The following is a 69,771-nucleotide window of genomic DNA, read 5'->3' as shown; positions in this document are numbered from 1 at the left end:
CAGCAGTGGCTTTTCCTTCTGGAGCCTTTTTCTTTGGGAGCAGCTGCTGCAAGTGGGCAACGGAGCTGCGAGAGTGCATGATGTGACGGCACGTCTATGTGAGAAGGAAGCTGCCGAGCCGCAGTGTGTTGTGCTCAGTTTCAAGGCTGCTTGGAGCAGGGGGGGTACTTGAAGAACGCCTTCTTTCTGGACGTGTCCTTCTGGGTGTGCTCGAGCTGCATGGACTCTGCAGCACTGAAGGTGTAAGAAACTGCTTGTGGCCAGGTAGTGTCCAGGAGTGCAACGGCTGCTCCTTCCTTTCTGAAGCAGTCAGAGCATTCTTAGCTGAATGTGCTTGTGAAGAAGCTCTTGGCTGGACATTTGAAATTCGGTGCACTGAGTACATGAACCCGGTGCCCAGCTGCTTCGTTCTTCGCCTTCTGCGGTCGGGACAGAACTGAAGCCCAGCGTTGCCTTTGAGCTTTGCCGCTCTTCAGCGCGTACACTGCACGCATCCACTGTGTGCTCTGCAAGGATTTTCCTCTGCTCTCGCTCAGCGAAATGAATCAGAAGAGAAACACTGGATGGATTAGCCTTTCGCTGGCCAAGGCTCACAGTACAGCACCACACTCTGGGTGACGAGGAGAACAAAGGAAGAACATCTTTTCGCCCTGCCACGGTCTTCTCTGCGAGACGACTTCCCGCGTCTCTCTCCCTGCAAGGCTCGAATGTGCGCGATGGTACTTGGAACTGAGAAGGCAGGAGTAGAGAGCACCGCGACCTGACGGCGCTGTGCAGGCTGCAAAGGAAAGAGGACTGCCACGGGAATGTGCTGCAAATACAGGTTCCCACGCGTCGGGGACAAGCTCTGGGTAAGGCGCTTGAACTAAAACTGTTCTCTGTGCCAGACGGAGCCAAGAATCTTTCCGTAAAGATGCTGGCTACAAAGCAAACAGAATGTGGTGCTACTTCAGCGCTAGAGAGAAATTGCATCGCCCAGGCGTGTTTCGGCAGAAGCAGCAGCCTGCAGCATTTCGCTGCCGGCACCGTGCTCTCTGGGCGACAAGTAGACGACGCTTCGTCTCCAGCAAAACGAAAGCGCCACCTGCTACGAAGAGTATAAGAATGAAGGCAGAGCACCGAGCTGGTGTGTGCATCGCACAGGCTGCAAGAGGAAGCGTGGCTGCCACTCGCTTGTTTTCGGATTCAAATTAGCAGTTGAAAACAGAAAATTCCACTTGCAGCTACTTGTGCTGCTACCTAGTTCTCTTCCAGCTTTCCCTGGAAAGAATTGTGCTGAGCATTATGCTTGGAGATGCAGAGATGACAGTGGTAGAGGCAGCGGAGAATGGAAATAGAGAGTGCAGCGGACAGTTTCTGGGGCTTTACGTGAGGCAACGGGGAAAGTGCAGTCCAGCAGTGGCTTTTCCTTCTGGAGCCTTTTTCTTTGGGAGCAGCTGCTGCAAGTGGGCAACGGAGCTGCGAGAGTGCATGATGTGACGGCACGTCTATGTGAGAAGGAAGCTGCCGAGCCGCAGTGTGTTGTGCTCAGTTTCAAGGCTGCTTGGAGCAGGGGGGGTACTTGAAGAACGCCTTCTTTCTGGACGTGTCCTTCTGGGTGTGCTCGAGCTGCATGGACTCTGCAGCACTGAAGGTGTAAGAAACTGCTTGTGGCCAGGTAGTGTCCAGGAGTGCAACGGCTGCTCCTTCCTTTCTGAAGCAGTCAGAGCATTCTTAGCTGAATGTGCTTGTGAAGAAGCTCTTGGCTGGACATTTGAAATTCGGTGCACTGAGTACATGAACCCGGTGCCCAGCTGCTTCGTTCTTCGCCTTCTGCGGTCGGGACAGAACTGAAGCCCAGCGTTGCCTTTGAGCTTTGCCGCTCTTCAGCGCGTACACTGCACGCATCCACTGTGTGCTCTGCAAGGATTTTCCTCTGCTCAACGTACAATCATTTGCTTGCTGTTTCACAGAGTCCAAACTGTCCATGTAGCTCTCGCTCAGTGAAATGCGTCAGGAGAGAAACACTTGCTGGAGTAGCTTTTCGCTGGCCAGGACTTTCAACACAGCACCACAATTCAGGTAAGAAGCAGGAGAAAGGAAGAACATCTTTTCGTCCTGGCACGTTCTTCTCTGTGAGACGACTATCCGCGTCTTCTCTCCCTGCAAGGCTCTAATGTGTGCGGTGGCACTTGGAACTGAGAAGGCAGGTGCAGAGAGCACCGCGATCTGACGGCGCTGTGCAGGCTGTAAAGGAAAGAGCACTGCCACTGGAATGTGGTGCAAATACAGGTTCCCACGCGTCGGGGGCAAGCTCTGGGTAAGGCGGTTGAACTAAAACTGTTCTCTGTGCCAGACGGAGCCGAGAATCTTTCCGTAAAGATGCTGGCTACAAAGCAAACAGAATGTGGTGCTACTTCAGCGCTAGAGAGAAATTGCATCGCCCAGGCGTGTTTCGGCAGAAGCAGCAGCCTGCAGCATTTCGCTGCCGGCACCGTGCTCTCTGGGCGACAAGTAGACGACGCTTCGTCTCCAGCAAAACGAAAGCGCCACCTGCTACGAAGAGTATAAGAATGAAGGCAGAGCACCGAGCTGGTGTGTGCATCGCACAGGCTGCAAGAGGAAGCGTGGCTGCCACTCGCTTGTTTTCGGATTCAAATTAGCAGTTGAAAACAGAAAATTCCACTTGCAGCTACTTGTGCTGCTACTTAGTTCTCTTCCAGCTTTCCCTGGAAAGAATTGTGCCAGGGTTTATGCTTGGAGATGCAGAGATGACAGTGGTAGAGGCAGCAGAGAATGGAAATAGAGAGTGCAGCGGACAGTTTCTGGGGCTTTACGTGAGGCAACGGGGAAAGTGCAGTCCAGCAGTGGCTTTTCCTTCTGGAGCCTTTTTCTTTGGGAGCAGCTGCTGCAAGTGGGCAACGGAGCTGCGAGAGTGCATGATGTGACGGCACGTCTATGTGAGAAGGAAGCTGCCGAGCCGCAGTGTGTTGTGCTCAGTTTCAAGGCTGCTTGGAGCAGGGGGGGTACTTGAAGAACGCCTTCTTTCTGGACGTGTCCTTCTGGGTGTGCTCGAGCTGCATGGACTCTGCAGCACTGAAGGTGTAAGAAACTGCTTCTGGCCAGGTAGTGTCCAGGAGTGCAACGGCTGCTCCTTCCTTTCTGAAGCAGTCAGAGCATTCTTAGCTGAATGTGCTTGTGAAGAAGCTCTTGGCTGGACATTTGAAATTCGGTGCACTGAGTACATGAACCCGGTGCCCAGCTGCTTCGTTCTTCGCCTTCTGCGGTCGGGACAGAACTGAAGCCCAGCGATGACTTTAACCGTGCAGCTCTTCAGCGTGTGTACTGCACGCATCCACAGTGTGCTCTGCAAGGATTTTCCTCTGCTCTCGCTCAGCGAAATGAATCAGAAGAGAAACACTGGATGGATTAGCCTTTCGCTGGCCAAGGCTCACAGTACAGCACCACACTCTGGGTGACGAGGAGAACAAAGGAAGAACATCTTTTCGCCCTGCCACGGTCTTCTCTGCGAGACGACTTCCCGCGTCTCTCTCCCTGCAAGGCTCGAATGTGCGCGATGGTACTTGGAACTGAGAAGGCAGGTGCAGAGAGCACCGCGACCTGACGGCGCTGTGCAGGCTGCGAAGGAAAGAGGACTGCCACTGGAATGTGCTGCAAATACAGGTTCCCACGCGTCGGGGACAAGCTCTGGGTAAGGCGCTTGAACTAAAACTGTTCTCTGTGCCAGACGGAGCCGAGAATCTTTCCGTAAAGATGCTGGCTACAAAGCAAACAGAATGTGGTGCTACTTCAGCGCTAGAGAGAAATTGCATCGCCCAGGCGTGTTTCGGCAGAAGCAGCAGCCTGCAGCATTTCGCTGCCGGCACCGTGCTCTCTGGGCGACAAGTAGACGACGGTTCGTCTCCAGCAAAACGAAAGCGCCACCTGCTACGAAGAGTATAAGAATGAAGGCAGAGCACCGAGCTGGTGTGTGCATCGCACAGGCTGCAAGAGGAAGCGTGGCTGCCACTCGCTTGTTTTCGGATTCAAATTAGCAGTTGAAAACAGAAAATTCCACTTGCAGCTACTTGTGCTGCTACCTAGTTCTCTTCCAGCTTTCCCTGGAAAGAATTGTGCTGAGCATTATGCTTGGAGATGCAGAGATGACAGTGGTAGAGGCAGCGGAGAATGGAAATAGAGAGTGCAGCGGACAGTTTCTGGGGCTTTATGTGAGGCAACGGGGAAAGTGCAGTCCAGCAGTGGCTTTTCCTTCTGGAGCCTTTTTCTTTGGGAGCAGCTGCTGCAAGTGGGCAACGGAGCTGCGAGAGTGCATGATGTGACGGCACGTCTATGTGAGAAGGAAGCTGCCGAGCCGCAGTGTGTTGTGCTCAGTTTCAAGGCTGCTTGGAGCAGGGGGGGTACTTGAAGAACGCCTTCTTTCTGGACGTGTCCTTCTGGGTGTGCTCGAGCTGCATGGACTCTGCAGCACTGAAGGTGTAAGAAACTGCTTCTGGCCAGGTAGTGTCCAGGAGTGCAACGGCTGCTCCTTCCTTTCTGAAGCAGTCAGAGCATTCTTAGCTGAATGTGCTTGTGAAGAAGCTCTTGGCTGGACATTTGAAATTCGGTGCACTGAGTACATGAACCCGGTGCCCAGCTGCTTCGTTCTTCGCCTTCTGCGGTCGGGACAGAACTGAAGCCCAGCGTTGCCTTTGAGCTTTGCCGCTCTTCAGCGCGTACACTGCACGCATCCACTGTGTGCTCTGCAAGGATTTTCCTCTGCTCAACGTACAATCATTTGCTTGCTGTTTCACAGAGTCCAAACTGTCCATGTAGCTCTCGCTCAGTGAAATGCGTCAGGAGAGAAACACTTGCTGGAGTAGCTTTTCGCTGGCCAGGACTTTCAACACAGCACCACAATTCAGGTAAGAAGCAGGAGAAAGGAAGAACATCTTTTCGTCCTGGCACGTTCTTCTCTGTGAGACGACTATCCGCGTCTTCTCTCCCTGCAAGGCTCTAATGTGTGCGGTGGCACTTGGAACTGAGAAGGCAGGTGCAGAGAGCACCGCGATCTGACGGCGCTGTGCAGGCTGTAAAGGAAAGAGCACTGCCACTGGAATGTGCTGCAAATACAGGTTCCCACGCGTCGGGGGCAAGCTCTGGGTAAGGCGGTTGAACTAAAACTGTTCTCTGTGCCAGACGGAGCCGAGAATCTTTCCGTAAAGATGCTGGCTACAAAGCAAACAGAATGTGGTGCTACTTCAGCGCTAGAGAGAAATTGCATCGCCCAGGCGTGTTTCGGCAGAAGCAGCAGCCTGCAGCATTTCGCTGCCGGCACCGTGCTCTCTGGGCGACAAGTAGACGACGGTTCGTCTCCAGCAAAACGAAAGCGCCACCTGCTACGAACAGCATAAGAATGAAGGCAGAGCACCGAGCTGGTGTGTGCATCGCACAGGCTGCAAGAGGAAGCGTGGCTGCCACTCGCTTGTTTTCGGATTCAAATTAGCAGTTGAAAACAGAAAATTCCACTTGCAGCTACTTGTGCTGCTACTTAGTTCTCTTCCAGCTTTCCCTGGAAAGAATTGTGCCAGGGTTTATGCTTGGAGATGCAGAGATGACAGTGGTAGAGGCAGCAGAGAATGGAAATAGAGAGTGCAGCGGACAGTTTCTGGGGCTTTACGTGAGGCAACGGGGAAAGTGCAGTCCAGCAGTGGCTTTTCCTTCTGGAGCCTTTTTCTTTGGGAGCAGCTGCTGCAAGTGGGCAACGGAGCTGCGAGAGTGCATGATGTGACGGCACGTCTATGTGAGAAGGAAGCTGCCGAGCCGCAGTGTGTTGTGCTCAGTTTCAAGGCTGCTTGGAGCAGGGGGGGTACTTGAAGAACGCCTTCTTTCTGGACGTGTCCTTCTGGCTGTGCTCGAGCTGCATGGACTCTGCAGCACTGAAGGTGTAAGAAACTGCTTCTGGCCAGGTAGTGTCCAGGAGTGCAACGGCTGCTCCTTCCTTTCTGAAGCAGTCAGAGCATTCTTAGCTGAATGTGCTTGTGAAGAAGCTCTTGGCTGGACATTTGAAATTCGGTGCACTGAGTACATGAACCCGGTGCCCAGCTGCTTCGTTCTTCGCCTTCTGCGGTCGGGACAGAACTGAAGCCCAGCGATGACTTTAACCGTGCAGCTCTTCAGCGTGTGTACTGCACGCATCCACAGTGTGCTCTGCAAGGATTTTCCTCTGCTCTCGCTCAGCGAAATGAATCAGAAGAGAAACACTGGATGGATTAGCCTTTCGCTGGCCAAGGCTCACAGTACAGCACCACACTCTGGGTGACGAGGAGAACAAAGGAAGAACATCTTTTCGCCCTGCCACGGTCTTCTCTGCGAGACGACTTCCCGCGTCTCTCTCCCTGCAAGGCTCGAATGTGCGCGATGGTACTTGGAACTGAGAAGGCAGGTGCAGAGAGCACCGCGACCTGACGGCGCTGTGCAGGCTGCGAAGGAAAGAGGACTGCCACTGGAATGTGGTGCAAATACAGGTTCCCACGCGTCGGGGACAAGCTCTGGGTAAGGCGCTTGAACTAAAACTGTTCTCTGTGCCAGACGGAGCCGAGAATCTTTCCGTAAAGATGCTGGCTACAAAGCAAACAGAATGTGGTGCTACTTCAGCGCTAGAGAGAAATTGCATCGCCCAGGCGTGTTTCGGCAGAAGCAGCAGCCTGCAGCATTTCGCTGCCGGCACCGTGCTCTCTGGGCGACAAGTAGACGACGCTTCGTCTCCAGCAAAACGAAAGCGCCACCTGCTACGAAGAGTATAAGAATGAAGGCAGAGCACCGAGCTGGTGTGTGCATCGCACAGGCTGCAAGAGGAAGCGTGGCTGCCACTCGCTTGTTTTCAGATTCAAATTAGCAGTTGAAAACAGAAAATTCCACTTGCAGCTACTTGTGCTGCTACCTAGTTCTCTTCCAGCTTTCCCTGGAAAGAATTGTGCTGAGCATTATGCTTGGAGATGCAGAGATGACAGTGGTAGAGGCAGCGGAGAATGGAAATAGAGAGTGCAGCGGACAGTTTCTGGGGCTTTATGTGAGGCAACGGGGAAAGTGCAGTCCAGCAGTGGCTTTTCCTTCTGGAGCCTTTTTCTTTGGGAGCAGCTGCTGCAAGTGGGCAACGGAGCTGCGAGAGTGCATGATGTGACGGCACGTCTATGTGAGAAGGAAGCTGCCGAGCCGCAGTGTGTTGTGCTCAGTTTCAAGGCTGCTTGGAGCAGGGGGGGTACTTGAAGAACGCCTTCTTTCTGGACGTGTCCTTCTGGGTGTGCTCGAGCTGCATGGACTCTGCAGCACTGAAGGTGTAAGAAACTGCTTGTGGCCAGGTAGTGTCCAGGAGTGCAACGGCTGCTCCTTCCTTTCTGAAGCAGTCAGAGCATTCTTAGCTGAATGTGCTTGTGAAGAAGCTCTTGGCTGGACATTTGAAATTCGGTGCACTGAGTACATGAACCCGGTGCCCAGCTGCTTCGTTCTTCGCCTTCTGCGGTCGGGACAGAACTGAAGCCCAGCGTTGCCTTTGAGCTTTGCCGCTCTTCAGCGCGTACACTGCACGCATCCACAGTGTGCTCTGCAAGGATTTTCCTCTGCTCAACGTACAATCATTTGCTTGCTGTTTCACAGAGTCCAAACTGTCCATGTAGCTCTCGCTCAGTGAAATGCGTCAGGAGAGAAACACTTGCTGGAGTAGCTTTTCGCTGGCCAGGACTTTCAACACAGCACCACAATTCAGGTAAGAAGCAGGAGAAAGGAAGAACATCTTTTCGTCCTGGCACGTTCTTCTCTGTGAGACGACTATCCGCGTCTTCTCTCCCTGCAAGGCTCTAATGTGTGCGGTGGCACTTGGAACTGAGAAGGCAGGTGCAGAGAGCACCGCGATCTGACGGCGCTGTGCAGGCTGTAAAGGAAAGAGCACTGCCACTGGAATGTGGTGCAAATACAGGTTCCCACGCTTCGGGGGCAAGCTCTGGGTAAGGCGCTTGAACTAAAACTGTTCTCTGTGCCAGACGGAGCCGAGAATCTTTCCGTAAAGATGCTGGCTACAAAGCAAACAGAATGTGGTGCTACTTCAGCGCTAGAGAGAAATTGCATAGGCCAGGCGTGTTTCGGCAGAAGCAGCAGCCTGCAGCATTTCGCTGCCGGCACCGTGCTCTCTGGGCGACAAGTAGACGACGGTTCGTCTCCAGCAAAACGAAAGCGCCACCTGCTGCGAACAGCATAAGAATGAAGGCAGAGCACCGAGCTGGTGTGTGCATCGCACAGGCTGCAAGAGGAAGCGTGGCTGCCACTCGCTTGTTTTCGGATTCAAATTAGCAGTTGAAAACAGAAAATTCCACTTGCAGCTACTTGTGCTGCTACCTAGTTCTCTTCCAGCTTTCCCTGGAAAGAATTGTGCCAGGGTTTATGCTTGGAGATGCAGAGATGACAGTGGTAGAGGCAGCAGAGAATGGAAATAGAGAGTGCAGCGGACAGTTTCTGGGGCTTTACGTGAGGCAACGGGGAAAGTGCAGTCCAGCAGTGGCTTTTCCTTCTGGAGCCTTTTTCTTTGGGAGCAGCTGCTGCAAGTGGGCAACGGAGCTGCGAGAGTGCATGATGTGACGGCACGTCTATGTGAGAAGGAAGCTGCCGAGCCGCAGTGTGTTGTGCTCAGTTTCAAGGCTGCTTGGAGCAGGGGGGGTACTTGAAGAACGCCTTCTTTCTGGACGTGTCCTTCTGGGTGTGCTCGAGCTGCATGGACTCTGCAGCACTGAAGGTGTAAGAAACTGCTTCTGGCCAGGTAGTGTCCAGGAGTGCAACGGCTGCTCCTTCCTTTCTGAAGCAGTCAGAGCATTCTTAGCTGAATGTGCTTGTGAAGAAGCTCTTGGCTGGACATTTGAAATTCGGTGCACTGAGTACATGAACCCGGTGCCCAGCTGCTTCGTTCTTCGCCTTCTGCGGTCGGGACAGAACTGAAGCCCAGCGATGACTTTAACCGTGCAGCTCTTCAGCGTGTGTACTGCACGCATCCACAGTGTGCTCTGCAAGGATTTTCCTCTGCTCTCGCTCAGCGAAATGAATCAGAAGAGAAACACTGGATGGATTAGCCTTTCGCTGGCCAAGGCTCACAGTACAGCACCACACTCTGGGTGACGAGGAGAACAAAGGAAGAACATCTTTTCGCCCTGCCACGGTCTTCTCTGCGAGACGACTTCCCGCGTCTCTCTCCCTGCAAGGCTCGAATGTGCGCGATGGTACTTGGAACTGAGAAGGCAGGTGCAGAGAGCACCGCGACCTGACGGCGCTGTGCAGGCTGCGAAGGAAAGAGGACTGCCACTGGAATGTGCTGCAAATACAGGTTCCCACGCGTCGGGGACAAGCTCTGGGTAAGGCGCTTGAACTAAAACTGTTCTCTGTGCCAGACGGAGCCGAGAATCTTTCCGTAAAGATGCTGGCTACAAAGCAAACAGAATGTGGTGCTACTTCAGCGCTAGAGAGAAATTGCATAGGCCAGGCGTGTTTCGGCAGAAGCAGCAGCCTGCAGCATTTCGCTGCCGGCACCGTGCTCTCTGGGCGACAAGTAGACGACGGTTCGTCTCCAGCAAAACGAAAGCGCCACCTGCTACGAAGAGTATAAGAATGAAGGCAGAGCACCGAGCTGGTGTGTGCATCGCACAGGCTGCAAGAGGAAGCGTGGCTGCCACTCGCTTGTTTTCGGATTCAAATTAGCAGTTGAAAACAGAAAATTCCACTTGCAGCTACTTGTGCTGCTACCTAGTTCTCTTCCAGCTTTCCCTGGAAAGAATTGTGCTGAGCATTATGCTTGGAGATGCAGAGATGACAGTGGTAGAGGCAGCGGAGAATGGAAATAGAGAGTGCAGCGGACAGTTTCTGGGGCTTTACGTGAGGCAACGGGGAAAGTGCAGTCCAGCAGTGGCTTTTCCTTCTGGAGCCTTTTTCTTTGGGAGCAGCTGCTGCAAGTGGGCAACGGAGCTGCGAGAGTGCATGATGTGACGGCACGTCTATGTGAGAAGGAAGCTGCCGAGCCGCAGTGTGTTGTGCTCAGTTTCAAGGCTGCTTGGAGCAGGGGGGGTACTTGAAGAACGCCTTCTTTCTGGACGTGTCCTTCTGGGTGTGCTCGAGCTGCATGGACTCTGCAGCACTGAAGGTGTAAGAAACTGCTTCTGGCCAGGTAGTGTCCAGGAGTGCAACGGCTGCTCCTTCCTTTCTGAAGCAGTCAGAGCATTCTTAGCTGAATGTGCTTGTGAAGAAGCTCTTGGCTGGACATTTGAAATTCGGTGCACTGAGTACATGAACCCGGTGCCCAGCTGCTTCGTTCTTCGCCTTCTGCGGTCGGGACAGAACTGAAGCCCAGCGTTGCCTTTGAGCTTTGCAGCTCTTCAGCGTGTGTACTGCACGCATCCACAGTGTGCTCTGCAAGGATTTTCCTCTGCTCTCGCTCAGCGAAATGAATCAGAAGAGAAACACTGGATGGATTAGCCTTTCGCTGGCCAAGGCTCACAGTACAGCACCACACTCTGGGTGACGAGGAGAACAAAGGAAGAACATCTTTTCGCCCTGCCACGGTCTTCTCTGCGAGACGACTTCCCGCGTCTCTCTCCCTGCAAGGCTCGAATGTGCGCGATGGTACTTGGAACTGAGAAGGCAGGTGCAGAGAGCACCGCGACCTGACGGCGCTGTGCAGGCTGCGAAGGAAAGAGGACTGCCACTGGAATGTGCTGCAAATACAGGTTCCCACGCGTCGGGGACAAGCTCTGGGTAAGGCGCTTGAACTAAAACTGTTCTCTGTGCCAGACGGAGCCGAGAATCTTTCCGTAAAGATGCTGGCTACAAAGCAAACAGAATGTGGTGCTACTTCAGCGCTAGAGAGAAATTGCATCGCCCAGGCGTGTTTCGGCAGAAACAGCAGCCTGCAGCATTTCGCTGCCGGCACCGTGCTCTCTGGGCGACAAGTAGACGACGCTTCGTCTCCAGCAAAACGAAAGCGCCACCTGCTACGAAGAGTATAAGAATGAAGGCAGAGCACCGAGCTGGTGTGTGCATCGCACAGGCTGCAAGAGGAAGCGTGGCTGCCACTCGCTTGTTTTCGGATTCAAATTAGCAGTTGAAAACAGAAAATTCCACTTGCAGCTACTTGTGCTGCTACCTAGTTCTCTTCCAGCTTTCCCTGGAAAGAATTGTGCTGAGCATTATGCTTGGAGATGCAGAGATGACAGTGGTAGAGGCAGCGGAGAATGGAAATAGAGAGTGCAGCGGACAGTTTCTGGGGCTTTACGTGAGGCAACGGGGAAAGTGCAGTCCAGCAGTGGCTTTTCCTTCTGGAGCCTTTTTCTTTGGGAGCAGCTGCTGCAAGTGGGCAACGGAGCTGCGAGAGTGCATGATGTGACGGCACGTCTATGTGAGAAGGAAGCTGCCGAGCCGCAGTGTGTTGTGCTCAGTTTCAAGGCTGCTTGGAGCAGGGGGGGTACTTGAAGAACGCCTTCTTTCTGGACGTGTCCTTCTGGGTGTGCTCGAGCTGCATGGACTCTGCAGCACTGAAGGTGTAAGAAACTGCTTCTGGCCAGGTAGTGTCCAGGAGTGCAACGGCTGCTCCTTCCTTTCTGAAGCAGTCAGAGCATTCTTAGCTGAATGTGCTTGTGAAGAAGCTCTTGGCTGGACATTTGAAATTCGGTGCACTGAGTACATGAACCCGGTGCCCAGCTGCTTCGTTCTTCGCCTTCTGCGGTCGGGACAGAACTGAAGCCCAGCGATGACTTTAACCGTGCAGCTCTTCAGCGTGTGTACTGCACGCATCCACAGTGTGCTCTGCAAGGATTTTCCTCTGCTCTCGCTCAGCGAAATGAATCAGAAGAGAAACACTGGATGGATTAGCCTTTCGCTGGCCAAGGCTCACAGTACAGCACCACACTCTGGGTGACGAGGAGAACAAAGGAAGAACATCTTTTCGCCCTGCCACGGTCTTCTCTGCGAGACGACTTCCCGCGTCTCTCTCCCTGCAAGGCTCGAATGTGCGCGATGGTACTTGGAACTGAGAAGGCAGGTGCAGAGAGCACCGCGACCTGACGGCGCTGTGCAGGCTGCGAAGGAAAGAGGACTGCCACTGGAATGTGCTGCAAATACAGGTTCCCACGCGTCGGGGACAAGCTCTGGGTAAGGCGGTTGAACTAAAACTGTTCTCTGTGCCAGACGGAGCCGAGAATCTTTCCGTAAAGATGCTGGCTACAAAGCAAACAGAATGTGGTGCTACTTCAGCGCTAGAGAGAAATTGCATCGCCCAGGCGTGTTTCGGCAGAAGCAGCAGCCTGCAGCATTTCGCTGCCGGCACCGTGCTCTCTGGGCGACAAGTAGACGACGCTTCGTCTCCAGCAAAACGAAAGCGCCACCTGCTACGAAGAGTATAAGAATGAAGGCAGAGCATCGAGCTGGTGTGTGCATCGCACAGGCTGCAAGAGGAAGCGTGGCTGCCACTCGCTTGTTTTCGGATTCAAATTAGCAGTTGAAAACAGAAAATTCCACTTGCAGCTACTTGTGCTGCTACCTAGTTCTCTTCCAGCTTTCCCTGGAAAGAATTGTGCTGAGCATTATGCTTGGAGATGCAGAGATGACAGTGGTAGAGGCAGCGGAGAATGGAAATAGAGAGTGCAGCGGACAGTTTCTGGGGCTTTACGTGAGGCAACGGGGAAAGTGCAGTCCAGCAGTGGCTTTTCCTTCTGGAGCCTTTTTCTTTGGGAGCAGCTGCTGCAAGTGGGCAACGGAGCTGCGAGAGTGCATGATGTGACGGCACGTCTATGTGAGAAGGAAGCTGCCGAGCCGCAGTGTGTTGTGCTCAGTTTCAAGGCTGCTTGGAGCAGGGGGGGTACTTGAAGAACGCCTTCTTTCTGGACGTGTCCTTCTGGGTGTGCTCGAGCTGCATGGACTCTGCAGCACTGAAGGTGTAAGAAACTGCTTCTGGCCAGGTAGTGTCCAGGAGTGCAACGGCTGCTCCTTCCTTTCTGAAGCAGTCAGAGCATTCTTAGCTGAATGTGCTTGTGAAGAAGCTCTTGGCTGGACATTTGAAATTCGGTGCACTGAGTACATGAACCCGGTGCCCAGCTGCTTCGTTCTTCGCCTTCTGCGGTCGGGACAGAACTGAAGCCCAGCGTTGCCTTTGAGCTTTGCCGCTCTTCAGCGCGTACACTGCACGCATCCACAGTGTGCTCTGCAAGGATTTTCCTCTGCTCTCGCTCAGCGAAATGAATCAGAAGAGAAACACTGGATGGATTAGCCTTTCGCTGGCCAAGGCTCACAGTACAGCACCACACTCTGGGTGACGAGGAGAACAAAGGAAGAACATCTTTTCGCCCTGCCACGGTCTTCTCTGCGAGACGACTTCCCGCGTCTCTCTCCCTGCAAGGCTCGAATGTGCGCGATGGTACTTGGAACTGAGAAGGCAGGAGCAGAGAGCACCGCGACCTGACGGCGCTGTGCAGGCTGCAAAGGAAAGAGGACTGCCACTGGAATGTGCTGCAAATACAGGTTCCCACGCGTCGGGGACAAGCTCTGGGTAAGGCGCTTGAACTAAAACTGTTCTCTGTGCCAGACGGAGCCGAGAATCTTTCCGTAAAGATGCTGGCTACAAAGCAAACAGAATGTGGTGCTACTTCAGCGCTAGAGAGAAATTGCATCGCCCAGGCGTGTTTCGGCAGAAGCAGCAGCCTGCAGCATTTCGCTGCCGGCACCGTGCTCTCTGGGCGACAAGTAGACGACGCTTCGTCTCCAGCAAAACGAAAGCGCCACCTGCTACGAAGAGTATAAGAATGAAGGCAGAGCACCGAGCTGGTGTGTGCATCGCACAGGCTGCAAGAGGAAGCGTGGCTGCCACTCGCTTGTTTTCGGATTCAAATTAGCAGTTGAAAACAGAAAATTCCACTTGCAGCTACTTGTGCTGCTACCTAGTTCTCTTCCAGCTTTCCCTGGAAAGAATTGTGCTGAGCATTATGCTTGGAGATGCAGAGATGACAGTGGTAGAGGCAGCGGAGAATGGAAATAGAGAGTGCAGCGGACAGTTTCTGGGGCTTTACGTGAGGCAACGGGGAAAGTGCAGTCCAGCAGTGGCTTTTCCTTCTGGAGCCTTTTTCTTTGGGAGCAGCTGCTGCAAGTGGGCAACGGAGCTGCGAGAGTGCATGATGTGACGGCACGTCTATGTGAGAAGGAAGCTGCCGAGCCGCAGTGTGTTGTGCTCAGTTTCAAGGCTGCTTGGAGCAGGGGGGGTACTTGAAGAACGCCTTCTTTCTGGACGTGTCCTTCTGGGTGTGCTCGAGCTGCATGGACTCTGCAGCACTGAAGGTGTAAGAAACTGCTTCTGGCCAGGTAGTGTCCAGGAGTGCAACGGCTGCTCCTTCCTTTCTGAAGCAGTCAGAGCATTCTTAGCTGAATGTGCTTGTGAAGAAGCTCTTGGCTGGACATTTGAAATTCGGTGCACTGAGTACATGAACCCGGTGCCCAGCTGCTTCGTTCTTCGCCTTCTGCGGTCGGGACAGAACTGAAGCCCAGCGTTGCCTTTGAGCTTTGCCGCTCTTCAGCGCGTACACTGCACGCATCCACAGTGTGCTCTGCAAGGATTTTCCTCTGCTCTCGCTCAGCGAAATGAATCAGAAGAGAAACACTGGATGGATTAGCCTTTCGCTGGCCAAGGCTCACAGTACAGCACCACACTCTGGGTGACGAGGAGAACAAAGGAAGAACATCTTTTCGCCCTGCCACGGTCTTCTCTGCGAGACGACTTCCCGCGTCTCTCTCCCTGCAAGGCTCGAATGTGCGCGATGGTACTTGGAACTGAGAAGGTAGGAGCAGAGAGCACCGCGACCTGACGGCGCTGTGCAGGCTGCAAAGGAAAGAGGACTGCCACGGGAATGTGCTGCAAATACAGGTTCCCACGCGTCGGGGACAAGCTCTGGGTAAGGCGCTTGAACTAAAACTGTTCTCTGTGCCAGACGGAGCCGAGAATCTTTCCGTAAAGATGCTGGCTACAAAGCAAACAGAATGTGGTGCTACTTCAGCGCTAGAGAGAAATTGCATCGCCCAGGCGTGTTTCGGCAGAAGCAGCAGCCTGCAGCATTTCGCTGCCGGCACCGTGCTCTCTGGGCGACAAGTAGACGACGCTTCGTCTCCAGCAAAACGAAAGCGCCACCTGCTACGAAGAGTATAAGAATGAAGGCAGAGCACCGAGCTGGTGTGTGCATCGCACAGGCTGCAAGAGGAAGCGTGGCTGCCACTCGCTTGTTTTCGGATTCAAATTAGCAGTTGAAAACAGAAAATTCCACTTGCAGCTACTTGTGCTGCTACCTAGTTCTCTTCCAGCTTTCCCTGGAAAGAATTGTGCTGAGCATTATGCTTGGAGATGCAGAGATGACAGTGGTAGAGGCAGCGGAGAATGGAAATAGAGAGTGCAGCGGACAGTTTCTGGGGCTTTATGTGAGGCAACGGGGAAAGTGCAGTCCAGCAGTGGCTTTTCCTTCTGGAGCCTTTTTCTTTGGGAGCAGCTGCTGCAAGTGGGCAACGGAGCTGCGAGAGTGCATGATGTGACGGCACGTCTATGTGAGAAGGAAGCTGCCGAGCCGCAGTGTGTTGTGCTCAGTTTCAAGGCTGCTTGGAGCAGGGGGGGTACTTGAAGAACGCCTTCTTTCTGGACGTGTCCTTCTGGGTGTGCTCGAGCTGCATGGACTCTGCAGCACTGAAGGTGTAAGAAACTGCTTGTGGCCAGGTAGTGTCCAGGAGTGCAACGGCTGCTCCTTCCTTTCTGAAGCAGTCAGAGCATTCTTAGCTGAATGTGCTTGTGAAGAAGCTCTTGGCTGGACATTTGAAATTCGGTGCACTGAGTACATGAACCCGGTGCCCAGCTGCTTCGTTCTTCGCCTTCTGCGGTCGGGACAGAACTGAAGCCCAGCGTTGCCTTTGAGCTTTGCCGCTCTTCAGCGCGTACACTGCACGCATCCACAGTGTGCTCTGCAAGGATTTTCCTCTGCTCAACGTACAATCATTTGCTTGCTGTTTCACAGAGTCCAAACTGTCCATGTAGCTCTCGCTCAGTGAAATGCGTCAGGAGAGAAACACTTGCTGGAGTAGCTTTTCGCTGGCCAGGACTTTCAACACAGCACCACAATTCAGGTAAGAAGCAGGAGAAAGGAAGAACATCTTTTCGTCCTGGCACGTTCTTCTCTGTGAGACGACTATCCGCGTCTTCTCTCCCTGCAAGGCTCTAATGTGTGCGGTGGCACTTGGAACTGAGAAGGCAGGTGCAGAGAGCACCGCGATCTGACGGCGCTGTGCAGGCTGTAAAGGAAAGAGCACTGCCACTGGAATGTGGTGCAAATACAGGTTCCCACGCGTCGGGGGCAAGCTCTGGGTAAGGCGCTTGAACTAAAACTGTTCTCTGTGCCAGACGGAGCCGAGAATCTTTCCGTAAAGATGCTGGCTACAAAGCAAACAGAATGTGGTGCTACTTCAGCGCTAGAGAGAAATTGCATCGCCCAGGCGTGTTTCGGCAGAAGCAGCAGCCTACAGCATTTCGCTGCCGGCACCGTGCTCTCTGGGCGACAAGTAGACGACGGTTCGTCTCCAGCAAAACGAAAGCGCCACCTGCTGCGAACAGCATAAGAATGAAGGCAGAGCACCGAGCTGGTGTGTGCATCGCACAGGCTGCAAGAGGAAGCGTGGCTGCCACTCGCTTGTTTTCGGATTCAAATTAGCAGTTGAAAACAGAAAATTCCACTTGCAGCTACTTGTGCTGCTACCTAGTTCTCTTCCAGCTTTCCCTGGAAAGAATTGTGCCAGGGTTTATGCTTGGAGATGCAGAGATGACAGTGGTAGAGGCAGCAGAGAATGGAAATAGAGAGTGCAGCGGACAGTTTCTGGGGCTTTACGTGAGGCAACGGGGAAAGTGCAGTCCAGCAGTGGCTTTTCCTTCTGGAGCCTTTTTCTTTGGGAGCAGCTGCTGCAAGTGGGCAACGGAGCTGCGAGAGTGCATGATGTGACGGCACGTCTATGTGAGAAGGAAGCTGCCGAGCCGCAGTGTGTTGTGCTCAGTTTCAAGGCTGCTTGGAGCAGGGGGGGTACTTGAAGAACGCCTTCTTTCTGGACGTGTCCTTCTGGGTGTGCTCGAGCTGCATGGACTCTGCAGCACTGAAGGTGTAAGAAACTGCTTCTGGCCAGGTAGTGTCCAGGAGTGCAACGGCTGCTCCTTCCTTTCTGAAGCAGTCAGAGCATTCTTAGCTGAATGTGCTTGTGAAGAAGCTCTTGGCTGGACATTTGAAATTCGGTGCACTGAGTACATGAACCCGGTGCCCAGCTGCTTCGTTCTTCGCCTTCTGCGGTCGGGACAGAACTGAAGCCCAGCGATGACTTTAACCGTGCAGCTCTTCAGCGTGTGTACTGCATGCATCCACAGTGTGCTCTGCAAGGATTTTCCTCTGCTCTCGCTCAGCGAAATGAATCAGAAGAGAAACACTGGATGGATTAGCCTTTCGCTGGCCAAGGCTCACAGTACAGCACCACACTCTGGGTGACGAGGAGAACAAAGGAAGAACATCTTTTCGCCCTGCCACGGTCTTCTCTGCGAGACGACTTCCCGCGTCTCTCTCCCTGCAAGGCTCGAATGTGCGCGATGGTACTTGGAACTGAGAAGGCAGGTGCAGAGAGCACCGCGACCTGACGGCGCTGTGCAGGCTGTAAAGGAAAGAGCACTGCCACTGGAATGTGGTGCAAATACAGGTTCCCACGCGTCGGGGGCAAGCTCTGGGTAAGGCGGTTGAACTAAAACTGTTCTCTGTGCCAGACGGAGCCGAGAATCTTTCCGTAAAGATGCTGGCTACAAAGCAAACAGAATGTGGTGCTACTTCAGCGCTAGAGAGAAATTGCATAGGCCAGGCGTGTTTCGGCAGAAGCAGCAGCCTGCAGCATTTCGCTGCCGGCACCGTGCTCTCTGGGCGACAAGTAGACGACGCTTCGTCTCCAGCAAAACGAAAGCGCCACCTGCTACGAAGAGTATAAGAATGAAGGCAGAGCACCGAGCTGGTGTGTGCATCGCACAGGCTGCAAGAGGAAGCGTGGCTGCCACTCGCTTGTTTTCGGATTCAAATTAGCAGTTGAAAACAGAAAATTCCACTTGCAGCTACTTGTGCTGCTACCTAGTTCTCTTCCAGCTTTCCCTGGAAAGAATTGTGCTGAGCATTATGCTTGGAGATGCAGAGATGACAGTGGTAGAGGCAGCGGAGAATGGAAATAGAGAGTGCAGCGGACAGTTTCTGGGGCTTTACGTGAGGCAACGGGGAAAGTGCAGTCCAGCAGTGGCTTTTCCTTCTGGAGCCTTTTTCTTTGGGAGCAGCTGCTGCAAGTGGGCAACGGAGCTGCGAGAGTGCATGATGTGACGGCACGTCTATGTGAGAAGGAAGCTGCCGAGCCGCAGTGTGTTGTGCTCAGTTTCAAGGCTGCTTGGAGCAGGGGGGGTACTTGAAGAACGCCTTCTTTCTGGACGTGTCCTTCTGGGTGTGCTCGAGCTGCATGGACTCTGCAGCACTGAAGGTGTAAGAAACTGCTTCTGGCCAGGTAGTGTCCAGGAGTGCAACGGCTGCTCCTTCCTTTCTGAAGCAGTCAGAGCATTCTTAGCTGAATGTGCTTGTGAAGAAGCTCTTGGCTGGACATTTGAAATTCGGTGCACTGAGTACATGAACCCGGTGCCCAGCTGCTTCGTTCTTCGCCTTCTGCGGTCGGGACAGAACTGAAGCCCAGCGATGACTTTAACCGTGCAGCTCTTCAGCGTGTGTACTGCACGCATCCACAGTGTGCTCTGCAAGGATTTTCCTCTGCTCTCGCTCAGCGAAATGAATCAGAAGAGAAACACTGGATGGATTAGCCTTTCGCTGGCCAAGGCTCACAGTACAGCACCACACTCTGGGTGACGAGGAGAACAAAGGAAGAACATCTTTTCGCCCTGCCACGGTCTTCTCTGCGAGACGACTTCCCGCGTCTCTCTCCCTGCAAGGCTCGAATGTGCGCGATGGTACTTGGAACTGAGAAGGCAGGTGCAGAGAGCACCGCGACCTGACGGCGCTGTGCAGGCTGCGAAGGAAAGAGGACTGCCACTGGAATGTGCTGCAAATACAGGTTCCCACGCGTCGGGGACAAGCTCTGGGTAAGGCGCTTGAACTAAAACTGTTCTCTGTGCCAGACGGAGCCGAGAATCTTTCCGTAAAGATGCTGGCTACAAAGCAAACAGAATGTGGTGCTACTTCAGCGCTAGAGAGAAATTGCATCGCCCAGGCGTGTTTCGGCAGAAGCAGCAGCCTGCAGCATTTCGCTGCCGGCACCGTGCTCTCTGGGCGACAAGTAGACGACGCTTCGTCTCCAGCAAAACGAAAGCGCCACCTGCTACGAAGAGTATAAGAATGAAGGCAGAGCACCGAGCTGGTGTGTGCATCGCACAGGCTGCAAGAGGAAGCGTGGCTGCCACTCGCTTGTTTTCGGATTCAAATTAGCAGTTGAAAACAGAAAATTCCACTTGCAGCTACTTGTGCTGCTACCTAGTTCTCTTCCAGCTTTCCCTGGAAAGAATTGTGCTGAGCATTATGCTTGGAGATGCAGAGATGACAGTGGTAGAGGCAGCGGAGAATGGAAATAGAGAGTGCAGCGGACAGTTTCTGGGGCTTTACGTGAGGCAACGGGGAAAGTGCAGTCCAGCAGTGGCTTTTCCTTCTGGAGCCTTTTTCTTTGGGAGCAGCTGCTGCAAGTGGGCAACGGAGCTGCGAGAGTGCATGATGTGACGGCACGTCTATGTGAGAAGGAAGCTGCCGAGCCGCAGTGTGTTGTGCTCAGTTTCAAGGCTGCTTGGAGCAGGGGGGGTACTTGAAGAACGCCTTCTTTCTGGACGTGTCCTTCTGGGTGTGCTCGAGCTGCATGGACTCTGCAGCACTGAAGGTGTAAGAAACTGCTTCTGGCCAGGTAGTGTCCAGGAGTGCAACGGCTGCTCCTTCCTTTCTGAAGCAGTCAGAGCATTCTTAGCTGAATGTGCTTGTGAAGAAGCTCTTGGCTGGACATTTGAAATTCGGTGCACTGAGTACATGAACCCGGTGCCCAGCTGCTTCGTTCTTCGCCTTCTGCGGTCGGGACAGAACTGAAGCCCAGCGATGACTTTAACCGTGCAGCTCTTCAGCGTGTGTACTGCACGCATCCACAGTGTGCTCTGCAAGGATTTTCCTCTGCTCTCGCTCAGCGAAATGAATCAGAAGAGAAACACTGGATGGATTAGCCTTTCGCTGGCCAAGGCTCACAGTACAGCACCACACTCTGGGTGACGAGGAGAACAAAGGAAGAACATCTTTTCGCCCTGCCACGGTCTTCTCTGCGAGACGACTTCCCGCGTCTCTCTCCCTGCAAGGCTCGAATGTGCGCGATGGTACTTGGAACTGAGAAGGCAGGTGCAGAGAGCACCGCGACCTGACGGCGCTGTGCAGGCTGCGAAGGAAAGAGGACTGCCACTGGAATGTGCTGCAAATACAGGTTCCCACGCGTCGGGGACAAGCTCTGGGTAAGGCGCTTGAACTAAAACTGTTCTCTGTGCCAGACGGAGCCGAGAATCTTTCCGTAAAGATGCTGGCTACAAAGCAAACAGAATGTGGTGCTACTTCAGCGCTAGAGAGAAATTGCATCGCCCAGGCGTGTTTCGGCAGAAGCAGCAGCCTGCAGCATTTCGCTGCCGGCACCGTGCTCTCTGGGCGACAAGTAGACGACGCTTCGTCTCCAGCAAAACGAAAGCGCCACCTGCTACGAAGAGTATAAGAATGAAGGCAGAGCATCGAGCTGGTGTGTGCATCGCACAGGCTGCAAGAGGAAGCGTGGCTGCCACTCGCTTGTTTTCGGATTCAAATTAGCAGTTGAAAACAGAAAATTCCACTTGCAGCTACTTGTGCTGCTACCTAGTTCTCTTCCAGCTTTCCCTGGAAAGAATTGTGCTGAGCATTATGCTTGGAGATGCAGAGATGACAGTGGTAGAGGCAGCGGAGAATGGAAATAGAGAGTGCAGCGGACAGTTTCTGGGGCTTTACGTGAGGCAACGGGGAAAGTGCAGTCCAGCAGTGGCTTTTCCTTCTGGAGCCTTTTTCTTTGGGAGCAGCTGCTGCAAGTGGGCAACGGAGCTGCGAGAGTGCATGATGTGACGGCACGTCTATGTGAGAAGGAAGCTGCCGAGCCGCAGTGTGTTGTGCTCAGTTTCAAGGCTGCTTGGAGCAGGGGGGGTACTTGAAGAACGCCTTCTTTCTGGACGTGTCCTTCTGGGTGTGCTCGAGCTGCATGGACTCTGCAGCACTGAAGGTGTAAGAAACTGCTTCTGGCCAGGTAGTGTCCAGGAGTGCAACGGCTGCTCCTTCCTTTCTGAAGCAGTCAGAGCATTCTTAGCTGAATGTGCTTGTGAAGAAGCTCTTGGCTGGACATTTGAAATTCGGTGCACTGAGTACATGAACCCGGTGCCCAGCTGCTTCGTTCTTCGCCTTCTGCGGTCGGGACAGAACTGAAGCCCAGCGATGACTTTAACCGTGCAGCTCTTCAGCGTGTGTACTGCACGCATCCACAGTGTGCTCTGCAAGGATTTTCCTCTGCTCTCGCTCAGCGAAATGAATCAGAAGAGAAACACTGGATGGATTAGCCTTTCGCTGGCCAAGGCTCACAGTACAGCACCACACTCTGGGTGACGAGGAGAACAAAGGAAGAACATCTTTTCGCCCTGCCACGGTCTTCTCTGCGAGACGACTTCCCGCGTCTCTCTCCCTGCAAGGCTCGAATGTGCGCGATGGTACTTGGAACTGAGAAGGCAGGAGCAGAGAGCACCGCGACCTGACGGCGCTGTGCAGGCTGCAAAGGAAAGAGGACTGCCACTGGAATGTGCTGCAAATACAGGTTCCCACGCGTCGGGGACAAGCTCTGGGTAAGGCGCTTGAACTAAAACTGTTCTCTGTGCCAGACGGAGCCGAGAATCTTTCCGTAAAGATGCTGGCTACAAAGCAAACAGAATGTGGTGCTACTTCAGCGCTAGAGAGAAATTGCATCGCCCAGGCGTGTTTCGGCAGAAGCAGCAGCCTGCAGCATTTCGCTGCCGGCACCGTGCTCTCTGGGCGACAAGTAGACGACGCTTCGTCTCCAGCAAAACGAAAGCGCCACCTGCTACGAAGAGTATAAGAATGAAGGCAGAGCACCGAGCTGGTGTGTGCATCGCACAGGCTGCAAGAGGAAGCGTGGCTGCCACTCGCTTGTTTTCGGATTCAAATTAGCAGTTGAAAACAGAAAATTCCACTTGCAGCTACTTGTGCTGCTACCTAGTTCTCTTCCAGCTTTCCCTGGAAAGAATTGTGCTGAGCATTATGCTTGGAGATGCAGAGATGACAGTGGTAGAGGCAGCGGAGAATGGAAATAGAGAGTGCAGCGGACAGTTTCTGGGGCTTTACGTGAGGCAACGGGGAAAGTGCAGTCCAGCAGTGGCTTTTCCTTCTGGAGCCTTTTTCTTTGGGAGCAGCTGCTGCAAGTGGGCAACGGAGCTGCGAGAGTGCATGATGTGACGGCACGTCTATGTGAGAAGGAAGCTGCCGAGCCGCAGTGTGTTGTGCTCAGTTTCAAGGCTGCTTGGAGCAGGGGGGGTACTTGAAGAACGCCTTCTTTCTGGACGTGTCCTTCTGGCTGTGCTCGAGCTGCATGGACTCTGCAGCACTGAAGGTGTAAGAAACTGCTTCTGGCCAGGTAGTGTCCAGGAGTGCAACGGCTGCTCCTTCCTTTCTGAAGCAGTCAGAGCATTCTTAGCTGAATGTGCTTGTGAAGAAGCTCTTGGCTGGACATTTGAAATTCGGTGCACTGAGTACATGAACCCGGTGCCCAGCTGCTTCGTTCTTCGCCTTCTGCGGTCGGGACAGAACTGAAGCCCAGCGTTGCCTTTGAGCTTTGCCGCTCTTCAGCGCGTACACTGCACGCATCCACAGTGTGCTCTGCAAGGATTTTCCTCTGCTCAACGTACAATCATTTGCTTGCTGTTTCACAGAGTCCAAACTGTCCATGTAGCTCTCGCTCAGTGAAATGCGTCAGGAGAGAAACACTTGCTGGAGTAGCTTTTCGCTGGCCAGGACTTTCAACACAGCACCACAATTCAGGTAAGAAGCAGGAGAAAGGAAGAACATCTTTTCGTCCTGGCACGTTCTTCTCTGTGAGACGACTATCCGCGTCTTCTCTCCCTGCAAGGCTCTAATGTGTGCGGTGGCACTTGGAACTGAGAAGGCAGGTGCAGAGAGCACCGCGATCTGACGGCGCTGTGCAGGCTGTAAAGGAAAGAGCACTGCCACTGGAATGTGGTGCAAATACAGGTTCCCACGCGTCGGGGGCAAGCTCTGGGTAAGGCGCTTGAACTAAAACTGTTCTCTGTGCCAGACGGAGCCGAGAATCTTTCCGTAAAGATGCTGGCTACAAAGCAAACAGAATGTGGTGCTACTTCAGCGCTAGAGAGAAATTGCATAGGCCAGGCGTGTTTCGGCAGAAGCAGCAGCCTGCAGCATTTCGCTGCCGGCACCGTGCTCTCTGGGCGACAAGTAGACGACGGTTCGTCTCCAGCAAAACGAAAGCGCCACCTGCTGCGAACAGCATAAGAATGAAGGCAGAGCACCGAGCTGGTGTGTGCATCGCACAGGCTGCAAGAGGAAGCGTGGCTGCCACTCGCTTGTTTTCGGATTCAAATTAGCAGTTGAAAACAGAAAATTCCACTTGCAGCTACTTGTGCTGCTACCTAGTTCTCTTCCAGCTTTCCCTGGAAAGAATTGTGCCAGGGTTTATGCTTGGAGATGCAGAGATGACAGTGGTAGAGGCAGCAGAGAATGGAAATAGAGAGTGCAGCGGACAGTTTCTGGGGCTTTACGTGAGGCAACGGGGAAAGTGCAGTCCAGCAGTGGCTTTTCCTTCTGGAGCCTTTTTCTTTGGGAGCAGCTGCTGCAAGTGGGCAACGGAGCTGCGAGAGTGCATGATGTGACGGCACGTCTATGTGAGAAGGAAGCTGCCGAGCCGCAGTGTGTTGTGCTCAGTTTCAAGGCTGCTTGGAGCAGGGGGGGTACTTGAAGAACGCCTTCTTTCTGGACGTGTCCTTCTGGCTGTGCTCGAGCTGCATGGACTCTGCAGCACTGAAGGTGTAAGAAACTGCTTGTGGCCAGGTAGTGTCCAGGAGTGCAACGGCTGCTCCTTCCTTTCTGAAGCAGTCAGAGCATTCTTAGCTGAATGTGCTTGTGAAGAAGCTCTTGGCTGGACATTTGAAATTCGGTGCACTGAGTACATGAACCCGGTGCCCAGCTGCTTCGTTCTTCGCCTTCTGCGGTCGGGACAGAACTGAAGCCCAGCGATGACTTTAACCGTGCAGCTCTTCAGCGTGTGTACTGCATGCATCCACAGTGTGCTCTGCAAGGATTTTCCTCTGCTCTCGCTCAGCGAAATGAATCAGAAGAGAAACACTGGATGGATTAGCCTTTCGCTGGCCAAGGCTCACAGTACAGCACCACACTCTGGGTGACGAGGAGAACAAAGGAAGAACATCTTTTCGCCCTGCCACGGTCTTCTCTGCGAGACGACTTCCCGCGTCTCTCTCCCTGCAAGGCTCGAATGTGCGCGATGGTACTTGGAACTGAGAAGGCAGGTGCAGAGAGCACCGCGACCTGACGGCGCTGTGCAGGCTGCGAAGGAAAGAGGACTGCCACTGGAATGTGGTGCAAATACAGGTTCCCACGCGTCGGGGACAAGCTCTGGGTAAGGCGGTTGAACTAAAACTGTTCTCTGTGCCAGACGGAGCCGAGAATCTTTCCGTAAAGATGCTGGCTACAAAGCAAACAGAATGTGGTGCTACTTCAGCGCTAGAGAGAAATTGCATCGCCCAGGCGTGTTTCGGCAGAAACAGCAGCCTGCAGCATTTCGCTGCCGGCACCGTGCTCTCTGGGCGACAAGTAGACGACGCTTCGTCTCCAGCAAAACGAAAGCGCCACCTGCTACGAAGAGTATAAGAATGAAGGCAGAGCACCGAGCTGGTGTGTGCATCGCACAGGCTGCAAGAGGAAGCGTGGCTGCCACTCGCTTGTTTTCGGATTCAAATTAGCAGTTGAAAACAGAAAATTCCACTTGCAGCTACTTGTGCTGCTACCTAGTTCTCTTCCAGCTTTCCCTGGAAAGAATTGTGCTGAGCATTATGCTTGGAGATGCAGAGATGACAGTGGTAGAGGCAGCGGAGAATGGAAATAGAGAGTGCAGCGGACAGTTTCTGGGGCTTTACGTGAGGCAACGGGGAAAGTGCAGTCCAGCAGTGGCTTTTCCTTCTGGAGCCTTTTTCTTTGGGAGCAGCTGCTGCAAGTGGGCAACGGAGCTGCGAGAGTGCATGATGTGACGGCACGTCTATGTGAGAAGGAAGCTGCCGAGCCGCAGTGTGTTGTGCTCAGTTTCAAGGCTGCTTGGAGCAGGGGGGGTACTTGAAGAACGCCTTCTTTCTGGACGTGTCCTTCTGGGTGTGCTCGAGCTGCATGGACTCTGCAGCACTGAAGGTGTAAGAAACTGCTTCTGGCCAGGTAGTGTCCAGGAGTGCAACGGCTGCTCCTTCCTTTCTGAAGCAGTCAGAGCATTCTTAGCTGAATGTGCTTGTGAAGAAGCTCTTGGCTGGACATTTGAAATTCGGTGCACTGAGTACATGAACCCGGTGCCCAGCTGCTTCGTTCTTCGCCTTCTGCGGTCGGGACAGAACTGAAGCCCAGCGATGACTTTAACCGTGCAGCTCTTCAGCGTGTGTACTGCACGCATCCACAGTGTGCTCTGCAAGGATTTTCCTCTGCTCTCGCTCAGCGAAATGAATCAGAAGAGAAACACTGGATGGATTAGCCTTTCGCTGGCCAAGGCTCACAGTACAGCACCACACTCTGGGTGACGAGGAGAACAAAGGAAGAACATCTTTTCGCCCTGCCACGGTCTTCTCTGCGAGACGACTTCCCGCGTCTCTCTCCCTGCAAGGCTCGAATGTGCGCGATGGTACTTGGAACTGAGAAGGCAGGTGCAGAGAGCACCGCGACCTGACGGCGCTGTGCAGGCTGCGAAGGAAAGAGGACTGCCACGGGAATGTGCTGCAAATACAGGTTCCCACGCGTCGGGGACAAGCTCTGGGTAAGGCGCTTGAACTAAAACTGTTCTCTGTGCCAGACGGAGCCGAGAATCTTTCCGTAAAGATGCTGGCTACAAAGCAAACAGAATGTGGTGCTACTTCAGCGCTAGAGAGAAATTGCATCGCCCAGGCGTGTTTCGGCAGAAGCAGCAGCCTGCAGCATTTCGCTGCCGGCACCGTGCTCTCTGGGCGACAAGTAGACGACGCTTCGTCTCCAGCAAAACGAAAGCGCCACCTGCTACGAAGAGTATAAGAATGAAGGCAGAGCATCGAGCTGGTGTGTGCATCGCACAGGCTGCAAGAGGAAGCGTGGCTGCCACTCGCTTGTTTTCGGATTCAAATTAGCAGTTGAAAACAGAAAATTCCACTTGCAGCTACTTGTGCTGCTACCTAGTTCTCTTCCAGCTTTCCCTGGAAAGAATTGTGCTGAGCATTATGCTTGGAGATGCAGAGATGACAGTGGTAGAGGCAGCGGAGAATGGAAATAGAGAGTGCAGCGGACAGTTTCTGGGGCTTTACGTGAGGCAACGGGGAAAGTGCAGTCCAGCAGTGGCTTTTCCTTCTGGAGCCTTTTTCTTTGGGAGCAGCTGCTGCAAGTGGGCAACGGAGCTGCGAGAGTGCATGATGTGACGGCACGTCTATGTGAGAAGGAAGCTGCCGAGCCGCAGTGTGTTGTGCTCAGTTTCAAGGCTGCTTGGAGCAGGGGGGGTACTTGAAGAACGCCTTCTTTCTGGACGTGTCCTTCTGGCTGTGCTCGAGCTGCATGGACTCTGCAGCACTGAAGGTGTAAGAAACTGCTTCTGGCCAGGTAGTGTCCAGGAGTGCAACGGCTGCTCCTTCCTTTCTGAAGCAGTCAGAGCATTCTTAGCTGAATGTGCTTGTGAAGAAGCTCTTGGCTGGACATTTGAAATTCGGTGCACTGAGTACATGAACCCGGTGCCCAGCTGCTTCGTTCTTCGCCTTCTGCGGTCGGGACAGAACTGAAGCCCAGCGATGACTTTAACCGTGCAGCTCTTCAGCGTGTGTACTGCACGCATCCACAGTGTGCTCTGCAAGGATTTTCCTCTGCTCTCGCTCAGCGAAATGAATCAGAAGAGAAACACTGGATGGATTAGCCTTTCGCTGGCCAAGGCTCACAGTACAGCACCACACTCTGGGTGACGAGGAGAACAAAGGAAGAACATCTTTTCGCCCTGCCACGGTCTTCTCTGCGAGACGACTTCCCGCGTCTCTCTCCCTGCAAGGCTCGAATGTGCGCGATGGTACTTGGAACTGAGAAGGCAGGAGCAGAGAGCACCGCGACCTGACGGCGCTGTGCAGGCTGCAAAGGAAAGAGGACTGCCACTGGAATGTGCTGCAAATACAGGTTCCCACGCGTCGGGGACAAGCTCTGGGTAAGGCGCTTGAACTAAAACTGTTCTCTGTGCCAGACGGAGCCGAGAATCTTTCCGTAAAGATGCTGGCTACAAAGCAAACAGAATGTGGTGCTACTTCAGCGCTAGAGAGAAATTGCATCGCCCAGGCGTGTTTCGGCAGAAGCAGCAGCCTGCAGCATTTCGCTGCCGGCACCGTGCTCTCTGGGCGACAAGTAGACGACGCTTCGTCTCCAGCAAAACGAAAGCGCCACCTGCTACGAAGAGTATAAGAATGAAGGCAGAGCACCGAGCTGGTGTGTGCATCGCACAGGCTGCAAGAGGAAGCGTGGCTGCCACTCGCTTGTTTTCGGATTCAAATTAGCAGTTGAAAACAGAAAATTCCACTTGCAGCTACTTGTGCTGCTACCTAGTTCTCTTCCAGCTTTCCCTGGAAAGAATTGTGCTGAGCATTATGCTTGGAGATGCAGAGATGACAGTGGTAGAGGCAGCGGAGAATGGAAATAGAGAGTGCAGCGGACAGTTTCTGGGGCTTTACGTGAGGCAACGGGGAAAGTGCAGTCCAGCAGTGGCTTTTCCTTCTGGAGCCTTTTTCTTTGGGAGCAGCTGCTGCAAGTGGGCAACGGAGCTGCGAGAGTGCATGATGTGACGGCACGTCTATGTGAGAAGGAAGCTGCCGAGCCGCAGTGTGTTGTGCTCAGTTTCAAGGCTGCTTGGAGCAGGGGGGGTACTTGAAGAACGCCTTCTTTCTGGACGTGTCCTTCTGGGTGTGCTCGAGCTGCATGGACTCTGCAGCACTGAAGGTGTAAGAAACTGCTTCTGGCCAGGTAGTGTCCAGGAGTGCAACGGCTGCTCCTTCCTTTCTGAAGCAGTCAGAGCATTCTTAGCTGAATGTGCTTGTGAAGAAGCTCTTGGCTGGACATTTGAAATTCGGTGCACTGAGTACATGAACCCGGTGCCCAGCTGCTTCGTTCTTCGCCTTCTGCGGTCGGGACAGAACTGAAGCCCAGCGTTGCCTTTGAGCTTTGCCGCTCTTCAGCGCGTACACTGCACGCATCCACAGTGTGCTCTGCAAGGATTTTCCTCTGCTCAACGTACAATCATTTGCTTGCTGTTTCACAGAGTCCAAACTGTCCATGTAGCTCTCGCTCAGTGAAATGCGTCAGGAGAGAAACACTTGCTGGAGTAGCTTTTCGCTGGCCAGGACTTTCAACACAGCACCACAATTCAGGTAAGAAGCAGGAGAAAGGAAGAACATCTTTTCGTCCTGGCACGTTCTTCTCTGTGAGACGACTATCCGCGTCTTCTCTCCCTGCAAGGCTCTAATGTGTGCGGTGGCACTTGGAACTGAGAAGGCAGGTGCAGAGAGCACCGCGATCTGACGGCGCTGTGCAGGCTGTAAAGGAAAGAGCACTGCCACTGGAATGTGGTGCAAATACAGGTTCCCACGCGTCGGGGGCAAGCTCTGGGTAAGGCGCTTGAACTAAAACTGTTCTCTGTGCCAGACGGAGCCGAGAATCTTTCCGTAAAGATGCTGGCTACAAAGCAAACAGAATGTGGTGCTACTTCAGCGCTAGAGAGAAATTGCATAGGCCAGGCGTGTTTCGGCAGAAGCAGCAGCCTGCAGCATTTCGCTGCCGGCACCGTGCTCTCTGGGCGACAAGTAGACGACGGTTCGTCTCCAGCAAAACGAAAGCGCCACCTGCTGCGAACAGCATAAGAATGAAGGCAGAGCACCGAGCTGGTGTGTGCATCGCACAGGCTGCAAGAGGAAGCGTGGCTGCCACTCGCTTGTTTTCGGATTCAAATTAGCAGTTGAAAACAGAAAATTCCACTTGCAGCTACTTGTGCTGCTACCTAGTTCTCTTCCAGCTTTCCCTGGAAAGAATTGTGCCAGGGTTTATGCTTGGAGATGCAGAGATGACAGTGGTAGAGGCAGCAGAGAATGGAAATAGAGAGTGCAGCGGACAGTTTCTGGGGCTTTACGTGAGGCAACGGGGAAAGTGCAGTCCAGCAGTGGCTTTTCCTTCTGGAGCCTTTTTCTTTGGGAGCAGCTGCTGCAAGTGGGCAACGGAGCTGCGAGAGTGCATGATGTGACGGCACGTCTATGTGAGAAGGAAGCTGCCGAGCCGCAGTGTGTTGTGCTCAGTTTCAAGGCTGCTTGGAGCAGGGGGGGTACTTGAAGAACGCCTTCTTTCTGGACGTGTCCTTCTGGCTGTGCTCGAGCTGCATGGACTCTGCAGCACTGAAGGTGTAAGAAACTGCTTCTGGCCAGGTAGTGTCCAGGAGTGCAACGGCTGCTCCTTCCTTTCTGAAGCAGTCAGAGCATTCTTAGCTGAATGTGCTTGTGAAGAAGCTCTTGGCTGGACATTTGAAATTCGGTGCACTGAGTACATGAACCCGGTGCCCAGCTGCTTCGTTCTTCGCCTTCTGCGGTCGGGACAGAACTGAAGCCCAGCGATGACTTTAACCGTGCAGCTCTTCAGCGTGTGTACTGCACGCATCCACAGTGTGCTCTGCAAGGATTTTCCTCTGCTCTCGCTCAGCGAAATGAATCAGAAGAGAAACACTGGATGGATTAGCCTTTCGCTGGCCAAGGCTCACAGTACAGCACCACACTCTGGGTGACGAGGAGAACAAAGGAAGAACATCTTTTCGCCCTGCCACGGTCTTCTCTGCGAGACGACTTCCCGCGTCTCTCTCCCTGCAAGGCTCGAATGTGCGCGATGGTACTTGGAACTGAGAAGGCAGGTGCAGAGAGCACCGCGACCTGACGGCGCTGTGCAGGCTGCGAAGGAAAGAGGACTGCCACTGGAATGTGCTGCAAATACAGGTTCCCACGCGTCGGGGACAAGCTCTGGGTAAGGCGCTTGAACTAAAACTGTTCTCTGTGCCAGACGGAGCCGAGAATCTTTCCGTAAAGATGCTGGCTACAAAGCAAACAGAATGTGGTGCTACTTCAGCGCTAGAGAGAAATTGCATCGCCCAGGCGTGTTTCGGCAGAAACAGCAGCCTGCAGCATTTCGCTGCCGGCACCGTGCTCTCTGGGCGACAAGTAGACGACGCTTCGTCTCCAGCAAAACGAAAGCGCCACCTGCTACGAAGAGTATAAGAATGAAGGCAGAGCACCGAGCTGGTGTGTGCATCGCACAGGCTGCAAGAGGAAGCGTGGCTGCCACTCGCTTGTTTTCGGATTCAAATTAGCAGTTGAAAACAGAAAATTCCACTTGCAGCTACTTGTGCTGCTACCTAGTTCTCTTCCAGCTTTCCCTGGAAAGAATTGTGCTGAGCATTATGCTTGGAGATGCAGAGATGACAGTGGTAGAGGCAGCGGAGAATGGAAATAGAGAGTGCAGCGGACAGTTTCTGGGGCTTTACGTGAGGCAACGGGGAAAGTGCAGTCCAGCAGTGGCTTTTCCTTCTGGAGCCTTTTTCTTTGGGAGCAGCTGCTGCAAGTGGGCAACGGAGCTGCGAGAGTGCATGATGTGACGGCACGTCTATGTGAGAAGGAAGCTGCCGAGCCGCAGTGTGTTGTGCTCAGTTTCAAGGCTGCTTGGAGCAGGGGGGGTACTTGAAGAACGCCTTCTTTCTGGACGTGTCCTTCTGGGTGTGCTCGAGCTGCATGGACTCTGCAGCACTGAAGGTGTAAGAAACTGCTTCTGGCCAGGTAGTGTCCAGGAGTGCAACGGCTGCTCCTTCCTTTCTGAAGCAGTCAGAGCATTCTTAGCTGAATGTGCTTGTGAAGAAGCTCTTGGCTGGACATTTGAAATTCGGTGCACTGAGTACATGAACCCGGTGCCCAGCTGCTTCGTTCTTCGCCTTCTGCGGTCGGGACAGAACTGAAGCCCAGCGATGACTTTAACCGTGCAGCTCTTCAGCGTGTGTACTGCACGCATCCACAGTGTGCTCTGCAAGGATTTTCCTCTGCTCTCGCTCAGCGAAATGAATCAGAAGAGAAACACTGGATGGATTAGCCTTTCGCTGGCCAAGGCTCACAGTACAGCACCACACTCTGGGTGACGAGGAGAACAAAGGAAGAACATCTTTTCGCCCTGCCACGGTCTTCTCTGCGAGACGACTTCCCGCGTCTCTCTCCCTGCAAGGCTCGAATGTGCGCGATGGTACTTGGAACTGAGAAGGCAGGTGCAGAGAGCACCGCGACCTGACGGCGCTGTGCAGGCTGCGAAGGAAAGAGGACTGCCACGGGAATGTGCTGCAAATACAGGTTCCCACGCGTCGGGGACAAGCTCTGGGTAAGGCGCTTGAACTAAAACTGTTCTCTGTGCCAGACGGAGCCGAGAATCTTTCCGTAAAGATGCTGGCTACAAAGCAAACAGAATGTGGTGCTACTTCAGCGCTAGAGAGAAATTGCATAGGCCAGGCGTGTTTCGGCAGAAGCAGCAGCCTGCAGCATTTCGCTGCCGGCACCGTGCTCTCTGGGCGACAAGTAGACGACGGTTCGTCTCCAGCAAAACGAAAGCGCCACCTGCTACGAAGAGTATAAGAATGAAGGCAGAGCATCGAGCTGGTGTGTGCATCGCACAGGCTGCAAGAGGAAGCGTGGCTGCCACTCGCTTGTTTTCGGATTCAAATTAGCAGTTGAAAACAGAAAATTCCACTTGCAGCTACTTGTGCTGCTACCTAGTTCTCTTCCAGCTTTCCCTGGAAAGAATTGTGCTGAGCATTATGCTTGGAGATGCAGAGATGACAGTGGTAGAGGCAGCGGAGAATGGAAATAGAGAGTGCAGCGGACAGTTTCTGGGGCTTTACGTGAGGCAACGGGGAAAGTGCAGTCCAGCAGTGGCTTTTCCTTCTGGAGCCTTTTTCTTTGGGAGCAGCTGCTGCAAGTGGGCAACGGAGCTGCGAGAGTGCATGATGTGACGGCACGTCTATGTGAGAAGGAAGCTGCCGAGCCGCAGTGTGTTGTGCTCAGTTTCAAGGCTGCTTGGAGCAGGGGGGGTACTTGAAGAACGCCTTCTTTCTGGACGTGTCCTTCTGGCTGTGCTCGAGCTGCATGGACTCTGCAGCACTGAAGGTGTAAGAAACTGCTTGTGGCCAGGTAGTGTCCAGGAGTGCAACGGCTGCTCCTTCCTTTCTGAAGCAGTCAGAGCATTCTTAGCTGAATGTGCTTGTGAAGAAGCTCTTGGCTGGACATTTGAAATTCGGTGCACTGAGTACATGAACCCGGTGCCCAGCTGCTTCGTTCTTCGCCTTCTGCGGTCGGGACAGAACTGAAGCCCAGCGTTGCCTTTGAGCTTTGCCGCTCTTCAGCGCGTACACTGCACGCATCCACAGTGTGCTCTGCAAGGATTTTCCTCTGCTCTCGCTCAGCGAAATGAATCAGAAGAGAAACACTGGATGGATTAGCCTTTCGCTGGCCAAGGCTCACAGTACAGCACCACACTCTGGGTGACGAGGAGAACAAAGGAAGAACATCTTTTCGCCCTGCCACGGTCTTCTCTGCGAGACGACTTCCCGCGTCTCTCTCCCTGCAAGGCTCGAATGTGCGCGATGGTACTTGGAACTGAGAAGGCAGGAGCAGAGAGCACCGCGACCTGACGGCGCTGTGCAGGCTGCAAAGGAAAGAGGACTGCCACTGGAATGTGCTGCAAATACAGGTTCCCACGCGTCGGGGACAAGCTCTGGGTAAGGCGCTTGAACTAAAACTGTTCTCTGTGCCAGACGGAGCCGAGAATCTTTCCGTAAAGATGCTGGCTACAAAGCAAACAGAATGTGGTGCTACTTCAGCGCTAGAGAGAAATTGCATCGCCCAGGCGTGTTTCGGCAGAAGCAGCAGCCTGCAGCATTTCGCTGCCGGCACCGTGCTCTCTGGGCGACAAGTAGACGACGCTTCGTCTCCAGCAAAACGAAAGCGCCACCTGCTACGAAGAGTATAAGAATGAAGGCAGAGCACCGAGCTGGTGTGTGCATCGCACAGGCTGCAAGAGGAAGCGTGGCTGCCACTCGCTTGTTTTCGGATTCAAATTAGCAGTTGAAAACAGAAAATTCCACTTGCAGCTACTTGTGCTGCTACCTAGTTCTCTTCCAGCTTTCCCTGGAAAGAATTGTGCTGAGCATTATGCTTGGAGATGCAGAGATGACAGTGGTAGAGGCAGCGGAGAATGGAAATAGAGAGTGCAGCGGACAGTTTCTGGGGCTTTATGTGAGGCAACGGGGAAAGTGCAGTCCAGCAGTGGCTTTTCCTTCTGGAGCCTTTTTCTTTGGGAGCAGCTGCTGCAAGTGGGCAACGGAGCTGCGAGAGTGCATGATGTGACGGCACGTCTATGTGAGAAGGAAGCTGCCGAGCCGCAGTGTGTTGTGCTCAGTTTCAAGGCTGCTTGGAGCAGGGGGGGTACTTGAAGAACGCCTTCTTTCTGGACGTGTCCTTCTGGGTGTGCTCGAGCTGCATGGACTCTGCAGCACTGAAGGTGTAAGAAACTGCTTCTGGCCAGGTAGTGTCCAGGAGTGCAACGGCTGCTCCTTCCTTTCTGAAGCAGTCAGAGCATTCTTAGCTGAATGTGCTTGTGAAGAAGCTCTTGGCTGGACATTTGAAATTCGGTGCACTGAGTACATGAACCCGGTGCCCAGCTGCTTCGTTCTTCGCCTTCTGCGGTCGGGACAGAACTGAAGCCCAGCGTTGCCTTTGAGCTTTGCCGCTCTTCAGCGCGTACACTGCACGCATCCACAGTGTGCTCTGCAAGGATTTTCCTCTGCTCAACGTACAATCATTTGCTTGCTGTTTCACAGAGTCCAAACTGTCCATGTAGCTCTCGCTCAGTGAAATGCGTCAGGAGAGAAACACTTGCTGGAGTAGCTTTTCGCTGGCCAGGACTTTCAACACAGCACCACAATTCAGGTAAGAAGCAGGAGAAAGGAAGAACATCTTTTCGTCCTGGCACGTTCTTCTCTGTGAGACGACTATCCGCGTCTTCTCTCCCTGCAAGGCTCTAATGTGTGCGGTGGCACTTGGAACTGAGAAGGCAGGTGCAGAGAGCACCGCGATCTGACGGCGCTGTGCAGGCTGTAAAGGAAAGAGCACTGCCACTGGAATGTGGTGCAAATACAGGTTCCCACGCGTCGGGGGCAAGCTCTGGGTAAGGCGGTTGAACTAAAACTGTTCTCTGTGCCAGACGGAGCCGAGAATCTTTCCGTAAAGATGCTGGCTACAAAGCAAACAGAATGTGGTGCTACTTCAGCGCTAGAGAGAAATTGCATCGCCCAGGCGTGTTTCGGCAGAAGCAGCAGCCTGCAGCATTTCGCTGCCGGCACCGTGCTCTCTGGGCGACAAGTAGACGACGCTTCGTCTCCAGCAAAACGAAAGCGCCACCTGCTGCGAACAGCATAAGAATGAAGGCAGAGCACCGAGCTGGTGTGTGCATCGCACAGGCTGCAAGAGGAAGCGTGGCTGCCACTCGCTTGTTTTCGGATTCAAATTAGCAGTTGAAAACAGAAAATTCCACTTGCAGCTACTTGTGCTGCTACCTAGTTCTCTTCCAGCTTTCCCTGGAAAGAATTGTGCCAGGGTTTATGCTTGGAGATGCAGAGATGACAGTGGTAGAGGCAGCAGAGAATGGAAATAGAGAGTGCAGCGGACAGTTTCTGGGGCTTTACGTGAGGCAACGGGGAAAGTGCAGTCCAGCAGTGGCTTTTCCTTCTGGAGCCTTTTTCTTTGGGAGCAGCTGCTGCAAGTGGGCAACGGAGCTGCGAGAGTGCATGATGTGACGGCACGTCTATGTGAGAAGGAAGCTGCCGAGCCGCAGTGTGTTGTGCTCAGTTTCAAGGCTGCTTGGAGCAGGGGGGGTACTTGAAGAACGCCTTCTTTCTGGACGTGTCCTTCTGGCTGTGCTCGAGCTGCATGGACTCTGCAGCACTGAAGGTGTAAGAAACTGCTTCTGGCCAGGTAGTGTCCAGGAGTGCAACGGCTGCTCCTTCCTTTCTGAAGCAGTCAGAGCATTCTTAGCTGAATGTGCTTGTGAAGAAGCTCTTGGCTGGACATTTGAAATTCGGTGCACTGAGTACATGAACCCGGTGCCCAGCTGCTTCGTTCTTCGCCTTCTGCGGTCGGGACAGAACTGAAGCCCAGCGATGACTTTAACCGTGCAGCTCTTCAGCGTGTGTACTGCACGCATCCACAGTGTGCTCTGCAAGGATTTTCCTCTGCTCTCGCTCAGCGAAATGAATCAGAAGAGAAACACTGGATGGATTAGCCTTTCGCTGGCCAAGGCTCACAGTACAGCACCACACTCTGGGTGACGAGGAGAACAAAGGAAGAACATCTTTTCGCCCTGCCACGGTCTTCTCTGCGAGACGACTTCCCGCGTCTCTCTCCCTGCAAGGCTCGAATGTGCGCGATGGTACTTGGAACTGAGAAGGCAGGTGCAGAGAGCACCGCGACCTGACGGCGCTGTGCAGGCTGCGAAGGAAAGAGGACTGCCACTGGAATGTGGTGCAAATACAGGTTCCCACGCGTCGGGGACAAGCTCTGGGTAAGGCGGTTGAACTAAAACTGTTCTCTGTGCCAGACGGAGCCGAGAATCTTTCCGTAAAGATGCTGGCTACAAAGCAAACAGAATGTGGTGCTACTTCAGCGCTAGAGAGAAATTGCATCGCCCAGGCGTGTTTCGGCAGAAACAGCAGCCTGCAGCATTTCGCTGCCGGCACCGTGCTCTCTGGGCGACAAGTAGACGACGCTTCGTCTCCAGCAAAACGAAAGCGCCACCTGCTACGAAGAGTATAAGAATGAAGGCAGAGCACCGAGCTGGTGTGTGCATCGCACAGGCTGCAAGAGGAAGCGTGGCTGCCACTCGCTTGTTTTCGGATTCAAATTAGCAGTTGAAAACAGAAAATTCCACTTGCAGCTACTTGTGCTGCTACCTAGTTCTCTTCCAGCTTTCCCTGGAAAGAATTGTGCTGAGCATTATGCTTGGAGATGCAGAGATGACAGTGGTAGAGGCAGCGGAGAATGGAAATAGAGAGTGCAGCGGACAGTTTCTGGGGCTTTACGTGAGGCAACGGGGAAAGTGCAGTCCAGCAGTGGCTTTTCCTTCTGGAGCCTTTTTCTTTGGGAGCAGCTGCTGCAAGTGGGCAACGGAGCTGCGAGAGTGCATGATGTGACGGCACGTCTATGTGAGAAGGAAGCTGCCGAGCCGCAGTGTGTTGTGCTCAGTTTCAAGGCTGCTTGGAGCAGGGGGGGTACTTGAAGAACGCCTTCTTTCTGGACGTGTCCTTCTGGGTGTGCTCGAGCTGCATGGACTCTGCAGCACTGAAGGTGTAAGAAACTGCTTCTGGCCAGGTAGTGTCCAGGAGTGCAACGGCTGCTCCTTCCTTTCTGAAGCAGTCAGAGCATTCTTAGCTGAATGTGCTTGTGAAGAAGCTCTTGGCTGGACATTTGAAATTCGGTGCACTGAGTACATGAACCCGGTGCCCAGCTGCTTCGTTCTTCGCCTTCTGCGGTCGGGACAGAACTGAAGCCCAGCGATGACTTTAACCGTGCAGCTCTTCAGCGTGTGTACTGCACGCATCCACAGTGTGCTCTGCAAGGATTTTCCTCTGCTCTCGCTCAGCGAAATGAATCAGAAGAGAAACACTGGATGGATTAGCCTTTCGCTGGCCAAGGCTCACAGTACAGCACCACACTCTGGGTGACGAGGAGAACAAAGGAAGAACATCTTTTCGCCCTGCCACGGTCTTCTCTGCGAGACGACTTCCCGCGTCTCTCTCCCTGCAAGGCTCGAATGTGCGCGATGGTACTTGGAACTGAGAAGGCAGGTGCAGAGAGCACCGCGACCTGACGGCGCTGTGCAGGCTGCGAAGGAAAGAGGACTGCCACGGGAATGTGCTGCAAATACAGGTTCCCACGCGTCGGGGACAAGCTCTGGGTAAGGCGCTTGAACTAAAACTGTTCTCTGTGCCAGACGGAGCCGAGAATCTTTCCGTAAAGATGCTGGCTACAAAGCAAACAGAATGTGGTGCTACTTCAGCGCTAGAGAGAAATTGCATCGCCCAGGCGTGTTTCGGCAGAAGCAGCAGCCTGCAGCATTTCGCTGCCGGCACCGTGCTCTCTGGGCGACAAGTAGACGACGCTTCGTCTCCAGCAAAACGAAAGCGCCACCTGCTACGAAGAGTATAAGAATGAAGGCAGAGCATCGAGCTGGTGTGTGCATCGCACAGGCTGCAAGAGGAAGCGTGGCTGCCACTCGCTTGTTTTCGGATTCAAATTAGCAGTTGAAAACAGAAAATTCCACTTGCAGCTACTTGTGCTGCTACCTAGTTCTCTTCCAGCTTTCCCTGGAAAGAATTGTGCTGAGCATTATGCTTGGAGATGCAGAGATGACAGTGGTAGAGGCAGCGGAGAATGGAAATAGAGAGTGCAGCGGACAGTTTCTGGGGCTTTACGTGAGGCAACGGGGAAAGTGCAGTCCAGCAGTGGCTTTTCCTTCTGGAGCCTTTTTCTTTGGGAGCAGCTGCTGCAAGTGGGCAACGGAGCTGCGAGAGTGCATGATGTGACGGCACGTCTATGTGAGAAGGAAGCTGCCGAGCCGCAGTGTGTTGTGCTCAGTTTCAAGGCTGCTTGGAGCAGGGGGGGTACTTGAAGAACGCCTTCTTTCTGGACGTGTCCTTCTGGGTGTGCTCGAGCTGCATGGACTCTGCAGCACTGAAGGTGTAAGAAACTGCTTCTGGCCAGGTAGTGTCCAGGAGTGCAACGGCTGCTCCTTCCTTTCTGAAGCAGTCAGAGCATTCTTAGCTGAATGTGCTTGTGAAGAAGCTCTTGGCTGGACATTTGAAATTCGGTGCACTGAGTACATGAACCCGGTGCCCAGCTGCTTCGTTCTTCGCCTTCTGCGGTCGGGACAGAACTGAAGCCCAGCGTTGCCTTTGAGCTTTGCCGCTCTTCAGCGCGTACACTGCACGCATCCACTGTGTGCTCTGCAAGGATTTTCCTCTGCTCTCGCTCAGCGAAATGAATCAGAAGAGAAACACTGGATGGATTAGCCTTTCGCTGGCCAAGGCTCACAGTACAGCACCACACTCTGGGTGACGAGGAGAACAAAGGAAGAACATCTTTTCGCCCTGCCACGGTCTTCTCTGCGAGACGACTTCCCGCGTCTCTCTCCCTGCAAGGCTCGAATGTGCGCAATGGTACTTGGAACTGAGAAGGCAGGAGCAGAGAGCACCGCGACCTGACGGCGCTGTGCAGGCTGCAAAGGAAAGAGGACTGCCACTGGAATGTGCTGCAAATACAGGTTCCCACGCGTCGGGGACAAGCTCTGGGTAAGGCGCTTGAACTAAAACTGTTCTCTGTGCCAGACGGAGCCGAGAATCTTTCCGTAAAGATGCTGGCTACAAAGCAAACAGAATGTGGTGCTACTTCAGCGCTAGAGAGAAATTGCATCGCCCAGGCGTGTTTCGGCAGAAGCAGCAGCCTGCAGCATTTCGCTGCCGGCACCGTGCTCTCTGGGCGACAAGTAGACGACGCTTCGTCTCCAGCAAAACGAAAGCGCCACCTGCTACGAAGAGTATAAGAATGAAGGCAGAGCACCGAGCTGGTGTGTGCATCGCACAGGCTGCAAGAGGAAGCGTGGCTGCCACTCGCTTGTTTTCGGATTCAAATTAGCAGTTGAAAACAGAAAATTCCACTTGCAGCTACTTGTGCTGCTACCTAGTTCTCTTCCAGCTTTCCCTGGAAAGAATTGTGCTGAGCATTATGCTTGGAGATGCAGAGATGACAGTGGTAGAGGCAGCGGAGAATGGAAATAGAGAGTGCAGCGGACAGTTTCTGGGGCTTTATGTGAGGCAACGGGGAAAGTGCAGTCCAGCAGTGGCTTTTCCTTCTGGAGCCTTTTTCTTTGGGAGCAGCTGCTGCAAGTGGGCAACGGAGCTGCGAGAGTGCATGATGTGACGGCACGTCTATGTGAGAAGGAAGCTGCCGAGCCGCAGTGTGTTGTGCTCAGTTTCAAGGCTGCTTGGAGCAGGGGGGGTACTTGAAGAACGCCTTCTTTCTGGACGTGTCCTTCTGGGTGTGCTCGAGCTGCATGGACTCTGCAGCACTGAAGGTGTAAGAAACTGCTTCTGGCCAGGTAGTGTCCAGGAGTGCAACGGCTGCTCCTTCCTTTCTGAAGCAGTCAGAGCATTCTTAGCTGAATGTGCTTGTGAAGAAGCTCTTGGCTGGACATTTGAAATTCGGTGCACTGAGTACATGAACCCGGTGCCCAGCTGCTTCGTTCTTCGCCTTCTGCGGTCGGGACAGAACTGAAGCCCAGCGTTGCCTTTGAGCTTTGCCGCTCTTCAGCGCGTACACTGCACGCATCCACTGTGTGCTCTGCAAGGATTTTCCTCTGCTCAACGTACAATCATTTGCTTGCTGTTTCACAGAGTCCAAACTGTCCATGTAGCTCTCGCTCAGTGAAATGCGTCAGGAGAGAAACACTTGCTGGAGTAGCTTTTCGCTGGCCAGGACTTTCAACACAGCACCACAATTCAGGTAAGAAGCAGGAGAAAGGAAGAACATCTTTTCGTCCTGGCACGTTCTTCTCTGTGAGACGACTATCCGCGTCTTCTCTCCCTGCAAGGCTCTAATGTGTGCGGTGGCACTTGGAACTGAGAAGGCAGGTGCAGAGAGCACCGCGATCTGACGGCGCTGTGCAGGCTGTAAAGGAAAGAGCACTGCCACTGGAATGTGGTGCAAATACAGGTTCCCACGCGTCGGGGGCAAGCTCTGGGTAAGGCGCTTGAACTAAAACTGTTCTCTGTGCCAGACGGAGCCGAGAATCTTTCCGTAAAGATGCTGGCTACAAAGCAAACAGAATGTGGTGCTACTTCAGCGCTAGAGAGAAATTGCATAGGCCAGGCGTGTTTCGGCAGAAGCAGCAGCCTGCAGCATTTCGCTGCCGGCACCGTGCTCTCTGGGCGACAAGTAGACGACGGTTCGTCTCCAGCAAAACGAAAGCGCCACCTGCTGCGAACAGCATAAGAATGAAGGCAGAGCACCGAGCTGGTGTGTGCATCGCACAGGCTGCAAGAGGAAGCGTGGCTGCCACTCGCTTGTTTTCGGATTCAAATTAGCAGTTGAAAACAGAAAATTCCACTTGCAGCTACTTGTGCTGCTACCTAGTTCTCTTCCAGCTTTCCCTGGAAAGAATTGTGCCAGGGTTTATGCTTGGAGATGCAGAGATGACAGTGGTAGAGGCAGCAGAGAATGGAAATAGAGAGTGCAGCGGACAGTTTCTGGGGCTTTACGTGAGGCAACGGGGAAAGTGCAGTCCAGCAGTGGCTTTTCCTTCTGGAGCCTTTTTCTTTGGGAGCAGCTGCTGCAAGTGGGCAACGGAGCTGCGAGAGTGCATGATGTGACGGCACGTCTATGTGAGAAGGAAGCTGCCGAGCCGCAGTGTGTTGTGCTCAGTTTCAAGGCTGCTTGGAGCAGGGGGGGTACTTGAAGAACGCCTTCTTTCTGGACGTGTCCTTCTGGGTGTGCTCGAGCTGCATGGACTCTGCAGCACTGAAGGTGTAAGAAACTGCTTCTGGCCAGGTAGTGTCCAGGAGTGCAACGGCTGCTCCTTCCTTTCTGAAGCAGTCAGAGCATTCTTAGCTGAATGTGCTTGTGAAGAAGCTCTTGGCTGGACATTTGAAATTCGGTGCACTGAGTACATGAACCCGGTGCCCAGCTGCTTCGTTCTTCGCCTTCTGCGGTCGGGACAGAACTGAAGCCCAGCGTTGCCTTTGAGCTTTGCCGCTCTTCAGCGCGTACACTGCACGCATCCACAGTGTGCTCTGCAAGGATTTTCCTCTGCTCTCGCTCAGCGAAATGAATCAGAAGAGAAACACTGGATGGATTAGCCTTTCGCTGGCCAAGGCTCACAGTACAGCACCACACTCTGGGTGACGAGGAGAACAAAGGAAGAACATCTTTTCGCCCTGCCACGGTCTTCTCTGCGAGACGACTTCCCGCGTCTCTCTCCCTGCAAGGCTCGAATGTGCGCGATGGTACTTGGAACTGAGAAGGCACGTGCAGAGAGCACCGCGACCTGACGGCGCTGTGCAGGCTGCGAAGGAAAGAGGACTGCCACTGGAATGTGCTGCAAATACAGGTTCCCACGCCTCGGGGACAAGCTCTGGGTAAGGCGCTTGAACTAAAACTGTTCTCTGTGCCAGACGGAGCCGAGAATCTTTCCGTAAAGATGCTGGCTACAAAGCAAACAGAATGTGGTGCTACTTCAGCGCTAGAGAGAAATTGCATCGCCCAGGCGTGTTTCGGCAGAAGCAGCAGCCTGCAGCATTTCGCTGCCGGCACCGTGCTCTCTGGGCGACAAGTAGACGACGCTTCGTCTCCAGCAAAACGAAAGCGCCACCTGCTACGAAGAGTATAAGAATGAAGGCAGAGCACCGAGCTGGTGTGTGCATCGCACAGGCTGCAAGAGGAAGCGTGGCTGCCACTCGCTTGTTTTCGGATTCAAATTAGCAGTTGAAAACAGAAAATTCCACTTGCAGCTACTTGTGCTGCTACCTAGTTCTCTTCCAGCTTTCCCTGGAAAGAATTGTGCTGAGCATTATGCTTGGAGATGCAGAGATGACAGTGGTAGAGGCAGCGGAGAATGGAAATAGAGAGTGCAGCGGACAGTTTCTGGGGCTTTACGTGAGGCAACGGGGAAAGTGCAGTCCAGCAGTGGCTTTTCCTTCTGGAGCCTTTTTCTTTGGGAGCAGCTGCTGCAAGTGGGCAACGGAGCTGCGAGAGTGCATGATGTGACGGCACGTCTATGTGAGAAGGAAGCTGCCGAGCCGCAGTGTGTTGTGCTCAGTTTCAAGGCTGCTTGGAGCAGGGGGGGTACTTGAAGAACGCCTTCTTTCTGGACGTGTCCTTCTGGGTGTGCTCGAGCTGCATGGACTCTGCAGCACTGAAGGTGTAAGAAACTGCTTCTGGCCAGGTAGTGTCCAGGAGTGCAACGGCTGCTCCTTCCTTTCTGAAGCAGTCAGAGCATTCTTAGCTGAATGTGCTTGTGAAGAAGCTCTTGGCTGGACATTTGAAATTCGGTGCACTGAGTACATGAACCCGGTGTCCAGCTGCTTCGTTCTTCGCCTTCTGCGGTCGGGACAGAACTGAAGCCCAGCGATGACTTTAACCGTGCAGCTCTTCAGCGTGTGTACTGCACGCATCCACAGTGTGCTCTGCAAGGATTTTCCTCTGCTCTCGCTCAGCGAAATGAATCAGAAGAGAAACACTGGATGGATTAGCCTTTCGCTGGCCAAGGCTCACAGTACAGCACCACACTCTGGGTGACGAGGAGAACAAAGGAAGAACATCTTTTCGCCCTGCCACGGTCTTCTCTGCGAGACGACTTCCCGCGTCTCTCTCCCTGCAAGGCTCGAATGTGCGCGATGGTACTTGGAACTGAGAAGGCAGGTGCAGAGAGCACCGCGACCTGACGGCGCTGTGCAGGCTGCGAAGGAAAGAGGACTGCCACGGGAATGTGCTGCAAATACAGGTTCCCACGCGTCGGGGACAAGCTCTGGGTAAGGCGCTTGAACTAAAACTGTTCTCTGTGCCAGACGGAGCCGAGAATCTTTCCGTAAAGATGCTGGCTACAAAGCAAACAGAATGTGGTGCTACTTCAGCGCTAGAGAGAAATTGCATCGCCCAGGCGTGTTTCGGCAGAAGCAGCAGCCTGCAGCATTTCGCTGCCGGCACCGTGCTCTCTGGGCGACAAGTAGACGACGCTTCGTCTCCAGCAAAACGAAAGCGCCACCTGCTACGAAGAGTATAAGAATGAAGGCAGAGCATCGAGCTGGTGTGTGCATCGCACAGGCTGCAAGAGGAAGCGTGGCTGCCACTCGCTTGTTTTCGGATTCAAATTAGCAGTTGAAAACAGAAAATTCCACTTGCAGCTACTTGTGCTGCTACCTAGTTCTCTTCCAGCTTTCCCTGGAAAGAATTGTGCTGAGCATTATGCTTGGAGATGCAGAGATGACAGTGGTAGAGGCAGCGGAGAATGGAAATAGAGAGTGCAGCGGACAGTTTCTGGGGCTTTACGTGAGGCAACGGGGAAAGTGCAGTCCAGCAGTGGCTTTTCCTTCTGGAGCCTTTTTCTTTGGGAGCAGCTGCTGCAAGTGGGCAACGGAGCTGCGAGAGTGCATGATGTGACGGCACGTCTATGTGAGAAGGAAGCTGCCGAGCCGCAGTGTGTTGTGCTCAGTTTCAAGGCTGCTTGGAGCAGGGGGGGTACTTGAAGAACGCCTTCTTTCTGGACGTGTCCTTCTGGGTGTGCTCGAGCTGCATGGACTCTGCAGCACTGAAGGTGTAAGAAACTGCTTCTGGCCAGGTAGTGTCCAGGAGTGCAACGGCTGCTCCTTCCTTTCTGAAGCAGTCAGAGCATTCTTAGCTGAATGTGCTTGTGAAGAAGCTCTTGGCTGGACATTTGAAATTCGGTGCACTGAGTACATGAACCCGGTGCCCAGCTGCTTCGTTCTTCGCCTTCTGCGGTCGGGACAGAACTGAAGCCCAGCGTTGCCTTTGAGCTTTGCCGCTCTTCAGCGCGTACACTGCACGCATCCACTGTGTGCTCTGCAAGGATTTTCCTCTGCTCTCGCTCAGCGAAATGAATCAGAAGAGAAACACTGGATGGATTAGCCTTTCGCTGGCCAAGGCTCACAGTACAGCACCACACTCTGGGTGACGAGGAGAACAAAGGAAGAACATCTTTTCGCCCTGCCACGGTCTTCTCTGCGAGACGACTTCCCGCGTCTCTCTCCCTGCAAGGCTCGAATGTGCGCGATGGTACTTGGAACTGAGAAGGCAGGTGCAGAGAGCACCGCGACCTGACGGCGCTGTGCAGGCTGCGAAGGAAAGAGGACTGCCACTGGAATGTGCTGCAAATACAGGTTCCCACGCGTCGGGGACAAGCTCTGGGTAAGGCGCTTGAACTAAAACTGTTCTCTGTGCCAGACGGAGCCGAGAATCTTTCCGTAAAGATGCTGGCTACAAAGCAAACAGAATGTGGTGCTACTTCAGCGCTAGAGAGAAATTGCATCGCCCAGGCGTGTTTCGGCAGAAACAGCAGCCTGCAGCATTTCGCTGCCGGCACCGTGCTCTCTGGGCGACAAGTAGACGACGCTTCGTCTCCAGCAAAACGAAAGCGCCACCTGCTACGAAGAGTATAAGAATGAAGGCAGAGCATCGAGCTGGTGTGTGCATCGCACAGGCTGCAAGAGGAAGCGTGGCTGCCACTCGCTTGTTTTCGGATTCAAATTAGCAGTTGAAAACAGAAAATTCCACTTGCAGCTACTTGTGCTGCTACCTAGTTCTCTTCCAGCTTTCCCTGGAAAGAATTGTGCTGAGCATTATGCTTGGAGATGCAGAGATGACAGTGGTAGAGGCAGCGGAGAATGGAAATAGAGAGTGCAGCGGACAGTTTCTGGGGCTTTACGTGAGGCAACGGGGAAAGTGCAGTCCAGCAGTGGCTTTTCCTTCTGGAGCCTTTTTCTTTGGGAGCAGCTGCTGCAAGTGGGCAACGGAGCTGCGAGAGTGCATGATGTGACGGCACGTCTATGTGAGAAGGAAGCTGCCGAGCCGCAGTGTGTTGTGCTCAGTTTCAAGGCTGCTTGGAGCAGGGGGGGTACTTGAAGAACGCCTTCTTTCTGGACGTGTCCTTCTGGGTGTGCTTGAGCTGCATGGACTCTGCAGCACTGAAGGTGTAAGAAACTGCTTCTGGCCAGGTAGTGTCCAGGAGTGCAACGGCTGCTCCTTCCTTTCTGAAGCAGTCAGAGCATTCTTAGCTGAATGTGCTTGTGAAGAAGCTCTTGGCTGGACATTTGAAATTCGGTGCACTGAGTACATGAACCCGGTGCCCAGCTGCTTCGTTCTTCGCCTTCTGCGGTCGGGACAGAACTGAAGCCCAGCGATGACTTTAACCGTGCAGCTCTTCAGCGTGTGTACTGCACGCATCCACAGTGTGCTCTGCAAGGATTTTCCTCTGCTCTCGCTCAGCGAAATGAATCAGAAGAGAAACACTGGATGGATTAGCCTTTCGCTGGCCAAGGCTCACAGTACAGCACCACACTCTGGGTGACGAGGAGAACAAAGGAAGAACATCTTTTCGCCCTGCCACGGTCTTCTCTGCGAGACGACTTCCCGCGTCTCTCTCCCTGCAAGGCTCGAATGTGCGCGATGGTACTTGGAACTGAGAAGGCAGGAGCAGAGAGCACCGCGACCTGACGGCGCTGTGCAGGCTGCGAAGGAAAGAGGACTGCCACTGGAATGTGCTGCAAATACAGGTTCCCACGCGTCGGGGACAAGCTCTGGGTAAGGCGCTTGAACTAAAACTGTTCTCTGTGCCAGACGGAGCCGAGAATCTTTCCGTAAAGATGCTGGCTACAAAGCAAACAGAATGTGGTGCTACTTCAGCGCTAGAGAGAAATTGCATCGCCCAGGCGTGTTTCGGCAGAAGCAGCAGCCTGCAGCATTTCGCTGCCGGCACCGTGCTCTCTGGGCGACAAGTAGACGACGGTTCGTCTCCAGCAAAACGAAAGCGCCACCTGCTACGAAGAGTATAAGAATGAAGGCAGAGCACCGAGCTGGTGTGTGCATCGCACAGGCTGCAAGAGGAAGCGTGGCTGCCACTCGCTTGTTTTCGGATTCAAATTAGCAGTTGAAAACAGAAAATTCCACTTGCAGCTACTTGTGCTGCTACCTAGTTCTCTTCCAGCTTTCCCTGGAAAGAATTGTGCCAGGGTTTATGCTTGGAGATGCAGAGATGACAGTGGTAGAGGCAGCGGAGAATGGAAATAGAGAGTGCAGCGGACAGTTTCTGGGGCTTTACGTGAGGCAACGGGGAAAGTGCAGTCCAGCAGTGGCTTTTCCTTCTGGAGCCTTTTTCTTTGGGAGCAGCTGCTGCAAGTGGGCAACGGAGCTGCGAGAGTGCATGATGTGACGGCACGTCTATGTGAGAAGGAAGCTGCCGAGCCGCAGTGTGTTGTGCTCAGTTTCAAGGCTGCTTGGAGCAGGGGGGGTACTTGAAGAACGCCTTCTTTCTGGATGTGTCCTTCTGGGTGTGCTCGAGCTGCATGGACTCTGCAGCACTGAAGGTGTAAGAAACTGCTTCTGGCCAGGTAGTGTCCAGGAGTGCAACGGCTGCTCCTTCCTTTCTGAAGCAGTCAGAGCATTCTTAGCTGAATGTGCTTGTGAAGAAGCTCTTGGCTGGACATTTGAAATTCGGTGCACTGAGTACATGAACCCGGTGCCCAGCTGCTTCGTTCTTCGCCTTCTGCGGTCGGGACAGAACTGAAGCCCAGCGTTGCCTTTGAGCTTTGCCGCTCTTCAGCGCGTACACTGCACGCATCCACTGTGTGCTCTGCAAGGATTTTCCTCTGCTCTCGCTCAGCGAAATGAATCAGAAGAGAAACACTGGATGGATTAGCCTTTCGCTGGCCAAGGCTCACAGTACAGCACCACACTCTGGGTGACGAGGAGAACAAAGGAAGAACATCTTTTCGCCCTGCCACGGTCTTCTCTGCGAGACGACTTCCCGCGTCTCTCTCCCTGCAAGGCTCGAATGTGCGCGATGGTACTTGGAACTGAGAAGGCAGGAGCAGAGAGCACCGCGACCTGACGGCGCTGTGCAGGCTGCAAAGGAAAGAGGACTGCCACTGGAATGTGCTGCAAATACAGGTTCCCACGCCTCGGGGACAAGCTCTGGGTAAGGCGCTTGAACTAAAACTGTTCTCTGTGCCAGACGGAGCCGAGAATCTTTCCGTAAAGATGCTGGCTACAAAGCAAACAGAATGTGGTGCTACTTCAGCGCTAGAGAGAAATTGCATCGCCCAGGCGTGTTTCGGCAGAAGCAGCAGCCTGCAGCATTTCGCTGCCGGCACCGTGCTCTCTGGGCGACAAGTAGACGACGCTTCGTCTCCAGCAAAACGAAAGCGCCACCTGCTACGAAGAGTATAAGAATGAAGGCAGAGCACCGAGCTGGTGTGTGCATCGCACAGGCTGCAAGAGGAAGCGTGGCTGCCACTCGCTTGTTTTCAGATTCAAATTAGCAGTTGAAAACAGAAAATTCCACTTGCAGCTACTTGTGCTGCTACCTAGTTCTCTTCCAGCTTTCCCTGGAAAGAATTGTGCTGAGCATTATGCTTGGAGATGCAGAGATGACAGTGGTAGAGGCAGCGGAGAATGGAAATAGAGAGTGCAGCGGACAGTTTCTGGGGCTTTATGTGAGGCAACGGGGAAAGTGCAGTCCAGCAGTGGCTTTTCCTTCTGGAGCCTTTTTCTTTGGGAGCAGCTGCTGCAAGTGGGCAACGGAGCTGCGAGAGTGCATGATGTGACGGCACGTCTATGTGAGAAGGAAGCTGCCGAGCCGCAGTGTGTTGTGCTCAGTTTCAAGGCTGCTTGGAGCAGGGGGGGTACTTGAAGAACGCCTTCTTTCTGGACGTGTCCTTCTGGGTGTGCTCGAGCTGCATGGACTCTGCAGCACTGAAGGTGTAAGAAACTGCTTCTGGCCAGGTAGTGTCCAGGAGTGCAACGGCTGCTCCTTCCTTTCTGAAGCAGTCAGAGCATTCTTAGCTGAATGTGCTTGTGAAGAAGCTCTTGGCTGGACATTTGAAATTCGGTGCACTGAGTACATGAACCCGGTGCCCAGCTGCTTCGTTCTTCGCCTTCTGCGGTCGGGACAGAACTGAAGCCCAGCGTTGCCTTTGAGCTTTGCCGCTCTTCAGCGCGTACACTGCACGCATCCACAGTGTGCTCTGCAAGGATTTTCCTCTGCTCAACGTACAATCATTTGCTTGCTGTTTCACAGAGTCCAAACTGTCCATGTAGCTCTCGCTCAGTGAAATGCGTCAGGAGAGAAACACTTGCTGGAGTAGCTTTTCGCTGGCCAGGACTTTCAACACAGCACCACAATTCAGGTAAGAAGCAGGAGAAAGGAAGAACATCTTTTCGTCCTGGCACGTTCTTCTCTGTGAGACGACTATCCGCGTCTTCTCTCCCTGCAAGGCTCTAATGTGTGCGGTGGCACTTGGAACTGAGAAGGCAGGTGCAGAGAGCACCGCGATCTGACGGCGCTGTGCAGGCTGTAAAGGAAAGAGCACTGCCACTGGAATGTGGTGCAAATACAGGTTCCCACGCGTCGGGGGCAAGCTCTGGGTAAGGCGCTTGAACTAAAACTGTTCTCTGTGCCAGACGGAGCCGAGAATCTTTCCGTAAAGATGCTGGCTACAAAGCAAACAGAATGTGGTGCTACTTCAGCGCTAGAGAGAAATTGCATAGGCCAGGCGTGTTTCGGCAGAAGCAGCAGCCTGCAGCATTTCGCTGCCGGCACCGTGCTCTCTGGGCGACAAGTAGACGACGGTTCGTCTCCAGCAAAACGAAAGCGCCACCTGCTGCGAACAGCATAAGAATGAAGGCAGAGCACCGAGCTGGTGTGTGCATCGCACAGGCTGCAAGAGGAAGCGTGGCTGCCACTCGCTTGTTTTCGGATTCAAATTAGCAGTTGAAAACAGAAAATTCCACTTGCAGCTACTTGTGCTGCTACCTAGTTCTCTTCCAGCTTTCCCTGGAAAGAATTGTGCCAGGGTTTATGCTTGGAGATGCAGAGATGACAGTGGTAGAGGCAGCAGAGAATGGAAATAGAGAGTGCAGCGGACAGTTTCTGGGGCTTTACGTGAGGCAACGGGGAAAGTGCAGTCCAGCAGTGGCTTTTCCTTCTGGAGCCTTTTTCTTTGGGAGCAGCTGCTGCAAGTGGGCAACGGAGCTGCGAGAGTGCATGATGTGACGGCACGTCTATGTGAGAAGGAAGCTGCCGAGCCGCAGTGTGTTGTGCTCAGTTTCAAGGCTGCTTGGAGCAGGGGGGGTACTTGAAGAACGCCTTCTTTCTGGACGTGTCCTTCTGGGTGTGCTCGAGCTGCATGGACTCTGCAGCACTGAAGGTGTAAGAAACTGCTTCTGGCCAGGTAGTGTCCAGGAGTGCAACGGCTGCTCCTTCCTTTCTGAAGCAGTCAGAGCATTCTTAGCTGAATGTGCTTGTGAAGAAGCTCTTGGCTGGACATTTGAAATTCGGTGCACTGAGTACATGAACCCGGTGCCCAGCTGCTTCGTTCTTCGCCTTCTGCGGTCGGGACAGAACTGAAGCCCAGCGATGACTTTAACCGTGCAGCTCTTCAGCGTGTGTACTGCATGCATCCACAGTGTGCTCTGCAAGGATTTTCCTCTGCTCTCGCTCAGCGAAATGAATCAGAAGAGAAACACTGGATGGATTAGCCTTTCGCTGGCCAAGGCTCACAGTACAGCACCACACTCTGGGTGACGAGGAGAACAAAGGAAGAACATCTTTTCGCCCTGCCACGGTCTTCTCTGCGAGACGACTTCCCGCGTCTCTCTCCCTGCAAGGCTCGAATGTGCGCGATGGTACTTGGAACTGAGAAGGCAGGTGCAGAGAGCACCGCGACCTGACGGCGCTGTGCAGGCTGTAAAGGAAAGAGCACTGCCACTGGAATGTGGTGCAAATACAGGTTCCCACGCGTCGGGGGCAAGCTCTGGATAAGGCGCTTGAACTAAAACTGTTCTCTGTGCCAGACGGAGCCGAGAATCTTTCCGTAAAGATGCTGGCTACAAAGCAAACAGAATGTGGTGCTACTTCAGCGCTAGAGAGAAATTGCATAGGCCAGGCGTGTTTCGGCAGAAGCAGCAGCCTGCAGCATTTCGCTGCCGGCACCGTGCTCTCTGGGCGACAAGTAGACGACGGTTCGTCTCCAGCAAAACGAAAGCGCCACCTGCTACGAAGAGTATAAGAATGAAGGCAGAGCACCGAGCTGGTGTGTGCATCGCACAGGCTGCAAGAGGAAGCGTGGCTGCCACTCGCTTGTTTTCGGATTCAAATTAGCAGTTGAAAACAGAAAATTCCACTTGCAGCTACTTGTGCTGCTACCTACTTCTCTTCCAGCTTTCCCTGGAAAGAATTGTGCTGAGCATTATGCTTGGAGATGCAGAGATGACAGTGGTAGAGGCAGCGGAGAATGGAAATAGAGAGTGCAGCGGACAGTTTCTGGGGCTTTACGTGAGGCAACGGGGAAAGTGCAGTCCAGCAGTGGCTTTTCCTTCTGGAGCCTTTTTCTTTGGGAGCAGCTGCTGCAAGTGGGCAACGGAGCTGCGAGAGTGCATGATGTGACGGCACGTCTATGTGAGAAGGAAGCTGCCGAGCCGCAGTGTGTTGTGCTCAGTTTCAAGGCTGCTTGGAGCAGGGGGGGTACTTGAAGAACGCCTTCTTTCTGGACGTGTCCTTCTGGGTGTGCTCGAGCTGCATGGACTCTGCAGCACTGAAGGTGTAAGAAACTGCTTCTGGCCAGGTAGTGTCCAGGAGTGCAACGGCTGCTCCTTCCTTTCTGAAGCAGTCAGAGCATTCTTAGCTGAATGTGCTTGTGAAGAAGCTCTTGGCTGGACATTTGAAATTCGGTGCACTGAGTACATGAACCCGGTGCCCAGCTGCTTCGTTCTTCGCCTTCTGCGGTCGGGACAGAACTGAAGCCCAGCGATGACTTTAACCGTGCAGCTCTTCAGCGTGTGTACTGCACGCATCCACAGTGTGCTCTGCAAGGATTTTCCTCTGCTCTCGCTCAGCGAAATGAATCAGAAGAGAAACACTGGATGGATTAGCCTTTCGCTGGCCAAGGCTCACAGTACAGCACCACACTCTGGGTGACGAGGAGAACAAAGGAAGAACATCTTTTCGCCCTGCCACGGTCTTCTCTGCGAGACGACTTCCCGCGTCTCTCTCCCTGCAAGGCTCGAATGTGCGCGATGGTACTTGGAACTGAGAAGGCAGGTGCAGAGAGCACCGCGACCTGACGGCGCTGTGCAGGCTGCGAAGGAAAGAGGACTGCCACTGGAATGTGCTGCAAATACAGGTTCCCACGCCTCGGGGACAAGCTCTGGGTAAGGCGCTTGAACTAAAACTGTTCTCTGTGCCAGACGGAGCCGAGAATCTTTCCGTAAAGATGCTGGCTACAAAGCAAACAGAATGTGGTGCTACTTCAGCGCTAGAGAGAAATTGCATCGCCCAGGCGTGTTTCGGCAGAAGCAGCAGCCTGCAGCATTTCGCTGCCGGCACCGTGCTCTCTGGGCGACAAGTAGACGACGCTTCGTCTCCAGCAAAACGAAAGCGCCACCTGCTACGAAGAGTATAAGAATGAAGGCAGAGCACCGAGCTGGTGTGTGCATCGCACAGGCTGCAAGAGGAAGCGTGGCTGCCACTCGCTTGTTTTCGGATTCAAATTAGCAGTTGAAAACAGAAAATTCCACTTGCAGCTACTTGTGCTGCTACCTAGTTCTCTTCCAGCTTTCCCTGGAAAGAATTGTGCTGAGCATTATGCTTGGAGATGCAGAGATGACAGTGGTAGAGGCAGCGGAGAATGGAAATAGAGAGTGCAGCGGACAGTTTCTGGGGCTTTACGTGAGGCAACGGGGAAAGTGCAGTCCAGCAGTGGCTTTTCCTTCTGGAGCCTTTTTCTTTGGGAGCAGCTGCTGCAAGTGGGCAACGGAGCTGCGAGAGTGCATGATGTGACGGCACGTCTATGTGAGAAGGAAGCTGCCGAGCCGCAGTGTGTTGTGCTCAGTTTCAAGGCTGCTTGGAGCAGGGGGGGTACTTGAAGAACGCCTTCTTTCTGGACGTGTCCTTCTGGGTGTGCTCGAGCTGCATGGACTCTGCAGCACTGAAGGTGTAAGAAACTGCTTCTGGCCAGGTAGTGTCCAGGAGTGCAACGGCTGCTCCTTCCTTTCTGAAGCAGTCAGAGCATTCTTAGCTGAATGTGCTTGTGAAGAAGCTCTTGGCTGGACATTTGAAATTCGGTGCACTGAGTACATGAACCCGGTGCCCAGCTGCTTCGTTCTTCGCCTTCTGCGGTCGGGACAGAACTGAAGCCCAGCGTTGCCTTTGAGCTTTGCCGCTCTTCAGCGCGTACACTGCACGCATCCACAGTGTGCTCTGCAAGGATTTTCCTCTGCTCTCGCTCAGCGAAATGAATCAGAAGAGAAACACTGGATGGATTAGCCTTTCGCTGGCCAAGGCTCACAGTACAGCACCACACTCTGGGTGACGAGGAGAACAAAGGAAGAACATCTTTTCGCCCTGCCACGGTCTTCTCTGCGAGACGACTTCCCGCGTCTCTCTCCCTGCAAGGCTCGAATGTGCGCGATGGTACTTGGAACTGAGAAGGCAGGAGCAGAGAGCACCGCGACCTGACGGCGCTGTGCAGGCTGCGAAGGAAAGAGGACTGCCACTGGAATGTGGTGCAAATACAGGTTCCCACGCGTCGGGGACAAGCTCTGGGTAAGGCGCTTGAACTAAAACTGTTCTCTGTGCCAGACGGAGCCGAGAATCTTTCCGTAAAGATGCTGGCTACAAAGCAAACAGAATGTGGTGCTACTTCAGCGCTAGAGAGAAATTGCATCGCCCAGGCGTGTTTCGGCAGAAGCAGCAGCCTGCAGCATTTCGCTGCCGGCACCGTGCTCTCTGGGCGACAAGTAGACGACGCTTCGTCTCCAGCAAAACGAAAGCGCCACCTGCTACGAAGAGTATAAGAATGAAGGCAGAGCACCGAGCTGGTGTGTGCATCGCACAGGCTGCAAGAGGAAGCGTGGCTGCCACTCGCTTGTTTTCGGATTCAAATTAGCAGTTGAAAACAGAAAATTCCACTTGCAGCTACTTGTGCTGCTACCTAGTTCTCTTCCAGCTTTCCCTGGAAAGAATTGTGCTGAGCATTATGCTTGGAGATGCAGAGATGACAGTGGTAGAGGCAGCGGAGAATGGAAATAGAGAGTGCAGCGGACAGTTTCTGGGGCTTTACGTGAGGCAACGGGGAAAGTGCAGTCCAGCAGTGGCTTTTCCTTCTGGAGCCTTTTTCTTTGGGAGCAGCTGCTGCAAGTGGGCAACGGAGCTGCGAGAGTGCATGATGTGACGGCACGTCTATGTGAGAAGGAAGCTGCCGAGCCGCAGTGTGTTGTGCTCAGTTTCAAGGCTGCTTGGAGCAGGGGGGGTACTTGAAGAACGCCTTCTTTCTGGACGTGTCCTTCTGGGTGTGCTCGAGCTGCATGGACTCTGCAGCACTGAAGGTGTAAGAAACTGCTTCTGGCCAGGTAGTGTCCAGGAGTGCAACGGCTGCTCCTTCCTTTCTGAAGCAGTCAGAGCATTCTTAGCTGAATGTGCTTGTGAAGAAGCTCTTGGCTGGACATTTGAAATTCGGTGCACTGAGTACATGAACCCGGTGCCCAGCTGCTTCGTTCTTCGCCTTCTGCGGTCGGGACAGAACTGAAGCCCAGCGTTGCCTTTGAGCTTTGCCGCTCTTCAGCGCGTACACTGCACGCATCCACTGTGTGCTCTGCAAGGATTTTCCTCTGCTCTCGCTCAGCGAAATGAATCAGAAGAGAAACACTGGATGGATTAGCCTTTCGCTGGCCAAGGCTCACAGTACAGCACCACACTCTGGGTGACGAGGAGAACAAAGGAAGAACATCTTTTCGCCCTGCCACGGTCTTCTCTGCGAGACGACTTCCCGCGTCTCTCTCCCTGCAAGGCTCGAATGTGCGTGATGGTACTTGGAACTGAGAAGGCAGGAGCAGAGAGCACCGCGACCTGACGGCGCTGTGCAGGCTGCAAAGGAAAGAGGACTGCCACTGGAATGTGGTGCAAATACAGGTTCCCACGCGTCGGGGACAAGCTCTGGGTAAGGCGCTTGAACTAAAACTGTTCTCTGTGCCAGACGGAGCCGAGAATCTTTCCGTAAAGATGCTGGCTACAAAGCAAACAGAATGTGGTGCTACTTCAGCGCTAGAGAGAAATTGCATCGCCCAGGCGTGTTTCGGCAGAAGCAGCAGCCTGCAGCATTTCGCTGCCGGCACCGTGCTCTCTGGGCGACAAGTAGACGACGCTTCATCTCCAGCAAAACGAAAGCGCCACCTGCTACGAAGAGTATAAGAATGAAGGCAGAGCACCGAGCTGGTGTGTGCATCGCACAGGCTGCAAGAGGAAGCGTGGCTGCCACTCGCTTGTTTTCGGATTCAAATTAGCAGTTGAAAACAGAAAATTCCACTTGCAGCTACTTGTGCTGCTACCTAGTTCTCTTCCAGCTTTCCCTGGAAAGAATTGTGCTGAGCATTATGCTTGGAGATGCAGAGATGACAGTGGTAGAGGCAGCGGAGAATGGAAATAGAGAGTGCAGCGGACAGTTTCTGGGGCTTTACGTGAGGCAACGGGGAAAGTGCAGTCCAGCAGTGGCTTTTCCTTCTGGAGCCTTTTTCTTTGGGAGCAGCTGCTGCAAGTGGGCAACGGAGCTGCGAGAGTGCATGATGTGACGGCACGTCTATGTGAGAAGGAAGCTGCCGAGCCGCAGTGTGTTGTGCTCAGTTTCAAGGCTGCTTGGAGCAGGGGGGGTACTTGAAGAACGCCTTCTTTCTGGACGTGTCCTTCTGGGTGTGCTCGAGCTGCATGGACTCTGCAGCACTGAAGGTGTAAGAAACTGCTTCTGGCCAGGTAGTGTCCAGGAGTGCAACGGCTGCTCCTTCCTTTCTGAAGCAGTCAGAGCATTCTTAGCTGAATGTGCTTGTGAAGAAGCTCTTGGCTGGACATTTGAAACTCGGTGCACTGAGTACATGAACCCGGTGCCCAGCTGCTTCGTTCTTCGCCTTCTGCGGTCGGGACAGAACTGAAGCCCAGCGTTGCCTTTGAGCTTTGCCGCTCTTCAGCGCGTACACTGCACGCATCCACTGTGTGCTCTGCAAGGATTTTCCTCTGCTCTCGCTCAGCGAAATGAATCAGAAGAGAAACACTGGATGGATTAGCCTTTCGCTGGCCAAGGCTCACAGTACAGCACCACACTCTGGGTGACGAGGAGAACAAAGGAAGAACATCTTTTCGCCCTGCCACGGTCTTCTCTGCGAGACGACTTCCCGCGTCTCTCTCCCTGCAAGGCTCGAATGTGTGCGATGGTACTTGGAACTGAGAAGGCAGGAGCAGAGAGCACCGCGACCTGACGGCGCTGTGCAGGCTGCGAAGGAAAGAGGACTGCCACTGGAATGTGCTGCAAATACAGGTTCCCACGCGTCGGGGACAAGCTCTGGGTAAGGCGCTTGAACTAAAACTGTTCTCTGTGCCAGACGGAGCCGAGAATCTTTCCGTAAAGATGCTGGCTACAAAGCAAACAGAATGTGGTGCTACTTCAGCGCTAGAGAGAAATTGCATCGCCCAGGCGTGTTTCGGCAGAAGCAGCAGCCTGCAGCATTTCGCTGCCGGCACCGTGCTCTCTGGGCGACAAGTAGACGACGGTTCGTCTCCAGCAAAACGAAAGCGCCACCTGCTACGAAGAGTATAAGAATGAAGGCAGAGCACCGAGCTGGTGTGTGCATCGCACAGGCTGCAAGAGGAAGCGTGGCTGCCACTCGCTTGTTTTCGGATTCAAATTAGCAGTTGAAAACAGAAAATTCCACTTGCAGCTACTTGTGCTGCTACCTAGTTCTCTTCCAGCTTTCCCTGGAAAGAATTGTGCTGAGCATTATGCTTGGAGATGCAGAGATGACAGTGGTAGAGGCAGCGGAGAATGGAAATAGAGAGTGCAGCGGACAGTTTCTGGGGCTTTACGTGAGGCAACGGGGAAAGTGCAGTCCAGCAGTGGCTTTTCCTTCTGGAGCCTTTTTCTTTGGGAGCAGCTGCTGCAAGTGGGCAACGGAGCTGCGAGAGTGCATGATGTGACGGCACGTCTATGTGAGAAGGAAGCTGCCGAGCCGCAGTGTGTTGTGCTCAGTTTCAAGGCTGCTTGGAGCAGGGGGGGTACTTGAAGAACGCCTTCTTTCTGGACGTGTCCTTCTGGGTGTGCTCGAGCTGCATGGACTCTGCAGCACTGAAGGTGTAAGAAACTGCTTCTGGCCAGGTAGTGTCCAGGAGTGCAACGGCTGCTCCTTCCTTTCTGAAGCAGTCAGAGCATTCTTAGCTGAATGTGCTTGTGAAGAAGCTCTTGGCTGGACATTTGAAATTCGGTGCACTGAGTACATGAACCCGGTGCCCAGCTGCTTCGTTCTTCGCCTTCTGCGGTCGGGACAGAACTGAAGCCCAGCGTTGCCTTTGAGCTTTGCCGCTCTTCAGCGCGTACACTGCACGCATCCACAGTGTGCTCTGCAAGGATTTTCCTCTGCTCTCGCTCAGCGAAATGAATCAGAAGAGAAACACTGGATGGATTAGCCTTTCGCTGGCCAAGGCTCACAGTACAGCACCACACTCTGGGTGACGAGGAGAACAAAGGAAGAACATCTTTTCGCCCTGCCACGGTCTTCTCTGCGAGACGACTTCCCGCGTCTCTCTCCCTGCAAGGCTCGAATGTGCGCGATGGTACTTGGAACTGAGAAGGCAGGAGCAGAGAGCACCGCGACCTGACGGCGCTGTGCAGGCTGCAAAGGAAAGAGGACTGCCACGGGAATGTGGTGCAAATACAGGTTCCCACGCGTCGGGGACAAGCTCTGGGTAAGGCGCTTGAACTAAAACTGTTCTCTGTGCCAGACGGAGCCGAGAATCTTTCCGTAAAGATGCTGGCTACAAAGCAAACAGAATGTGGTGCTACTTCAGCGCTAGAGAGAAATTGCATCGCCCAGGCGTGTTTCGGCAGAAGCAGCAGCCTGCAGCATTTCGCTGCCGGCACCGTGCTCTCTGGGCGACAAGTAGACGACGCTTCGTCTCCAGCAAAACGAAAGCGCCACCTGCTACGAAGAGTATAAGAATGAAGGCAGAGCACCGAGCTGGTGTGTGCATCGCACAGGCTGCAAGAGGAAGCGTGGCTGCCACTCGCTTGTTTTCGGATTCAAATTAGCAGTTGAAAACAGAAAATTCCACTTGCAGCTACTTGTGCTGCTACCTAGTTCTCTTCCAGCTTTCCCTGGAAAGAATTGTGCTGAGCATTATGCTTGGAGATGCAGAGATGACAGTGGTAGAGGCAGCGGAGAATGGAAATAGAGAGTGCAGCGGACAGTTTCTGGGGCTTTACGTGAGGCAACGGGGAAAGTGCAGTCCAGCAGTGGCTTTTCCTTCTGGAGCCTTTTTCTTTGGGAGCAGCTGCTGCAAGTGGGCAACGGAGCTGCGAGAGTGCATGATGTGACGGCACGTCTATGTGAGAAGGAAGCTGCCGAGCCGCAGTGTGTTGTGCTCAGTTTCAAGGCTGCTTGGAGCAGGGGGGGTACTTGAAGAACGCCTTCTTTCTGGACGTGTCCTTCTGGGTGTGCTCGAGCTGCATGGACTCTGCAGCACTGAAGGTGTAAGAAACTGCTTGTGGCCAGGTAGTGTCCAGGAGTGCAACGGCTGCTCCTTCCTTTCTGAAGCAGTCAGAGCATTCTTAGCTGAATGTGCTTGTGAAGAAGCTCTTGGCTGGACATTTGAAATTCGGTGCACTGAGTACATGAACCCGGTGCCCAGCTGCTTCGTTCTTCGCCTTCTGCGGTCGGGACAGAACTGAAGCCCAGCGTTGCCTTTGAGCTTTGCCGCTCTTCAGCGCGTACACTGCACGCATCCACAGTGTGCTCTGCAAGGATTTTCCTCTGCTCAACGTACAATCATTTGCTTGCTGTTTCACAGAGTCCAAACTGTCCATGTAGCTCTCGCTCAGTGAAATGCGTCAGGAGAGAAACACTTGCTGGAGTAGCTTTTCGCTGGCCAGGACTTTCAACACAGCACCACAATTCAGGTAAGAAGCAGGAGAAAGGAAGAACATCTTTTCGTCCTGGCACGTTCTTCTCTGTGAGACGACTATCCGCGTCTTCTCTCCCTGCAAGGCTCTAATGTGTGCGGTGGCACTTGGAACTGAGAAGGCAGGTGCAGAGAGCACCGCGATCTGACGGCGCTGTGCAGGCTGTAAAGGAAAGAGCACTGCCACTGGAATGTGGTGCAAATACAGGTTCCCACGCGTCGGGGGCAAGCTCTGGGTAAGGCGCTTGAACTAAAACTGTTCTCTGTGCCAGACGGAGCCGAGAATCTTTCCGTAAAGATGCTGGCTACAAAGCAAACAGAATGTGGTGCTACTTCAGCGCTAGAGAGAAATTGCATAGGCCAGGCGTGTTTCGGCAGAAGCAGCAGCCTGCAGCATTTCGCTGCCGGCACCGTGCTCTCTGGGCGACAAGTAGACGACGGTTCGTCTCCAGCAAAACGAAAGCGCCACCTGCTGCGAACAGCATAAGAATGAAGGCAGAGCACCGAGCTGGTGTGTGCATCGCACAGGCTGCAAGAGGAAGCGTGGCTGCCACTCGCTTGTTTTCGGATTCAAATTAGCAGTTGAAAACAGAAAATTCCACTTGCAGCTACTTGTGCTGCTACCTAGTTCTCTTCCAGCTTTCCCTGGAAAGAATTGTGCCAGGGTTTATGCTTGGAGATGCAGAGATGACAGTGGTAGAGGCAGCGGAGAATGGAAATAGAGAGTGCAGCGGACAGTTTCTGGGGCTTTACGTGAGGCAACGGGGAAAGTGCAGTCCAGCAGTGGCTTTTCCTTCTGGAGCCTTTTTCTTTGGGAGCAGCTGCTGCAAGTGGGCAACGGAGCTGCGAGAGTGCATGATGTGACGGCACGTCTATGTGAGAAGGAAGCTGCCGAGCCGCAGTGTGTTGTGCTCAGTTTCAAGGCTGCTTGGAGCAGGGGGGGTACTTGAAGAACGCCTTCTTTCTGGACGTGTCCTTCTGGGTGTGCTCGAGCTGCATGGACTCTGCAGCACTGAAGGTGTAAGAAACTGCTTCTGGCCAGGTAGTGTCCAGGAGTGCAACGGCTGCTCCTTCCTTTCTGAAGCAGTCAGAGCATTCTTAGCTGAATGTGCTTGTGAAGAAGCTCTTGGCTGGACATTTGAAATTCGGTGCACTGAGTACATGAACCCGGTGCCCAGCTGCTTCGTTCTTCGCCTTCTGCGGTCGGGACAGAACTGAAGCCCAGCGATGACTTTAACCGTGCAGCTCTTCAGCGTGTGTACTGCACGCATCCACAGTGTGCTCTGCAAGGATTTTCCTCTGCTCTCGCTCAGCGAAATGAATCAGAAGAGAAACACTGGATGGATTAGCCTTTCGCTGGCCAAGGCTCACAGTACAGCACCACACTCTGGGTGACGAGGAGAACAAAGGAAGAACATCTTTTCGCCCTGCCACGGTCTTCTCTGCGAGACGACTTCCCGCGTCTCTCTCCCTGCAAGGCTCGAATGTGCGCGATGGTACTTGGAACTGAGAAGGCAGGTGCAGAGAGCACCGCGACCTGACGGCGCTGTGCAGGCTGCAAAGGAAAGAGGACTGCCACTGGAATGTGCTGCAAATACAGGTTCCCACGCGTCGGGGACAAGCTCTGGGTAAGGCGCTTGAACTAAAACTGTTCTCTGTGCCAGACGGAGCCGAGAATCTTTCCGTAAAGATGCTGGCTACAAAGCAAACAGAATGTGGTGCTACTTCAGCGCTAGAGAGAAATTGCATAGGCCAGGCGTGTTTCGGCAGAAGCAGCAGCCTGCAGCATTTCGCTGCCGGCACCGTGCTCTCTGGGCGACAAGTAGACGACGCTTCGTCTCCAGCAAAACGAAAGCGCCACCTGCTACGAAGAGTATAAGAATGAAGGCAGAGCACCGAGCTGGTGTGTGCATCGCACAGGCTGCAAGAGGAAGCGTGGCTGCCACTCGCTTGTTTTCGGATTCAAATTAGCAGTTGAAAACAGAAAATTCCACTTGCAGCTACTTGTGCTGCTACCTAGTTCTCTTCCAGCTTTCCCTGGAAAGAATTGTGCTGAGCATTATGCTTGGAGATGCAGAGATGACAGTGGTAGAGGCAGCGGAGAATGGAAATAGAGAGTGCAGCGGACAGTTTCTGGGGCTTTACGTGAGGCAACGGGGAAAGTGCAGTCCAGCAGTGGCTTTTCCTTCTGGAGCCTTTTTCTTTGGGAGCAGCTGCTGCAAGTGGGCAACGGAGCTGCGAGAGTGCATGATGTGACGGCACGTCTATGTGAGAAGGAAGCTGCCGAGCCGCAGTGTGTTGTGCTCAGTTTCAAGGCTGCTTGGAGCAGGGGGGGTACTTGAAGAACGCCTTCTTTCTGGACGTGTCCTTCTGGGTGTGCTCGAGCTGCATGGACTCTGCAGCACTGAAGGTGTAAGAAACTGCTTCTGGCCAGGTAGTGTCCAGGAGTGCAACGGCTGCTCCTTCCTTTCTGAAGCAGTCAGAGCATTCTTAGCTGAATGTGCTTGTGAAGAAGCTCTTGGCTGGACATTTGAAATTCGGTGCACTGAGTACATGAACCCGGTGCCCAGCTGCTTCGTTCTTCGCCTTCTGCGGTCGGGACAGAACTGAAGCCCAGCGTTGCCTTTGAGCTTTGCCGCTCTTCAGCGCGTACACTGCACGCATCCACAGTGTGCTCTGCAAGGATTTTCCTCTGCTCAACGTACAATCATTTGCTTGCTGTTTCACAGAGTCCAAACTGTCCATGTAGCTCTCGCTCAGTGAAATGCGTCAGGAGAGAAACACTTGCTGGAGTAGCTTTTCGCTGGCCAGGACTTTCAACACAGCACCACAATTCAGGTAAGAAGCAGGAGAAAGGAAGAACATCTTTTCGTCCTGGCACGTTCTTCTCTGTGAGACGACTATCCGCGTCTTCTCTCCCTGCAAGGCTCTAATGTGTGCGGTGGCACTTGGAACTGAGAAGGCAGGTGCAGAGAGCACCGCGATCTGACGGCGCTGTGCAGGCTGTAAAGGAAAGAGCACTGCCACTGGAATGTGGTGCAAATACAGGTTCCCACGCGTCGGGGGCAAGCTCTGGGTAAGGCGCTTGAACTAAAACTGTTCTCTGTGCCAGACGGAGCCGAGAATCTTTCCGTAAAGATGCTGGCTACAAAGCAAACAGAATGTGGTGCTACTTCAGCGCTAGAGAGAAATTGCATAGGCCAGGCGTGTTTCGGCAGAAGCAGCAGCCTGCAGCATTTCGCTGCCGGCACCGTGCTCTCTGGGCGACAAGTAGACGACGGTTCGTCTCCAGCAAAACGAAAGCGCCACCTGCTGCGAACAGCATAAGAATGAAGGCAGAGCACCGAGCTGGTGTGTGCATCGCACAGGCTGCAAGAGGAAGCGTGGCTGCCACTCGCTTGTTTTCGGATTCAAATTAGCAGTTGAAAACAGAAAATTCCACTTGCAGCTACTTGTGCTGCTACCTAGTTCTCTTCCAGCTTTCCCTGGAAAGAATTGTGCCAGGGTTTATGCTTGGAGATGCAGAGATGACAGTGGTAGAGGCAGCGGAGAATGGAAATAGAGAGTGCAGCGGACAGTTTCTGGGGCTTTACGTGAGGCAACGGGGAAAGTGCAGTCCAGCAGTGGCTTTTCCTTCTGGAGCCTTTTTCTTTGGGAGCAGCTGCTGCAAGTGGGCAACGGAGCTGCGAGAGTGCATGATGTGACGGCACGTCTATGTGAGAAGGAAGCTGCCGAGCCGCAGTGTGTTGTGCTCAGTTTCAAGGCTGCTTGGAGCAGGGGGGGTACTTGAAGAACGCCTTCTTTCTGGACGTGTCCTTCTGGGTGTGCTCGAGCTGCATGGACTCTGCAGCACTGAAGGTGTAAGAAACTGCTTCTGGCCAGGTAGTGTCCAGGAGTGCAACGGCTGCTCCTTCCTTTCTGAAGCAGTCAGAGCATTCTTAGCTGAATGTGCTTGTGAAGAAGCTCTTGGCTGGACATTTGAAATTCGGTGCACTGAGTACATGAACCCGGTGCCCAGCTGCTTCGTTCTTCGCCTTCTGCGGTCGGGACAGAACTGAAGCCCAGCGATGACTTTAACCGTGCAGCTCTTCAGCGTGTGTACTGCACGCATCCACAGTGTGCTCTGCAAGGATTTTCCTCTGCTCTCGCTCAGCGAAATGAATCAGAAGAGAAACACTGGATGGATTAGCCTTTCGCTGGCCAAGGCTCACAGTACAGCACCACACTCTGGGTGACGAGGAGAACAAAGGAAGAACATCTTTTCGCCCTGCCACGGTCTTCTCTGCGAGACGACTTCCCGCGTCTCTCTCCCTGCAAGGCTCGAATGTGCGCGATGGTACTTGGAACTGAGAAGGCAGGTGCAGAGAGCACCGCGACCTGACGGCGCTGTGCAGGCTGCAAAGGAAAGAGGACTGCCACTGGAATGTGCTGCAAATACAGGTTCCCACGCGTCGGGGACAAGCTCTGGGTAAGGCGCTTGAACTAAAACTGTTCTCTGTGCCAGACGGAGCCGAGAATCTTTCCGTAAAGATGCTGGCTACAAAGCAAACAGAATGTGGTGCTACTTCAGCGCTAGAGAGAAATTGCATAGGCCAGGCGTGTTTCGGCAGAAGCAGCAGCCTGCAGCATTTCGCTGCCGGCACCGTGCTCTCTGGGCGACAAGTAGACGACGCTTCGTCTCCAGCAAAACGAAAGCGCCACCTGCTACGAAGAGTATAAGAATGAAGGCAGAGCACCGAGCTGGTGTGTGCATCGCACAGGCTGCAAGAGGAAGCGTGGCTGCCACTCGCTTGTTTTCGGATTCAAATTAGCAGTTGAAAACAGAAAATTCCACTTGCAGCTACTTGTGCTGCTACCTAGTTCTCTTCCAGCTTTCCCTGGAAAGAATTGTGCTGAGCATTATGCTTGGAGATGCAGAGATGACAGTGGTAGAGGCAGCGGAGAATGGAAATAGAGAGTGCAGCGGACAGTTTCTGGGGCTTTACGTGAGGCAACGGGGAAAGTGCAGTCCAGCAGTGGCTTTTCCTTCTGGAGCCTTTTTCTTTGGGAGCAGCTGCTGCAAGTGGGCAACGGAGCTGCGAGAGTGCATGATGTGACGGCACGTCTATGTGAGAAGGAAGCTGCCGAGCCGCAGTGTGTTGTGCTCAGTTTCAAGGCTGCTTGGAGCAGGGGGGGTACTTGAAGAACGCCTTCTTTCTGGACGTGTCCTTCTGGGTGTGCTCGAGCTGCATGGACTCTGCAGCACTGAAGGTGTAAGAAACTGCTTCTGGCCAGGTAGTGTCCAGGAGTGCAACGGCTGCTCCTTCCTTTCTGAAGCAGTCAGAGCATTCTTAGCTGAATGTGCTTGTGAAGAAGCTCTTGGCTGGACATTTGAAACTCGGTGCACTGAGTACATGAACCCGGTGCCCAGCTGCTTCGTTCTTCGCCTTCTGCGGTCGGGACAGAACTGAAGCCCAGCGTTGCCTTTGAGCTTTGCCGCTCTTCAGCGCGTACACTGCACGCATCCACTGTGTGCTCTGCAAGGATTTTCCTCTGCTCTCGCTCAGCGAAATGAATCAGAAGAGAAACACTGGATGGATTAGCCTTTCGCTGGCCAAGGCTCACAGTACAGCACCACACTCTGGGTGACGAGGAGAACAAAGGAAGAACATCTTTTCGCCCTGCCACGGTCTTCTCTGCGAGACGACTTCCCGCGTCTCTCTCCCTGCAAGGCTCGAATGTGTGCGATGGTACTTGGAACTGAGAAGGCAGGAGCAGAGAGCACCGCGACCTGACGGCGCTGTGCAGGCTGCGAAGGAAAGAGGACTGCCACTGGAATGTGGTGCAAATACAGGTTCCCACGCGTCGGGGACAAGCTCTGGGTAAGGCGCTTGAACTAAAACTGTTCTCTGTGCCAGACGGAGCCGAGAATCTTTCCGTAAAGATGCTGGCTACAAAGCAAACAGAATGTGGTGCTACTTCAGCGCTAGAGAGAAATTGCATCGCCCAGGCGTGTTTCGGCAGAAGCAGCAGCCTGCAGCATTTCGCTGCCGGCACCGTGCTCTCTGGGCGACAAGTAGACGACGGTTCGTCTCCAGCAAAACGAAAGCGCCACCTGCTACGAAGAGTATAAGAATGAAGGCAGAGCACCGAGCTGGTGTGTGCATCGCACAGGCTGCAAGAGGAAGCGTGGCTGCCACTCGCTTGTTTTCGGATTCAAATTAGCAGTTGAAAACAGAAAATTCCACTTGCAGCTACTTGTGCTGCTACCTAGTTCTCTTCCAGCTTTCCCTGGAAAGAATTGTGCTGAGCATTATGCTTGGAGATGCAGAGATGACAGTGGTAGAGGCAGCGGAGAATGGAAATAGAGAGTGCAGCGGACAGTTTCTGGGGCTTTACGTGAGGCAACGGGGAAAGTGCAGTCCAGCAGTGGCTTTTCCTTCTGGAGCCTTTTTCTTTGGGAGCAGCTGCTGCAAGTGGGCAACGGAGCTGCGAGAGTGCATGATGTGACGGCACGTCTATGTGAGAAGGAAGCTGCCGAGCCGCAGTGTGTTGTGCTCAGTTTCAAGGCTGCTTGGAGCAGGGGGGGTACTTGAAGAACGCCTTCTTTCTGGACGTGTCCTTCTGGGTGTGCTCGAGCTGCATGGACTCTGCAGCACTGAAGGTGTAAGAAACTGCTTCTGGCCAGGTAGTGTCCAGGAGTGCAACGGCTGCTCCTTCCTTTCTGAAGCAGTCAGAGCATTCTTAGCTGAATGTGCTTGTGAAGAAGCTCTTGGCTGGACATTTGAAATTCGGTGCACTGAGTACATGAACCCGGTGCCCAGCTGCTTCGTTCTTCGCCTTCTGCGGTCGGGACAGAACTGAAGCCCAGCGTTGCCTTTGAGCTTTGCCGCTCTTCAGCGCGTACACTGCACGCATCCACAGTGTGCTCTGCAAGGATTTTCCTCTGCTCTCGCTCAGCGAAATGAATCAGAAGAGAAACACTGGATGGATTAGCCTTTCGCTGGCCAAGGCTCACAGTACAGCACCACACTCTGGGTGACGAGGAGAACAAAGGAAGAACATCTTTTCGCCCTGCCATGGTCTTCTCTGCGAGACGACTTCCCGCGTCTCTCTCCCTGCAAGGCTCGAATGTGCGCGATGGTACTTGGAACTGAGAAGGCAGGAGCAGAGAGCACCGCGACCTGACGGCGCTGTGCAGGCTGCAAAGGAAAGAGGACTGCCACGGGAATGTGCTGCAAATACAGGTTCCCACGCGTCGGGGGCAAGCTCTGGGTAAGGCGCTTGAACTAAAACTGTTCTCTGTGCCAGACGGAGCCGAGAATCTTTCCGTAAAGATGCTGGCTACAAAGCAAACAGAATGTGGTGCTACTTCAGCGCTAGAGAGAAATTGCATCGCCCAGGCGTGTTTCGGCAGAAGCAGCAGCCTGCAGCATTTCGCTGCCGGCACCGTGCTCTCTGGGCGACAAGTAGACGACGCTTCGTCTCCAGCAAAACGAAAGCGCCACCTGCTACGAAGAGTATAAGAATGAAGGCAGAGCACCGAGCTGGTGTGTGCATCGCACAGGCTGCAAGAGGAAGCGTGGCTGCCACTCGCTTGTTTTCGGATTCAAATTAGCAGTTGAAAACAGAAAATTCCACTTGCAGCTACTTGTGCTGCTACCTAGTTCTCTTCCAGCTTTCCCTGGAAAGAATTGTGCTGAGCATTATGCTTGGAGATGCAGAGATGACAGTGGTAGAGGCAGCGGAGAATGGAAATAGAGAGTGCAGCGGACAGTTTCTGGGGCTTTATGTGAGGCAACGGGGAAAGTGCAGTCCAGCAGTGGCTTTTCCTTCTGGAGCCTTTTTCTTTGGGAGCAGCTGCTGCAAGTGGGCAACGGAGCTGCGAGAGTGCATGATGTGACGGCACGTCTATGTGAGAAGGAAGCTGCCGAGCCGCAGTGTGTTGTGCTCAGTTTCAAGGCTGCTTGGAGCAGGGGGGGTACTTGAAGAACGCCTTCTTTCTGGACGTGTCCTTCTGGGTGTGCTCGAGCTGCATGGACTCTGCAGCACTGAAGGTGTAAGAAACTGCTTGTGGCCAGGTAGTGTCCAGGAGTGCAACGGCTGCTCCTTCCTTTCTGAAGCAGTCAGAGCATTCTTAGCTGAATGTGCTTGTGAAGAAGCTCTTGGCTGGACATTTGAAATTCGGTGCACTGAGTACATGAACCCGGTGCCCAGCTGCTTCGTTCTTCGCCTTCTGCGGTCGGGACAGAACTGAAGCCCAGCGTTGCCTTTGAGCTTTGCCGCTCTTCAGCGCGTACACTGCACGCATCCACAGTGTGCTCTGCAAGGATTTTCCTCTGCTCTCGCTCAGCGAAATGAATCAGAAGAGAAACACTGGATGGATTAGCCTTTCGCTGGCCAAGGCTCACAGTACAGCACCACACTCTGGGTGACGAGGAGAACAAAGGAAGAACATCTTTTCGCCCTGCCACGGTCTTCTCTGCGAGACGACTTCCCGCGTCTCTCTCCCTGCAAGGCTCGAATGTGCGCGATGGTACTTGGAACTGAGAAGGCAGGAGCAGAGAGCACCGCGACCTGACGGCGCTGTGCAGGCTGCAAAGGAAAGAGGACTGCCACGGGAATGTGGTGCAAATACAGGTTCCCACGCGTCGGGGACAAGCTCTGGGTAAGGCGCTTGAACTAAAACTGTTCTCTGTGCCAGACGGAGCCGAGAATCTTTCCGTAAAGATGCTGGCTACAAAGCAAACAGAATGTGGTGCTACTTCAGCGCTAGAGAGAAATTGCATCGCCCAGGCGTGTTTCGGCAGAAGCAGCAGCCTGCAGCATTTCGCTGCCGGCACCGTGCTCTCTGGGCGACAAGTAGACGACGCTTCGTCTCCAGCAAAACGAAAGCGCCACCTGCTACGAAGAGTATAAGAATGAAGGCAGAGCACCGAGCTGGTGTGTGCATCGCACAGGCTGCAAGAGGAAGCGTGGCTGCCACTCGCTTGTTTTCGGATTCAAATTAGCAGTTGAAAACAGAAAATTCCACTTGCAGCTACTTGTGCTGCTACCTAGTTCTCTTCCAGCTTTCCCTGGAAAGAATTGTGCTGAGCATTATGCTTGGAGATGCAGAGATGACAGTGGTAGAGGCAGCGGAGAATGGAAATAGAGAGTGCAGCGGACAGTTTCTGGGGCTTTACGTGAGGCAACGGGGAAAGTGCAGTCCAGCAGTGGCTTTTCCTTCTGGAGCCTTTTTCTTTGGGAGCAGCTGCTGCAAGTGGGCAACGGAGCTGCGAGAGTGCATGATGTGACGGCACGTCTATGTGAGAAGGAAGCTGCCGAGCCGCAGTGTGTTGTGCTCAGTTTCAAGGCTGCTTGGAGCAGGGGGGGTACTTGAAGAACGCCTTCTTTCTGGACGTGTCCTTCTGGGTGTGCTCGAGCTGCATGGACTCTGCAGCACTGAAGGTGTAAGAAACTGCTTGTGGCCAGGTAGTGTCCAGGAGTGCAACGGCTGCTCCTTCCTTTCTGAAGCAGTCAGAGCATTCTTAGCTGAATGTGCTTGTGAAGAAGCTCTTGGCTGGACATTTGAAATTCGGTGCACTGAGTACATGAACCCGGTGCCCAGCTGCTTCGTTCTTCGCCTTCTGCGGTCGGGACAGAACTGAAGCCCAGCGTTGCCTTTGAGCTTTGCCGCTCTTCAGCGCGTACACTGCACGCATCCACAGTGTGCTCTGCAAGGATTTTCCTCTGCTCAACGTACAATCATTTGCTTGCTGTTTCACAGAGTCCAAACTGTCCATGTAGCTCTCGCTCAGTGAAATGCGTCAGGAGAGAAACACTTGCTGGAGTAGCTTTTCGCTGGCCAGGACTTTCAACACAGCACCACAATTCAGGTAAGAAGCAGGAGAAAGGAAGAACATCTTTTCGTCCTGGCACGTTCTTCTCTGTGAGACGACTATCCGCGTCTTCTCTCCCTGCAAGGCTCTAATGTGTGCGGTGGCACTTGGAACTGAGAAGGCAGGTGCAGAGAGCACCGCGATCTGACGGCGCTGTGCAGGCTGTAAAGGAAAGAGCACTGCCACTGGAATGTGGTGCAAATACAGGTTCCCACGCGTCGGGGGCAAGCTCTGGGTAAGGCGCTTGAACTAAAACTGTTCTCTGTGCCAGACGGAGCCGAGAATCTTTCCGTAAAGATGCTGGCTACAAAGCAAACAGAATGTGGTGCTACTTCAGCGCTAGAGAGAAATTGCATAGGCCAGGCGTGTTTCGGCAGAAGCAGCAGCCTGCAGCATTTCGCTGCCGGCACCGTGCTCTCTGGGCGACAAGTAGACGACGGTTCGTCTCCAGCAAAACGAAAGCGCCACCTGCTGCGAACAGCATAAGAATGAAGGCAGAGCACCGAGCTGGTGTGTGCATCGCACAGGCTGCAAGAGGAAGCGTGGCTGCCACTCGCTTGTTTTCGGATTCAAATTAGCAGTTGAAAACAGAAAATTCCACTTGCAGCTACTTGTGCTGCTACCTAGTTCTCTTCCAGCTTTCCCTGGAAAGAATTGTGCCAGGGTTTATGCTTGGAGATGCAGAGATGACAGTGGTAGAGGCAGCGGAGAATGGAAATAGAGAGTGCAGCGGACAGTTTCTGGGGCTTTACGTGAGGCAACGGGGAAAGTGCAGTCCAGCAGTGGCTTTTCCTTCTGGAGCCTTTTTCTTTGGGAGCAGCTGCTGCAAGTGGGCAACGGAGCTGCGAGAGTGCATGATGTGACGGCACGTCTATGTGAGAAGGAAGCTGCCGAGCCGCAGTGTGTTGTGCTCAGTTTCAAGGCTGCTTGGAGCAGGGGGGGTACTTGAAGAACGCCTTCTTTCTGGACGTGTCCTTCTGGGTGTGCTCGAGCTGCATGGACTCTGCAGCACTGAAGGTGTAAGAAACTGCTTCTGGCCAGGTAGTGTCCAGGAGTGCAACGGCTGCTCCTTCCTTTCTGAAGCAGTCAGAGCATTCTTAGCTGAATGTGCTTGTGAAGAAGCTCTTGGCTGGACATTTGAAATTCGGTGCACTGAGTACATGAACCCGGTGCCCAGCTGCTTCGTTCTTCGCCTTCTGCGGTCGGGACAGAACTGAAGCCCAGCGATGACTTTAACCGTGCAGCTCTTCAGCGTGTGTACTGCACGCATCCACAGTGTGCTCTGCAAGGATTTTCCTCTGCTCTCGCTCAGCGAAATGAATCAGAAGAGAAACACTGGATGGATTAGCCTTTCGCTGGCCAAGGCTCACAGTACAGCACCACACTCTGGGTGACGAGGAGAACAAAGGAAGAACATCTTTTCGCCCTGCCACGGTCTTCTCTGCGAGACGACTTCCCGCGTCTCTCTCCCTGCAAGGCTCGAATGTGCGCGATGGTACTTGGAACTGAGAAGGCAGGTGCAGAGAGCACCGCGACCTGACGGCGCTGTGCAGGCTGCAAAGGAAAGAGGACTGCCACTGGAATGTGCTGCAAATACAGGTTCCCACGCGTCGGGGACAAGCTCTGGGTAAGGCGCTTGAACTAAAACTGTT

This window comes from Corvus hawaiiensis, chromosome 13, assembly GCF_020740725.1.
Source record: "Corvus hawaiiensis isolate bCorHaw1 chromosome 13, bCorHaw1.pri.cur, whole genome shotgun sequence".
Lineage (NCBI taxonomy): Eukaryota > Metazoa > Chordata > Aves > Passeriformes > Corvidae > Corvus > Corvus hawaiiensis.
The sequence above is the reverse complement of the archived record's forward strand: the minus strand, read 5'-3'. Positions refer to the sequence as shown.